This window comes from Myotis yumanensis, unplaced genomic scaffold (assembly GCF_028538775.1).
Source record: "Myotis yumanensis isolate MYYU_CA2020_CCGP unplaced genomic scaffold, mMyoYum1.0.hap1 SCAF_10, whole genome shotgun sequence".
Taxonomy (NCBI): domain Eukaryota; kingdom Metazoa; phylum Chordata; class Mammalia; order Chiroptera; family Vespertilionidae; genus Myotis; species Myotis yumanensis.
The window spans coordinates 2,676,110-2,737,057 of record NW_027223761.1 but is presented as its reverse complement, the minus strand read 5'-3'; the positions used below and the strand labels follow the sequence as shown (position 1 = coordinate 2,737,057).

The 60,948-nt window shown below is 60.8% G+C and overlaps 4 protein-coding genes across 4 annotated transcripts in view; 3 read left to right on the top strand and 1 right to left on the bottom strand.

Moving 5' to 3' along the window:
- Positions 1–3,781: 3,781 nt before the first annotated feature.
- On the top strand, positions 3,782–11,396 carry LOC139017664 (pepsin F-like). Its single transcript, XM_070426276.1, has 9 exons — positions 3,782–3,834; positions 4,269–4,419; positions 5,179–5,296; positions 5,395–5,513; positions 6,416–6,615; positions 8,635–8,751; positions 9,757–9,901; positions 9,986–10,084; positions 11,247–11,396. The coding sequence occupies exons 1-9, from the start codon at positions 3,782–3,784 to the stop codon at positions 11,394–11,396; spliced, it is 1,152 nt and encodes a 383-aa protein (XP_070282377.1).
- Positions 11,397–21,405: 10,009 nt separating this feature from the next.
- LOC139017663 (pepsin F-like) lies at positions 21,406–28,357 on the top strand. Its single transcript, XM_070426275.1, has 9 exons — positions 21,406–21,458; positions 22,775–22,925; positions 23,684–23,801; positions 23,900–24,018; positions 24,926–25,125; positions 25,823–25,939; positions 26,924–27,068; positions 27,153–27,251; positions 28,208–28,357. The coding sequence occupies exons 1-9, from the start codon at positions 21,406–21,408 to the stop codon at positions 28,355–28,357; spliced, it is 1,152 nt and encodes a 383-aa protein (XP_070282376.1).
- Positions 28,358–39,581: 11,224 nt separating this feature from the next.
- LOC139018623 (pepsin A) lies at positions 39,582–48,550 on the top strand. The gene is made up of 9 exons (XM_070427243.1): positions 39,582–39,692; positions 40,842–40,998; positions 42,586–42,703; positions 43,187–43,305; positions 44,561–44,760; positions 46,045–46,161; positions 47,255–47,399; positions 47,495–47,593; positions 48,292–48,550. The coding sequence occupies exons 1-9, from the start codon at positions 39,640–39,642 to the stop codon at positions 48,439–48,441; spliced, it is 1,158 nt and encodes a 385-aa protein (XP_070283344.1). The 5' UTR covers positions 39,582–39,639; the 3' UTR covers positions 48,442–48,550.
- Positions 48,551–52,770: 4,220 nt separating this feature from the next.
- VWCE (von Willebrand factor C and EGF domains) overlaps positions 52,771–60,948 on the bottom strand; it is a 24,946-nt gene continuing 16,768 nt past the window's right edge. The window contains exons 14-20 of the mRNA XM_070426368.1: positions 60,907–60,948; positions 59,354–59,450; positions 58,300–58,382; positions 57,194–57,284; positions 57,037–57,119; positions 56,640–56,730; positions 52,771–53,480 (exon numbers count right to left, since the gene is read on the bottom strand). The exon at positions 60,907–60,948 is cut by the window's right edge and continues 44 nt beyond it. Of these exons, the coding sequence (XP_070282469.1) occupies positions 52,948–53,480; positions 56,640–56,730; positions 57,037–57,119; positions 57,194–57,284; positions 58,300–58,382; positions 59,354–59,450; positions 60,907–60,948 (1,020 nt within the window). The 3' untranslated portion in view covers positions 52,771–52,947. The remainder of the gene's footprint in view (positions 53,481–56,639; positions 56,731–57,036; positions 57,120–57,193; positions 57,285–58,299; positions 58,383–59,353; positions 59,451–60,906) is intronic.

Below are 60,948 nucleotides of genomic sequence, written 5' to 3'. Positions count from 1 at the left end.
TGAAATCAATAAAAATATGTTTAAAAGACAGATGTTTCCAACTGAGAGAGGACCATGTCTTTGCTGGGTTTGCCTGCGGGAGCAAATGGATTCCAAGGGGGAAACAGAGGGTGAAAGGCCGACCCCTGGTGGTCAAGGTGGGTATTACGTGCACAGGCCCCGGGGTCTCACCCTGGTGGAACTGCCCCTTGGCTCCATGTGCTTGAATGTCTCTTTGGCAACATGAAACCGTAGTCACACCACCTCTCCCACCTTTACAGCTGCTAATGCCACTTTGAAAAACAGATATATTTATCTATCTAAATAGAGACAGATATACTGAGCTATAAATTATCATGTTAACTATAAATATTTTCCCACGGAATCTATTTGTACTCATAACAGGTGGAGACCACCCTAGTTTCTAACATCAGGGAAATCGTCGCCAGGAAGGAATCTATTCCTGACTCTTAAAGTGATAAATGTGGCCCCAGCCGGTTTCCCTCAGTGGATAGAGCTTCAGATCACAGGTCCCGGAGACGGTGGGCGGGACTCAGGAGGGAGGGGAGGGCTTCAGCTCTGGCCCCTGCAGCCTGGAGAGCTGCCCGGAGGTGGCAGCCTTCTCCGGCCTCAACCTGCACAGAGCTCTCCCAGCCCAGAACCACAGCCGGTCCCAGGCACCGCCAACTCAGCTGTGAGCTGTGGGCTAGTTACACACCCCAGCCCTCCGCTCCCCGTCTGCAGCGTCAGGAGATTGGGCTTGTTCCACACGGAGTGTCAGTGACGACCCGACACCCGTGGCCGGGGCTCTGACCGCCTGGCGCTCCTGCCCGGGGGCCGGGACGGGGTGGCAGACCAGGTGCCCTGTGACTGCCCCATGGGCGGGAGAGGCCCTGGGCCTGCCCGGTGGACGCTGCCACACGACTCCGTGGGCTTCACAGGGTCGTCATAAGGGGAGGCTACCAACTGGGAGGGGCGGGCTCTTCAATGGAAACCCGCGCTGGGCCCGGCCCTGGTGGCCCAGTGGTAGGGAGTCGGCCTTCGGACCAGGAGGTCTCAGTGCGATTCCTGGTCAGGGCACATGCCCAGGTTGTGGGCAGGAAGCAGCCAATTGATGACTCTCTCATCACTGATATTTCCATGTCTCTCTCCCTCTCCCTTCTTCTCTGAAACCAATAAAAATATTTATTAAAAACAAAAACCATGAAACCAGAGCTGGGCTGAGGGGTCGCCTCTCCTAACGGCGTGGATGCCAATCCCAGGGCTCGGGGTCCCGGGCCTGCAGGAAGGCGAGAGCAACGAGAAGCTGTCCTAAATGCTTCCAGCGACCTGCCGCCCACCTCCCTGTCCAGCGGGTGGGATGCCCCGGCACAGGGCGCCAGAGGCGCAGTGGCACCGGGCACTGAGCTCCATCCCTGCCCAGGCCTTCTCCCCACCCCAGGGCCCAGGCGGCGGCCCTTCTCTGTTACTCGGCTGTGAGCCCCTCCCTTCCCTTCCAAGACCGCGGCTCACTGCTGGGCGGTGCCACCCAGGCCTGTGCCTTCCCCTGCAGCAAAGAGGAGGCAGGTTTTCCCTCAGTTTCCTCATTCCACCCGCCTCCAGACCCTGACGTGGCTCCCCCAACATCTGACACAGCCCTGGGGGTGGCGGGTCCAGTTCACAGAAGGAGCCTGGAAATGGGCGGGTGTGCCTGGCCCTGGAGGCTGACTCGACCTCTCGGCTTGGGCCCCTCGGGGCATCGATAACAACAGAAACTAACTCCAAAATGACAGTGTTTAAACCTCTTATCATTTCAAACATAAGAGCTTTCAAAACAAAGACCATCACGACTGCTTTGTTCCGTCATTTAGCGTAGAGAGAGACAACTTTCTTTCTCTCCCCCAGGCTGCCCTGGGCCAGAGGCCCGGTGCCCCGCTGGCCTGGGCCGAGCTGGGCGTCAGCTGCACCCAGCCATCTCTCACTGTCTCACATCGCAGGGGCAGGGGCAGGCACCCTCGTGACCAATCACCTCCCATGGGGGTCAAATCCACCAAATTGACTTTGTTTTTGAAATATATCTTTATTGATTTCACACAGGAAGGGAGAGGGAAAGAGAGATAGAAACATCAATGATGAGAGAGAATCATTGATTGGCTGCCTCCTGCACGCTCCCTACTGGGGATCAAGCCCACAACCTAGGCATGTGCCCTTGACGAGAATCAAACCCGGGACCCTTCAGTCTGCAGGCTGATGCTCTACCCACTGAGCCAAACCAGCTAGGGCCCAAACTGACTTTTAATGTGCCACGGGGAGGGTAGGACAGAGCCCCCACCCACCTGCCACCTCAGCCCCGGGCGAGGCCAGCCTCCGTGCTAGGGACAGACCTGGGCGGCTCTCACGCGGGACCCGGGGCCGGGGAGGAACCAGACACCCCCTTCTCCTGGCCTGGCCAGAAGGTGGCAGGTGCTGGGCAGCCTGTTCCTCAGGCTGAGCAGGAGCTCTGGCCCGGCTGCGCCTTCCCGGACGGTGAGACTCTTTAAAAGCGGTTACTCCTTCCTGGTCTGGTTTGGCAGACAAGCTCGCTCCAAGGCCAGGGCCTCCCGGGGGCTCACTCGGGGGATCGAGAGGGGCAGCTATTCCGCACCTCGGGGTGTCGGATGCTGGGGGTGTTCTCTCACCCGCGGAGGGAAGGTTGACATGGTTGGAGGCTTCCGCCTCTTAGCCACTTGGCCATGAGTGGAACACCCTCGTCCCCTCCACCCCCCCCACCCCCCCAACCCCCGCACTCCCACCTCTGGGCCAGAAAGGAACGCTGCACAGCCTGCCAGCTGCATCCAGCCCCCACCTGCTGGATTTAAAAAAAAAAAATTTTTTTTTAATTAGTTGCTAACCTTTAAAAATCAAGGGGGTCCACATCAATATGCGGACTTCAAACTCTCCTTGATAGCTTGGCCGACCGGCCCGCATCCTACACCGTCCGAGCTGAGCGGGGGCTGCCCTATGGGATGGGGCATGAGCTGCCCGAGCCCACGCAGCCCGCCCAGCCCTTCCGTTCCGTTCCCTTTTCTCTGGGCCTTGAGCTCAGGAGCCCCTGGCCTGGCCTGCAAGCTGCCTGGAGGCAGGGACCACCTGTGCCTCCTGACTTGGCAGCACCCAGCCCAGCCCCGCCTGCTGGGTCCTCGGTGCTGCTGGTGGATGAGTCCCTCCTGCCCGCGGGCACCACTTCCTCCAGCATCAGAGTCGCACGAGGGCAATGCTGCTTGGGCCCAGGTGTCTGAAGGAGACTGGATCTCAAGCGCCCACGATTACTACCGTCTGCACCATCGCCTAAAGCTACTCCTACTCCAGGGGGCTCCCCGCTGTCTTCCCTCTGCCTGGTGACCCCCACTCCTCCCAGCATGCTCCTCCCCAATGCGCAGCTCACGGGGTGGCTCGAGGAGGACATGAGACCAAGGATGCCAAGCGTGATCGCCAGCACTTACTTTATGACACGATTAGCGAGCTTTCTCTCCGAGCCAGCACGTATCTCCCCACCTCGCCGAGGTCATGTGGTTTGGGCTTGTCCCCCAGCCATGCCCCAAGGAGGAGATGACGATAGAGATCTCTCTATTCCGAATTTTTCTAAGTCCTTCCACCTCTCCCCCAAATCCGGAACGCTGATGGGAATAAAGATCTTATCGGGAGGTTAGTTTTTTATCAGGGCCATCAGCAGCCCTCCCAGGGGATCAGGCGCAGGTCGGAGCATATATATGGGCTGGGCTGGCCCATCCCCGCACAGTCCACACCCGAGCCTTCGGAGGACGTGACGCGGGGAGAACGCACGATGAGGTGGATCGGGTTCCTCAGCCTGGTGGCCCTGTCCGAGTGCCTGGTGATGTGAGTAGGGGGCCCCCTGTCCCCGGCCTCTCTCTCACTGTCCCCTGATCCTTCCACCGCCCAGGGGTGGAGAAGGGAATGCTCTCATTCCCTGTCATAAAGTCCGAATCTCCAATTAGTTTTTATTTTTATTTTTTTATAAATCCTCACACAAGGATTTTTAGAGAGAGTGGAAGGGAGAGGGAACGACAGAGAGAAACATCGATGTGAGAGAAAGACATCGATGGGTTGCCTCCTGCACGAGCCCCCACCAGGAACTGGGCTGGGGAGGAGCATGCAACCGAGGTCTGTGCCCTTGACCGGAATCGCACTCGGGACCCTTTGGTCCGCAGGCGGATGCTCTATCCACTGAGCCACACCGGCCAGGCGTGGCGGCCCCATGGAACTGCGGGTGGGGAGCTGCTGTCTTACTTCTTGTCTTTTCCCGCTGAAAGCGTCCCTCTGACGAAGATCAAGTCCATGCGGGAGAGCCTGCGGGAGAGGGACCTGCTGAGAGACTACCTCCAGCGGCACCCCTACAGCCAGGCCTACAAGCTCCTGCGCCAGCCGCGCGTCACCGTCCAGTCCATGAGGAACTACCTGGACGTGAGTGTGGCGGGCGCAGGGCACAGCCCTCCCTAGTGCTGGCCGGGCTCTGGGGTCCACCCAGGGGTGGCAGCCAGGATGTGGGGGCGGTGCTCCTGCAGGCAGCAAAGGGGAGAAGGCACTCGCACCCTCAGTGCTTGGTCTGTGGTGACTGGGTCCAGCAATGACCAGGCGGCAGGCAGACTCCATCTCGTGCCCAGGATCCGGCGCTGGGCACCTGCGAACCTGGTGCTGGTTGGACACATTCTGTTCCTTCTGAACAAAACCGCTGCCTTAACGGGGACTCCAGATGGATGCCCCAGGCAGAGGGCGCTCAGCCTCCGCAGCCCCGAGAATGACCCCAGCAGAGTCCCTGAGCCCCTCCAGCGTGGGAGGCTGTTCACACCAACAGTGTGGTTCCGGTTGTGGATCACAGAGGGTCTGGCCTGTTCTGCAAGAAGATAAACGCCAATTAAAGGGCCGCCTGTGTGATAGTGACACAACCGGCGCTGAGTTGGGAGTCAGGGGCCTGGGTGACCTAGGAGGGCTTCCTGGAGGAGGGAGCACTCCAGCAGGGCCATGAAGGCTGTGGATTTACAGAGCTGCAGGGGAAAGTGGGAAACTTTTCCAATGAAGGCACCGCCTGAGCCGCAGCCATGGAGGTGGGGTGATGGGAAAGCGATTCCAGGAGACCCGGGACACTCTGGTCAAGGCCGGCACCTGGGGATCAGGCGTGACCCGGGCACACGGCCTGGCATAACCCCCTTTCCCCGCCGGCAGCTGTATTACGTTGGCACCATCAGCATTGGAACGCCCCCTCAGAAGTTCAGGGTCGTCTTTGACACGGGCTCGGCGGACTTGTGGGTGCCCTCCATCTACTGCTCCAGTCCCGCCTGTGGTGAGTGCCCGCGCCCTGTTGCGGCTCCCGTCCCCGCCCCTCCTTCCCCCCCACCCCCGGGCTCTGGCAGCTGACTGACCCCTGCTCTCCATCCGCAGTGACACACAGAATCTTCAAACCTCTGCGGTCGTCCACCTTCCAGGACACAAACCGGCCCATCAAGCTGGTGTACGGGTCCGGCAGCATGACCGGGCTGCTGGGCTATGACGATGTGCGGGTGAGTGGGGGCGGGGCCTGGTGGCCTCTGCCCACTGCTTACGGGACCAGATGCAGGGTCAGCCGGACGCACCCGTCTCTCCAAGCCCCCCAGCGGCTGGCCGTCTGCCTCGGGAGACAGTGCCTGGCTGACAGCTCCCCGAGTGGCCAACTCAGCGAGCAGGTCATGGCACGGGAGGCGGGCATTTGCAGCTCTTGCCCCGTGGTGAGCTGAAGCCTGATTTTGCTGGGAGCAGGGAGAGGTGAGGGCAAACCCATTTTTATTTATTTTTTAAAAATATATATTTTTATTAATTTCAGAGAGGAAGGGAGAGGGAGAGAGAGATAGAAACATCAATGAGGGGAGAGCATGATGGATCGGCTGCCTCCTGCACACCCCCCATGTATCGAGCCCACAACCCGGGCATGTGCCCTTGACCGGAATTGAACCCAGGACCTTTCAGTCCACAGGCCGACGCTCTAGCCACTGTGCAAAGCGGCCAGGGCTCCATGCAGTCTTTTCACAAGAACTCGGCGGCCCTGTGTACACCTGGGGTGCAGAATCCACAGGGAATCGCAGGGAATTCACTGGGTTTCTGCCACCAGATCCAGGAAACACCAAACACTAGACGACCCCGCTCTCGGCTCACCGGCCTGCAGGGGAACCAACTGGCCCACTGTGCCCCAGGGCCCCAGCCGTACCGAGGGATGAGGCTGTTTCACCACCCGGGGCGGTGCTAGCGGGAGGACGGGTGTCGGGGGGACTCCTCAGCAAAGCACAGTGGGTGCTGCTCGGGCACCTCCAGGCGCAGCCACACCTCAGCTGGTCCCTGGGGTGCTGGTGGCATCGCCCCACCCACTCCCCCCGGCCCATCCCCAGCTCCGCTTCCCAAACCTTCCCATGAGGCCACCCTCTCCCCCCAGATCAGGAACCTTGTCTGCAAATCTCAGGCATTCGGCCTGAGCACGACAGAGTCCGGCATTGCCTTGGAGTTCGCAGCCTTCGATGGCATCCTGGGCCTGGCCTACCCCTCCCTCGCCTTCAATGACACCACCCCGGTCTTCGACAGCCTGTGGAAGCAAGGCCTCCTGCCTGACAACCTCTTCGCCTTCTACCTGAGCAGGTCAGCCTCCTCCCCCCTGAGCAGGTCAGCCTCCTCCCCCCTGAGCAGGTCAGCCTCCTCCCACCTGAGCAGGTCAGCCTCCTCCCATCTGAGCAGGTCAGCCTCCTCCCACCTGAGCTGGTCAGCCTGGCTGGGCAGGCCCTTTGCCCAGAAGCCTTCAGTCGCCTGAGAAATGGTAGATGACCCGGCCTCCCCTCTTTCCTGAGGGGCAGCCTAGTCGAGGGGTCAGCAACTAGTGGCCCTCGGCCACATGTGGCCCACCACCTGCTTTTAGAAATAAAGTTTTATTGGAACACAGCCCTGCTCCTTCAGTCACATCCTGTCTGCGGCTGCTTCTGGGCTACAATGGCAGCATCGAGCACTTGCCATACAGATCGCGTAGCCGGCGAAGCCCAACCTGTTGACACTCTAGCATTTTTATTTTATGTTGTTAATCCTCACCCGGGGACTTTTTTCCCATTGATTTTTAGCGAGAGTGGAAGGGAGGAGGCGAGACACAGAGAGAGAAACATCAATGCAAGAGAGACACATCAATTGATTGCCTCTTATGTGCGCCCCGTCCAGGGCCAGGGATCGAATCCGGGACCCTTCAGTCTGCAGGCCGATGCTCTATTCACTGAGCCAAACCAGCTAGGGCATAATCTAGCATTTTCTAAAGTTTGCCGACCCCTGGATTTCTAGTCCCTCCTTTGATGGATGGGGAAACTGAGGCTCATAGAGGAGCTTTGCACAAAATGGCCCAGCCAAACACTGGCAGTGGCAGGACTCGAGCTCGGCCACGGGGCTGTCCCCTCTGCCAGGTGGTCAGGCCATCAGCAGGTCTCCAGTCACTGGGCCAGCAGTGGAAACGCCCAACTCCCCGGCTGGCTGAGGGTCTGGAGTGGGTGGAGGGAGCAGCACAGGCCGGAGGGGGACCCGGCGGACAGACCGAGTGTAGGATGCAGAGTGTGGGTGAGGCTGTGGGCTCTGTGGGGGCCTGAGCTCCAGGCTGTGCAGCATGAGCTGAGCCTCTGGGGTGCTTGTACCAAATCAAGTAGGTGAGCCGTTTCACAAATATTCATTGAGCACCTACTATGTGCTGGGTACTGCTCTGTGCACGTGATGGAGACAGGTGAGAGGGAGAAAAGGCAGACAAGAAGCAAGTCAATAAATGAAAGGAAAAGATAACACATGCCAGGCAGTGACTGGTCCCGGGAAAGCGGGAAAACATGGTGATAGGTCGACAGAGATGAGAGCGCGGGTTCAGATGGGCAGTGCAAGGACCTCTCTGACCTGAGGCCAGGCGAGGGGGAGAGGAAGAGGCCCAGGCGCCACAGAGGACCGGCAGGGGGCAGTGTGGCTGGAGCGCTGGGAGGGAGGGAGGGAGGCAGGCAGAGGGAGGCCTGGAGTCTGAGGGGCAGGCAGGGGCAAGGCCGCCCCAGGGGTTTCGTTTTCGGTGGGAGTGGAGGCCTCTGCAGGGACCTAGGCAGGGAGAAGACATGATCCCATCTCTGTTTCTGAAAGCTGCCCCCAGGCACTGGCTGGAGAATGATGGACCAGAGAGGAGGCACGGAGGCCAGGCGCGAGGCTGCTCAGCCTCTTTGGAGAGAGAGCAGGAGCTCAGACCTGGGCGGGGGGGGGGGGGGGTGGGAGGGGGGCAGAGGCGGGTGTGTGACAGGCCTGTGAGCCAGCCTGGGGGAGCCTGACTCCTCCGCACAGCAGACTCCGGCTGTGCCTGGAGCGCTTGGCTGCTGGAGGGGACCTGGCCGGCCTCAGAAAGGGGGGTGGCTCAAGCCCAGCCAGAATCTCAAGTTCACAGCTTGGCTGTGCTCCTCAGTAGCCAGGGGACTGACCTTGGGCCGTGCTCGGCACCCGTGCCTCAGTTCCCTTCTGAACAGTGGGGGTCACGGCAGTGCCTGCTCCGCGGGGCCCTGTGCTGTGTGGCTAAGTGGCCGCTGGCCAGTGCCACCCTCGGTCACTGAGCTGGAGAAACGCCACCCACTGTCCTCCCCTCACAAGAGCCCCCCCCCCTTTCCCCAGCAACAAGAGGAACGGCAGCGTGGTGATGTTCGGCGGCGTGGATCACTCCTACTACAGGGGCGAGCTGCAGTGGGTGCCGGTGAGCGAGCAGGGTTTCTGGCAGGTCACTGTGGACAGGTAAGCACCCCCCATCCCCGGATGCTGAGGGCCACGCCAGTGACAGCCGCACCTGCAGGCACAGTGCACACGCACACACTGGGACAGACACAGCACGCACAGGCACGCACCCCAACACGGGTTCATAACCGCCCTGACCAGGGTCCTGACTAGAGAACCGGGATTGGGCCTGCGTCTCGGACACCAGGAGCGGGGACCGGGGACCGGGGAGGCTGAGACCAGGGGCGATCACTGAGGGGGGCCCCGTGATACTGTCACACAGAGCCCTAAACTGTGCTCCGGAGCCCACGTCCACGCCCTGGGCTGGCTCAGGTGTCCCCCGGCCAGGGGCTTGGGAGGGGGGAGGGAAGGGGGGCGCGAGGCAGCGGGGGAACAACACACTCCCTGCCTCCTCTCCAAGCCTCTGCTTCCCGGGATCCTCCGTCTTTACCGTGTGGCTTTCATCACTGGCCGGACAGCAGGTCCATGTCTCCAGTTGACCTTCAGTCCTTCACGTGCCCTTGTCATTCCCTCGGCAAACACAATGGAGCATGCGCTGTGCGCTGGGCAAGGGCACTGGAAGGGGCACTGAGGGCACAGCTTGCTCTCCCGACTAGCAGGGCAGACACGCGTGAGGGACGGGGTCGCAGCCATGGGGAGTGCCCACCCCGTGCACGCTGGACACCAGGAGGGTTTGCCGTCCAGTCTGGGGAGGAGAGGGGCCTGATCTCCTCTGGGGGACACTTCCCTGAAAAAGTAGCGACTGACCCGGACCCTGGAGGGCAGGAGGAATCAGCCAGACAAAGGGGACGGGGTGGGTCCAGAAAGGGTGACAGCACGTGCCAAGGCCCTGAGGCACCGAGAGCACAATGCATTCAGGACCTGGGAGGAAGTCCGTCCACGAAGGTCGGTGTGGCCCAATACAGGGAGACAGGACGGCAGGAGCTGCAGGCTGTGCTGCAGGCAGCTGGGAGGGCCGATGGGGGAGAGGCCACGAGTGACCCTGGTGCCTGCTTTGTCCCTCAGCATCTCCATGAACGGGACGGTCGTGGCCTGTCCCGGCGGCTGCCAGGCCATCGTGGATACCGGGACCTCACTGTTGATTGGTCCACCCGACCCCGTCCTCAACATTCTGAAAAGCATCAACGCCCAGAACACCAGCACCGGGGAGGTGAGGGGTCACGCCCCGGGGTCACTCTGGGCTCCCCACACACAGAAAGACCCGAGGGCCAACCCCCCCCCCTCTCTCACACAGTACATCGTCAGCTGCGATGACGTCCAGAGCCTGCCTGACATCGTCTTCACCATGAACAATGTCACATACCCAGTGCCAGCCAGCGCCTACATCCGGAGGGTGAGGGGCCACCCTGGGGGCTGGCTCTCAGATCTGGGGCTGGAGGGACCTGTGGGGCCGTGGCTCAGAGAGGCCCCCTGGAGGCCAGGCTGTGCCATTGCAGATGCTGCCCAGCAGCCCTGGCTGGGAGGGCGCCTCCCACAGCACAAGCCTCTTTTTTTTAAAAATATATTTTATTGATTTTTTACAGAGAGGAAGGGAGAGGGATAGAGAGTCAGAAACATCGATGAGAGAGAAACATCGATCAGCTGCCTCCTGCACACCCCCTACCAGGGGTGTGCCCGAAACCAAGGTCCATGCCCTTGACCAGAATCGAAACTGGGATCCCTCAGTCCGCAGGCCAACGCTCTATCCACTGAGCCAAACCGGTCAGGGCAGCACAAGCCTCTTGGTAGCAGAGTATCTGGGGCATCCATCAGCCTCGGAAAAATGCGGAGCGGCCGCCCGTGCCAGCTCCGTGCTGGTGCCGGGTCCAGGAGAGGGCGCTAATGGCCTCGCCCTCAGGCAGCATCAGTTCAGTGGGGGCACTCGGACCTCTGGGCTGGAACTTAGGCGGGAACCCCAGAGACAGGCAAAGAGGAGGGACCGTAGGGCTGGCTGGGGACAGCCCCAGTGGCCCCCGTAATCATGGGCTGTATTGCCTTCCCATCTCGAAGTGACCTGATTTGGGTGATAAATCATAAGATCACCCTAGTCCTGGGGTGCAAACGCCCCCTGCTAGGCCCCAATTCCCTCGCTGTGAAATGGGGTCCCCAGCTCCCCCTTTGCAGGGCGGATAGACGCTGACATGAATAAAGGTGCGCAGTGACTGGGCTCGAGAAGCGCCGGTCCCCATGGCGTGCCGAGAGGGCGTGGGGCAGCCACGGAGAGAGCAACTGGCAGCCTCTCAGCCCTGAACCAGGGAGGCCCCGGGAGCTGAGCTCCTCATAGGCCCCTGTGCTGAGGCTAACGACACAGGAGCTCAGGCAGCCACCCCCCACCTCCAGCCCGCAGTGCCAAGGAGGAGGCATGGGCCCGGAAGGGCTGCCCAGGCGCTGGGCTGGGTCTCGAGGACGAGGGGGATGGCGGGGAGCAGGCGGGGATTCTTTCAGAGCCAACAGCAGAGCATCGGGGTGGCGGGCGGCGAGGGCGCGGCTGAGGGCTGCACGTCCTTCCCCTCCAGGGTAAGACCGACATCTGCTACAGCAACTTGTACAAGGACACCTTAACCAGCTTCAACCACTGGGTCCTGGGGGATGTGTTCCTGCGACTCTATTTCACCGTCTTCGATCGCGCCAACAACAGGATCGGCCTGGCCCCTGTGGTGGCATAGACGTGGGCGCCGCTCCAGGAGGCCGCCGGGCCCGCCCCAGGACTCGCACACACTCCCTGCTCCCCGCCCAGGGGACCCGGCTACAGCTGCGCCTGGGGCTTTGCTAAGCCCTATTCTCAATGGAAAAGGAAGGACTCATTTGCACCCGGCCGGTGCGGCTCAATGGATTGAGCCTCCTCCCGCGCACTCAGAGGTCACTGGTTTGATTCCTGGTCAGGGCACATGCCCCGGAGGTTGCAGGCTCGATCCCCAGGAGAGGGCATGCAATAGGCAGTCCACCGATGATTCTCTCTCATTGATGTTTCTCTCTCTCCCTCTAAAAATCATAAAAACATTGATTTTTTTTAACATATTGATTTTTTAATAAACGGTCTCATTTCCATGGCACTAATACGAGTGGTGCCTCTGCTTGGGCCTGGGAAGTGCGTCAGAGTCAGGCAGGGCTCTGGAATCCAGTCCGGACCACCAGGGCGGGGAACCAACTCCAGCTGGCTTAGTCGGAAAGGACGCTCACTGGAAGGATGTCGGGCCCAGGATGCAGAACCACAGCAGGTCCAGGGAGCTCGGTGGCTGCGCCCAAGAAATCAACACCCACGAGCTCCCTCCCCCCCCCACCCCCCCACCCCCGGGCCTCTGTCCCTTCCGTCATCTCTGATTCTCTTCTCCTGCCAGCTTTCTCTCGGCAGCCTCCTCCAGGTGAAGGGCCCTGCCACCCCTGCCCCAGCCCTTGGCATCCTTAAGGCTTGGAAAGGAGCAGAGCACCAGGGAGGGCTGATTAGTCCACCTCAGGTCATGTGTCCAGCCCTGGACCAATCATGTGGCCAGGGCACGGGGCACTATGATGGGCTCCACTTGTCCACCTGGCCCTCGCGCTGTGGATGGTGATTGACAGTTTCCTCCAGAACCGCTGGCTGCAGCTGGGTAGAGGCGGCCCCAGAAGTGAGAGATGCTGTAGGACTCAGCGGTCGCCAACCTTTCGGACCTCATGGACCAGCCGCGCTCCGCGGACCACCGGCTGGCGACCGCTGCTGTAGGTGACAGAAGAATCTGTGGCTGCCCCACCGCCTCCGCCACCCCTCACAGTCGTGTTTGCGAACATTGGATGCCATGAGAGACCATGCTAACATGACGTTAGGAGAAAAGGGCAGAATCGGAAACAGCAGGGTTACAGGTTTGCGAAGCCCCTGGAAGACAGGGCAGCGTAGGGCAGGCCGGCACAGCCCGGGGCTCTTGGTCCGGGTTCAAGTACCAGGCACACAGTAGGGCCTCAAAAAATACAGGCCTGTGACCAGTCCTGCGACCTTAGGTCAGCTCATCTCGGACGTCTGTTTTCTATTCTGTAATTCTGAGACAAGAATAGCTCCTCCCTCATTAATCACCAGGAAAACACAAATGAAAATGCCCATGAGCTCTCCCTTCACGCCTGGGAGGGTGGCCACTGGCAAAACACACACATCCGCCCGGGCTGGTGAGACCTGGAACCCATGCCCTGTTTTGTGAGTGTCACGTGGTGCGGCCACTGTAGGAAACAGCATGGCGGCTCCTCAGAAAGTGAACAATAGAATTTTTTTTTAAGACCCAGCAACCCCACTTCTGGATTTTTATCCCAAAGAATTGAAATCAGGGTCTCGGAGAGATAGCCGCTCTGCGTACCCATCACAGCGTCATTCACAATAGCGAGATGTGGAGCCCGGCAAGCGTCCACCAACCGATGAACGGATGGAGAAGCCGTGGTACCGACATGCAATGGGGTTATTATTCAGTCACGAAGAGAAGAAAACCCTGCCATTTGCAACAGGCTGAAACCTGAGGGCTTACTCAAAGTGAAATAAGCCAGTGCCCGAGGGATGAGTACTATATGGTCCCAGGTCTCTGAGGTATCTTACATCGTCACACTCAGAAGCAGAAGCGGCATGGTGGTTGTCGGGTTAGGGGGAGAGGGGAGTGGGGAGTTGCTATTCAACAGGCCTATTTCAGCAATGCAAGTTATGCAAGATGAATAAGTTTAGGGGTCTGTTACGTAACCTTGTGCCTATAGTTAATAATACTCCACTGTGCACTGAAAATGTTGTTGCGTCCTGGCCAGCATCGCTCAGTGGTTAGAGTGTTGGCCCGCACACTGACGGGCCACAGGTTGAACTCCCAGTCTAGAGTATGTACCTGAGTTGCAGGTTCAACGCTGACACCGGTCCAGCATGTGCGGGAGGCAACCAACCGATGTTTCTCTCATATCAATGCTTCTCTGACTCTCCCCCTCCCTCCCTCCCTCCCTCCCCTCCACTCTCTCTAAAAATCAATGGAAAAAAATCCTCCGGTGAGGATAAAAAAAAATTATGTTACGAGGGTAGATCTCATGTTAAATGTTCTTACTACAATAAAAAGTCATCCATTCATTAATTAATAATAAAAGAATCTTCTCTTCTAGTTGGAAAGGGCAGGGCTGGAAGTGACGGTTGACTATTAATGTGTACCGCATTTCTTTTTGAGGTTCAAAATGTTCTAAAATTAAATCATGGGATGGCTGCACAGCCCCATGAATATACTAAAACGTACTAAACTACACCCCCGAAACGGTGGCATTTATGAGATATCACATACATATCAATCAGGCTGTACAAATGCTATCTATAAAAGAATGACGGGGAAAATTGTCCCCCCTTCTCAGTCTGGGGTGAAGATTCAATGCGTTAATCTATAGAAGAGCTTCGGGACGGTGCCAGTCCCAGAGCAGCAGGAATTGTTGCTAACGTCACACATAGGGCAGAAAAAGACCCGAGTACATATGACGATAGTTATATCCGGGAGGCAGCACCTGGGCAATTGCTCCTCTCATCTTTGTTATTTATTATTTTCTCCAGTGAGAGCTTTTAAGATCAGGAACATGCTCAGCATTATTCTCCAAAAGACAGCGGCTTCTGCCCAGCCCGGGTGGCTCCGTGGCTGAGCATCGACCTATGAACCAGGAGGTCACGGTTCGATTCCCGGTCAGGACACAGGCCTGGGTTGTGGGCTTGGCACCAGTGGGGGCCGTGCGGGAGGCAGCCGATCAGTGATTCTCTCTCATCATTGCTGTTTCTATGCTGCTTCCTTCCTCTCTGAAATCAATAAAAATATGTTTAAAAGACAGATGTTTCCAACTGAGAGAGGACCATGTCTTTGCTGGGTTTGCCTGCGGGAGCAAATGGATTCCAAGGGGGAAACAGAGGGTGAAAGGCCGACCCCTGGTGGTCAAGGTGGGTATTACGTGCACAGGCCCCGGGGTCTCACCCTGGTGGAACTGCCCCTTGGCTCCATGTGCTTGAATGTCTCTTTGGCAACATGAAACCGTAGTCACACCACCTCTCCCACCTTTACAGCTGCTAATGCCACTTTGAAAAACAGATATATTTATCTATCTAAATAGAGACAGATACATTGAGCTATAAATTATCATGTTAACTATAAATATTTTCCCACGGAATCTATTTGTACTCGTAACAGTTGGAGACCACCCTAGTTTCTAACATCAGGGAAATCGTCACCAGGAAGGAATCTATTCCTGACTCTTAAAGTGATAAATGTGGCCCCAGCCGGTTTGGCTCAGTGGATAGAGCGTCAGATCACAGGTCCCGGAGACGGTGGGCGGGACTCAGGAGGGAGGGGAGGGCTTCAGCTCTGGCCCCTGCAGCCTGGAGAGCTGCCCGGAGGTGGCAGCCTTCTTCAGCCTCTCCCTGCACAGAGCTCTCCCAGCCCAGAACCACAGCCTCTCCCTGCACAGAGCTCTCCCAGCCCAGAACCACAGCCTCTCCCTGCACAGAGCTCTCCCAGCCCAGAACCACAGCCTCTCCCTGCACAGAGCTCTCCCAGCCCAGAACCACAGCCGGTCCCAGGCACCGCTAACTCAGCTGTGAGCTGTGGGCTAGTTACACACCCCAGCCCTCCGCTCCCCGTCTGCAGGGTCAGGAGACTGGGCTTGTTCCACACGGAGTGTCAGTGACGACCCGACACCCGTGGCCGGGGCTCTGACCGCCTGGCGCTCCTGCCCGGGGGCCGGGACGGGGTGGCAGACCAGGTGCCGTGTGACTGCCCCATGGGCGGGAGAGGCCCTGGGCCTGCCCGGTGGACGCTGCCACTCGACTCGGTGGGCTCGACATGGTCCTCATAAGGGGAGGCTACCAACTGGGAGGGGCGGGCTCTTCAATGGAAACCCGCGCTGGGCCCGGCCCTGGTGGCCCAGTGGTGGGGCGTCGGCCTACGGACCAGGAGGGCTCAGTGCGATTCCTGGTCAGGGCACATGCCCAGGTTGTGGGCAGGAAGCAGCCAATTGATGACTCTCTCATCACTGATATTTCCATGTCTCTCTCCCTCTCCCTTCCTCTCTGAAACCAATAAAAATATTTATTAAAAATAAAAACCACAAAACCAGAGCTGGGCTGAGGGGTCGCCTCTCCTAACGGCCTGGATGCCAATCCCAGGGCTCGGGGTCCCGGGCCGGCAGGAAGGCGAGAGCAACGAGACGCTGTCCTAAATGCTTCCAGCGACCTGTCGACCACTTCCCTGTCCAGTGGGGGGTATGCCCCGGCACAGGGCGCCAGAGGCACAGTGGCACGGGGCACTGAGCTCCATCCCTGCCCAGGCCTTCTCTCCCCCCCCCCCCCTTCCCTTCCAAGACCGCGGCTCACTGCTGGGCGGTGCCACCCAGGCCTGTGCCTTCCCCTGCAGCAAAGAGGAGGCAGGTTTTCCCTCAGTTTCCTCATTCCTCCTGCCTCCAGGCCCTGAGGTGGCTCCCCCACATCTCCAGCTGGACACCATGCAGCCCTGGAGGGGGTGGGTTTGCAGGAGGAGCCGGGAAATGGGCGGGTGTGCCTGGCCCTGGAGGCTGCCTCGTCCACTTGGTTTGGGCCCCTCGGGGCATCAATAACAACAGAAACTCTAAAAATCACAGTGTTTAAACCTCTTATCACTTCAAACATAAGAGCTTTCCAAAGAAAGAGCATCGCAAGTGCTTTGTTTTATCAATTAGCATCAAAAGTGACAACTTTCTTTCTCTCTCCCAGGCTGCCCTGGGCCAGAGGCTGGCTGCCCCTGGACAGCTGCTCCGTGAGGCCCGCTCCCCACTCCCCACGAACCGCCTTGCTGGACGTCAGCTGCACCCAGCCGTCTCTCACTGTGTCTCACCTCTCGGGGGGCAGGAGCAGGCACCCTCATGACCTCACCTCAACCGAATCACCTCCCAGGGGCCCCATCGCCACATCCCATCCTATTGGGAGTGAGGCTCCAACGTATGAATCTGAGGGTGGACACAGTCCGATGCCCAGCAGTTATGCACATCTGTTCTCTCTAGACCAGCCGTTCTCAACCCGTGGGTCGCGACCCCTTTGGCGGTTGAACAACCCTTTCACAGGGGCCGCCTAAGACCATCCTGCATAGCAGATACTTACATGACGATTCATAACAGTAGCAACATGACAGTTATGAAGTAGCAACGGAAATAATTTTATGGTTGGGTCCCAGCATGAGGAACTGTATTAAAGGGCCAGGAGGTTGAGAACCACTGCTCTAGACCCTCACTTACAAGATTTCATCCTTTATTCATTTTTGCTGCGATCGTATCAGGCAGAGGTTACCATTTCACAGAACACACAGGTGTCCCCCCAAAGGCATGCACACACTTCAATGATAAAGGCAGCGTTTATCAAAGTGCATTTCATTTTCAAAACGGAGCTGCCAGCTGTCAACGCGTGTATACATTTTGGGGGGCACTCTGTATAGACCCCATTGCTGTTTCATCCCAAACAAAACCGACGACTTCAATCTCACCTGAGATCTAGTCCAGGCTGAAATCTTTCTGACGCTCTCAAAAAAATGCCTTTGAGCAGTTTATTTATTCCAATCAGGGTCTAGACCAGTGGTTCTCACCCTTCCTAATGCAGCTCCTCATGTTGTGGTGACCCCCAATTTCGTTGTTACAAATTGAACATAATTAAAGCGTAGTGATGAATCACAAAAACAACATGTAATTATATATGTGTTTTCCGATGGTCTTAGACGACCCCTGTGAAAGGGTCGTTCGACCCCCAAAGGGGTCTCGACCCACAGGTTGAGAGCCGCTGGTCTAGACAATGGACACATATGTCGCATTTGGTTGTTGTTTCTTAATATTCGTAATAAGTAGCAGCCTCCCCCCCTTTTTTATGGCATTTACTTGTTTGAAAGGTGCGGGGAGGGAGGTCGTTTGTCCTGAAGAAAAGTCTCCAGTGATGCTTTTAAATGACTGCTTCCTTGCGCCTTTATCTCTGTCAGCGATTTCCAACCGGCGCCACAGGAACGTGTAAAATGTGCAACCCCGCCCCCCAAAAGTGCAGAACCCGACTGAGTATTACCATTTCAGGAGCACCGGCCTCTTTTCCTCGGGGGTCAGATTACAAAACAATAGCCATCCTTGTAAATGAGTCAAAATCATGCCTATTTTTTTATGTCAGATCAGCACAAATATCTACTTCCGGTGCCGCGGAGCCGTGGGAATCGGTTTATGCGCCATGAGCGGAGAGAGGCTGACACGGCTGAGCTGTGCGGTGCCGGGAAACGGGCCGTGAGGCCAGCCCTGGGGTGGGAAGGTCTCATTGGACCGCCTCTCAGTGGAGCCACACATTCCCACCGCAGCCCTCGAGGGGCACAGCCTCCCTGGCTGTCACCGCACAGCTGCTGGGGTGAGGCCCGTGCCCCATTCACCACGAACCTCCCTGCAGCTGCCATCCTGGGCTCAGCACCCACTGATGGGCTGTGCCCAGACCCAGGGCCTCCGTTGGTGGTGGGCGGGGGGGGGGGGGAGGGGGGGGGTGCGGGACAGGCCTTTCCCAATGCCACCGCTCCCCCCACCTGTAGCTGCTGGCGTTCTTCCATGCGCCCCTCCACCAGCTCCGGCTCCGCAGCTCCTGAAACGCACCTCACGCAGCCAAGGCAGCCATCAGCGCGGTGAGCGTCTCCCTGCCTCTCCCGGTGGCCGGCTGCCGGCTCCCACCCTGACGGCCCAGCTGCTGTGTGTCACCGGGAAGGCGCGGCTTCTTATGGTTCACTTGTCCCAAGCGATGAAAGGCGATGCTCACACTGGCCTCTTCCTGGCCAGCGGGAGCCTCTGAACACCGGTGCCCCGAGCCCATGTCAGTGCAACCACCTGGTCCCTCGAGACGCCTGGGGCGCATGAGGCCTGGAATCCCCCGCGGCCTCCAGCAGAAACATGAGGGAGGTCACACTCCCGCCTCGGGCTACTCCCCGTGACCAGGTGTTCGTCGCTCCAGGGCTTTTCAGAGTCCTGAGCTGGGAAACGGGTATGTTTAGAATGAAAGTAGTGAGCACAGGCCTCTATTTCCAATTCAGGTTGAAGATCGCGGGGTTTTAGTCCCTTCGTGTTTGGTACCTGCATCTCTTTCCCCCTGAAAGCCTCGCGTCGTCACAGCGTTCGCACAGTGACTTCCCCGCGTTCGCCCGCAACACCAGCGCCCGCACTGAGGCTGCCGGGCCAGGCTCAGGTTTCTTGTTTGTTTTCTTGGTTTTTTTGTTTGTTTTGTCCCCAGAAAATATCTGGCTGTGACTATAGAGTCACTGTAAAGCCACTCCAGGTCATGCTTTGCTCTGCATGGCTATGGCGCCAGCTCGATACCATCAGGCCCATGTGTTTGCGTGTATTCTCTATTTTGAGGGTGGTGATTTTTTAAAATCTCTTAATTGTTTATATATCCAGAGAAGCAACTTCTCCACTCAAATATCCCTGTTTCCCAGCGCAGGAAGACAGGTCATCGGCAGACGGTCCGTTCCCAGTCTAGGAACACAGGCCACTGGGATGGAACCCAAAGAAATGCTTGGGACTGCAAACCCCCTGCCCGCTGAGAACCGCCGGCCGCCCTCGTCTCAGATCCCTAGTGGAGGCCCGGGTCCCGCGGAAGGAAGCCTGCGTCCGCCTCCTCCCGCGGCGCAGCTGCTGCAAACCCGCAGGGTCCTCCAGGCGCCCACGGTGTGAAATCGCGGGCTCAGCCCGGCCACGCGGCTGAGGTTTGGGCAAAGCCCCTGCAGACACGGTGGCTCTTTTCTCGTCCATCCGCCCTTCCTGGTCTCGGGGGGGTGGGAGTGGGTGAGGGTTTCCGTGTTTATTTGCTTGATTCCGTAGCACATTCACACAGCTGCAAAGTCAAACATAAAACAAGAAAAACCTCTCTTCCATCCGTGCCCCTCACCTGGAATTACAGTTGTTATTAGTGTTTGGGTGTATGCCTCATGGTTTCTGATGGAAAACATACCTGTATGTGTATGCGTCTAGGCGTGTGTGAAAGCAGCGCATCGCAAACACTCCTCTGTCTCTTTTTATTTTTTTTTTAGATCCTCACCTGATGATATTTTTTCCATTGCTTTTCTAGAGAGTGGAGGGGCGAGGGGGGGGGGGAGAGTGAGAGGGGGGAAGGGAAACATTGACATGAGAGAGACACATCAATTGGTTGCCTCCTGTACGCACCCCAACTGGAACCAGGGGTGGAACCTGCAACTGAGGTACGTGCCCTTGACCAGGAATCGAACCCTTGGCCCTTTGGTGCTCAGGTGGATGCTCTAACCACTGAGAAACACCGGCCAGCACTGTCCCCTTTTAAAAAACGAATCAATACCCTAGAGATTCGGCCCATTCATTCCTCTTTCCATCTGCGTTACACCCAGTTGGGTCACATCCCCTCCATGGGGGTCAAATCCACCAAACTGACTTTTAATGTGCCACGGGGAGGGTAGGACAGAGCCCCCACCCACCTGCCACCTCAGCCCGGGGCGAGGCCAGCCTCTGTGCTGGGGACAGACCTGGGCGGCTCTCATGCGGGACCCGGGGCCTGGGAGGAACCAGACACCCCCTTCTCCTGGCCTGGCCAGAAGGTGGTAGGTGCTGGGCAGCCTGTTCCTCAGGCTGAGCAGGAGCTCTGGGCCGGCTGCGCCTTCCCGGACGGTGAGACCCTTTAAAAGCAGTTACTCCTTCGTGGTCTGGTTTGGCAGACAAGCTCGCTCCAAGGCCGGGGCCTCCCGGGGGCTCACTCGGGGGATCGAGAGGCGCAGCTATTCCGTCCGTCAGGGTGTCGGACGCTGGGGGTGTTCTCTCACCCACGGAGGGAAGGTTGACATGGTTGGGGGCTTCTGCCTCTTAGCCACTCGGCCATGAATGGAACACCCTCGTCCCCCCCACCCCCCCACCCTGCACTCCCACCTCTGGGCCAGAAAGAAAAGCTGCACAGCCTGCCAGCTGCATCCAGCCCTCAGCTGTTGGATTTTGGGGGTTGGGGAGAGTTTAATTAGTTGCTAACATTTATATGCAGACTTCAGACTCCCCTTGAAAGCTTGGCCGACCGGCCCGCATCCTACGCCGTCCGAGCTGAGTCCGGGCTGCCCTATGGGATGGGGCATGAGCTGCTCGAGCCCACGCAGCCCGCCCAGCCCTTCCGTTCCGTTCCCTTTTCTCTGGGCCTTGAGCTCAGGAGCCCCTGGCCTGGCCTGCAAGCTGCCGTCACCTAAAGCCACTCCTACGCCAGGGGGCTCCCCGCCGTCTTCCCCCTGCCGGGTGACCTCCTTCCTCCCAGCACGCTCCTCCTCGATGCACCGCTCACGGGGTGGCTCGAGGAGGACATGAGACCAAGGATGCCAAGCGTGGTCGCCAGCACTTACTTTATGACACGATTAGCGAGCTTTCCCTCCGAGCCAGCACCCATCTCCCCACCTCGCCGAGGTCATGTGGTTTGGGCTTGTCCCCCAGCCATGCCCCAAGGAGGAGATGACGATAGAGATCTCTCTATTCCGAATTTTTCTAAGTCCTTCCACCTCTCCCCCCAATCCGAAACGCTGATGGGAATAAAGATCTTATCGGGAGGTTAGTTTTTTATCGGGGCCATCGGCAGCCCTCCCAGGGGATCAGGCGCAGGTCGGAGCATATATATGGGCAGCGCTGACCCATCCCCGCACAGCCCACACCCGAGCCTTCGGAGGACGTGACTCGGGACAACGCACGATGAGGTGGATTGGGTTCCTCAGCCTGGTGGCCCTGTCCGAGTGCCTGGTGACGTGAGTAGGGGGCCCCCTGTCCCCGGCCTCTCTCTCACTGTCCCCTGATCCTTCCACCGCCCAGGGGTGGAGAAGGGAGTACAATCATTCCCCATCATAAAGTCCGCATCTCCAATTAGTTTTTATTTTTATTTTTATTTTTATTTTTATTTTTATAAATCCTCACCTGAGGATATTTTCCCATTGATTTTTAGGGAGAGGGAAAGAGAGAGGGAAAGACAGAGAGAAACATCGATGTGAGAGAAAGACATTGATGGGTTGCCTCCTGCACGAGCCCCCACCAGGGCCTGGGCCGGGGAGGAACCTGCAACCGAGGTCCGTGCCCTTGACCAGAATCGCACCCGGGACCCTTCGGTCCGCAGGCGGACGCTCTATCCACTGAACCACACCGGCCAGGGCCACGTCTCCATGTACTGATGAGCAGCTTGCCACGTGCACTGTGGGGCCAGGGGTCCTGGGACACGTCTGGGGGTTCCACAGTGCCAGGCTGCTCCTGTGCGGATGGTGCCCCCAGGATTGCTCAGGGCACCCCCTGGGCAGCTGTAAGGCTGGTCCCGTCGGGGGACAGCATTTCTCTCCCATTTACTGCTCGGTCTCCTCCCCGCTCTCCCTCATCTCCGTGGGCCTGTGTCTCCACCCCTTTGTCTCTCTCTCCTGTCTCTCCATCTCTTCCGATGTCTCTGTAGGTGCAGAACTCCGTGGGTTTCCCCCTCCGTTTTGGCTCTTGCCTGCTCCTCTGTCCTCTGGGTTTCCCTAATGTCTTCCCCATCTCCTGCTTCCTGCCCGCCTCCAGCCTCCCCTCTGCTTGACCCTGGAGAAGGGCTGGGAGGGACCCTCCGGGCCCAGTTTTGTCTTAAAGAGTAGGTGGCCACACCCTCTGCCTTTCAGCTTCCTCCTGTACAAGCGAGTGACCCCCCTCCGCTCCCTCCAGGGCTTCCTGCAGAGGGAGCCGGTGAGATGACAATGCGTCAGCACTGGCTCAGGGTCCAGTCCCTCCGTCAGGGGCCTTCGGTCCATCCTCTCCCTCAAAGCCCCAAACACGCCAAGGGAAGCCTGCTGTCACCCCACTTCTTTACGATGGGGAAACGGAGGCTCCGCACGGGCCTATGGCCTCCCTGAGGCTGCAACCGGCCCTGTGCTCAGACCTGGGCCCATGGTCCGGCCTTTCCCTGCGTTGGTTGGGCGCCCACCCCTCATAAGATGGCCTGTGAAATCCTCAGAAAAGACACAGTGCGGCTCCACCGCCAGGCGTGGCGGCCCCATGGAACTGCGGGTGGGGAGCTGCTGTCTTACTTCTTGTCTTTTCCCGCTGAAAGCGTCCCTCTGACGAAGATCAAGTCCATGCGGGAGAGCCTGCGGGAGAGGGACCTGCTGAGAGACTACCTCCAGCGGCACCCCTACAGCCAGGCCTACAAGCTCCTGCGCCAGCCGCGCGTCACCGTCCAGTCGATGAGGAACTACCTGGACGTGAGTGTGGCGGACGCAGTGCACAGCCCTCCCTAGTGCTGGCCGGGCTCTGGGGTCCACCCAGGGGTGGCAGCCAGGATGTGGGGGCGGGGCTCCTGCAGGCAGCAAAGGGGAGAAGGCACTCGCACCCTCAGTGCTTGGTCTGTGGTGACTGGGTCCAGCAATGACCAGGCGGCAGGCAGACTCCATCTCGTGCCCAGGATCCGGCGCTGGGCACCTGCGAACCTGGTGCTGGTTGGACACATTCTGCTCCTTCTGAACAAAACCGCTGCCTTAACGGGGACTCCAGATGGATGCCCCAGGCAGAGGGCGCTCAGCCTCCGCAGCCCCGAGAATGACCCCAGCAGAGTCCCTGAGCCCCTCCAGCGTGGGAGGCTGTTCACACCAACAGTGTGGTTCCGGTTGTGGATCACAGAGGGTCTGGCCTGTTCTGCAAGAAGATAAGCGCCAATTAAAGGGCCGCCTGTGTGATAGTGACACAACCGGCGCTGAGTTGGGAGTCAGGGGCCTGGGTGACCTAGGAGGGCTTCCTGGAGGAGGGAGCACTCCAGCAGGGCCATGAAGGCTGTGGATTCACAGATCGCAGGGGAAAGTGGGAAACTTTTCCAATGAAGGCACCGCCTGAGCCGGGGCCATGGAGGTGGGATGGTGGGAACGCAATTCCAGGAGACCCGGAACACCCTGGTCAAGGCCGGCACCTGGGGACCAGGTGTGACCCGGGAACCCGGCCTGGCCTAACCCCCCTCCCCCGCCGGCAGATGTACTACGTTGGCACCATCAGCATTGGAACGCCCCCTCAGAAGTTCAGGGTCGTCTTTGACACGGGCTCGGCGGACTTGTGGGTGCCCTCCATCTACTGCTCCAGTCCCGCCTGTGGTGAGTGCCCGCGCCCTGTTGCGGCTCCCGTCCCCGCCCCCCGTTCCCGCCCACCCCCGGGCTCTGGCAGCTGACTGACCCCTGCTCTCCATCCGCAGTGACACACAAAACATTCAACCCTCGGGCGTCGTTCACCTTCCGGAGCACGAACCGGCCCATCTGGCTGCTGTACGCGTCCGCCAGCATGACCGGGCTGCTGGGCTATGACGATGTGCGGGTGAGTGGGGGCGGGGCCTGGCGGCCTCTGCCCACTGCTTACGGGGCCAGATGCAGGGTCAGCCGGATGCACCCGTCTCCCCAAGCCCACCAGCGGCTGGCCGTCTGCCTCGGGAGACAGTGCCCGGCTGACAGCTCCCCGAGTGGCCAACCCAGCGAGCGGGTCATGGCACGGAAGGCGGGCATTTGCAGCTCTTGCCCTGTGGTGAGCTGAAGCCTGATTTTGCTGGGAGCAGGGAGAGGTGAGGGCAAACCCATTTTTATTTATTTTTTAAAAATATATATTTTTATTAATTTCAGAGAGGAAGGGAGAGGGAGAGAGAAAAAGAAACATCAATGAGGAGAGAGAATCATGGATCGGCTGCCTCCTGCACACCCCCTACTGGGATTGAGCCCACAACCCAGGCATGTGCCCTTGACCCAAATTGAACCCAGGACCCTTCAGTCCACAGGCCGACGCTCTAGCCACTGTGCAAAACGGCCAGGGCTCCATGCAGTCTTTTCACAAGAACTCGGCGGCCCTGTGTACACCTGGGGTGCAGAATCCACAGTGAATCACAGGGAATTCACTGGGTTTCTGCCACCAGATCCCGGAAACACCAAACACTAGACGACCCCGCTCTCTGCTCACGGGGCCTGCAGGGGAACCAACTGGCCCACTGTGCCCCAGGGCCCCAGCCGTACCGAGGGATGAGGCTGTTTCACCACCCGGGGCGGTGCTAGCGGGAGGGCGGGTGTCGGGGGGACTCCTCGGCAAAGCACAGTGGGTGCTGCTCAGGCACCTCCAGGCACAGCCACACCTCAGCTGGTCCCTGGGGTGCTGGTGGCATCACCCCACCCACCTCCCCCCAGCCCAGCCCCAGCTCCGCTTCCCAAACCTTCCCATGAGGCCACCCTCTCCCCCCCAGGCCGGGGACCTTGTCTGCAAATCCCAGGCATTCGGCCTGAGCAGGACGGAGTCCAGCAAGTCCTTAGAGTTTGCGGCCTTCGACGGCATCCTGGGCCTGGCCTACCCCTCCCTTGCTCTCAAGGACACCACCCCGGTCTTCGACAGCCTGTGGAAGCAAGGCCGCCTGCCTGACAACCTCTTCGCCTTCTACCTGAGCAGGTCAGCCTCCTCCCCCCTGAGCAGGTCAGCCTCCTCCCCCCTGAGCAGGTCAGCCTCCCCCCACCTGAGCAGGTCAGCCTCCTCCCCCCTGAGCAGGTCAGCCTCCTCCCCCCTGAGCAGGTCAGCCTCCTCCCCCCTGAGCAGGTCAGCCTGGCTGGGCAGGCCCTTTGCCCGGAAGCCATCAGTCGCCTGAGAAATGGTAGATGACCCGGCCTCCCCTCTTTCCTGAGGGGCAGCCTAGTTGAGGGGTCAGCAACTAGTGGCCCTCGGCCACATGTGGCCCACCACCTGCTTTTAGAAATAAAGTTTTATTGGAACACAGCCCTGCTCCTTCAGTCACATCCTGTCTGCGGCTGCTTCTGTGCTACAATGGCAGCATCGAGCACTTGCGATAGAGATCGCGTAGCCGGCGAAGCCCAACCTGTTGACATTCTAGCCAAAGCCCAGCCAGAATCTCAAGTTCACAGCTTGGCTGTGCTCCTCAGTAGCCAGGGGACTGACCTTGGGCCGTGCTCGGCATTCCTGCCCCAGTTCCCTTCTGAACAGTGGGGGTCACGGTAGTGCCTGCTCCGCGGGGCCCTGTGCTGTGTGGTTAAGTGGCCGCTGGCCAGTGCCACCCTGGTCACTGAGCTGGAGAAACGCCGCCCACTGTCCTCCCCTCACAAGACCCCCCCCCCCCCCCCCCCCCCGCCCCCAGCAACAAGAGGAACGGCAGCGTGGTGATGTTCGGCGGCGTGGATCACTCCTACTACAGGGGCGAGCTCCAGTGGGTGCCGGTGAGCGAGCAGGGCTTCTGGCAGGTCACTGTGGACAGGTAAGCCCCACCCCCACCCCCCGCTGAGGGCCACGCTAGTGACAGCCGCACCTGCAGGCGCAGTGCACACGCACACACTCGGACACAGGCACACACAGGCATGCACCCCAACACGGGTTCATAACCGCCCTGACCAGGGTCCTGACCAGAGAACCGGGATTGGGCCTGCGTCTCGGACACCAGGAGCCGGGACGGGGGAGGCTGAGACCAGGGGCGATCACTGAGGGGGCCCCGTGATACTGTCTGTCACACAGAGGCCTAAACTGTGCTCCAGAGCCCACGTCCACGCCCTGGGCCGGCTCAGGCGTCCCCCGGCCAGGGGCTTGGGAGGGAGGGGCGAGGCAGGTGGGGAACAACACACTCCCTGCCTCCTCTCCGAGCCTCTGATTCCCGGGAACCTCCGTCTTTACCGTGTGGCTTTCATCACTGGCCGGACAGCAGGTCCGTGTCTCCAGTTGACCCTCAGTCCTTCACGTGCCCTGTCATTCCCTCGGCAAACACAGTGGAGCATGCGCTGTGCGCTGGGCATGGGCACTGGAAGGGGCACTGAGGGCACAGCTTGCTCTCCTGACTAGCAGGGCAGACACGCGTGAGGGATGGCGTCGCAGCCATGGGGAGTGCCCACCCCGTGCACGCTGGACACCAGGAGGGTTTGCCGTCCAGTCTGGGGAGGAGAGGGGCCTGATCTCCTCTGGGGGACACTTCCCTGAAAAAGTAGTGACTGACCCAGACCCTGGAGGGCGGGAGGAATCAGCCAGACAAAGGGGACGGGGTGAGTCCAGGAAAGGTGACAGCGCGTGCCAAGGCCCTGAGGCACCGAGAGCACAATGCATTCAAGACCTGAGAGGAAGTCCGTCCAGGAAGGTCGGTGTGGCCCAATACAGGGAGACAGGACGGCAGGAGCTGCAGGCTGTGCTGCAGGCAGCTGGGAGGGCCGCTGGGGAAGAGGCCACGAGTGACCCTGGTGCCTGCTTTGTCCCTCAGCATCTCCATGAACGGGACAGTCGTGGCCTGTTCTGGCGGCTGCCAGGCCATCGTGGATACCGGGACCTCGCTGGTGATTGGCCCACTCTCCCCCGTCCTCAACATTCTGAAAAGCATCCACGCCCGGACCACCAGCACCGGCGAGGTGAGGGGTCACGCCCTGGGGTCACCGTGGGCTCCCCACACACAGAAGGACCCGCGGGCCAACCCCCCTCCCTCTCTCACACAGTACATCGTCAGCTGCGATGACGTCCAGAGCCTGCCTGACATCGTCTTCACCATGAACAATGTCACATACCCAGTGCCTGCCAGCGCCTACATCCGGAGGGTGAGGGGCCGCCCTGGGGGCTGGCTCTCAGATCTGGGGCTGGAGGGACCTGTGGGGCCGTGGCTCAGAGAGGCCCCCTGGAGGCCAGGCTGTGCCATTGCAGATGCTGCCCAGCAGCTCTGGCTGGGAGGGCGCCTCCCAGAGCAAAGCCTCTTGATAGTAGGGTGTCTGGGGCATCCATCAGCCTCGGGGAAATGCAGAGCAGCAGCCGGGCTTGCTCAGTGCCGGGTCCAGGAGAGGGTGCTAATGGCCTCACCCTCAGGCAGTGTCAGGTCAACTGGGGGCGCTCTGACCGCTGGGCTGGAACGTAGGGGGTAACCCCGGAGACAGGCAAAGAGGAGGGACCGTAGGGCTGGCTGGGGACAGCCCCAGTGGCCCCCGTAATCATGGGCTGTATTCCCTTTCCATCTCAAAGTGTCCTGATTTGGGTGATAAATCATAAGGTCACCCTAGTCCTGGGTGCAAACGCCCCCTGCTAGGCCCCAATTCCCTGGCTGTGAAATGGGGTCCCCAGCTCCCCCTTTGCAGGGCGGGTAGACGCTGACATGAATAAAGCGCCATAGTGACCTGGCTCGAGAAGTGCCGATGCCTGGGGCGTGCCGAGAGGGCATGGGGCAGCCACGGAGAGAGCGACTGGAAGCTTCTAAGCCAGTGGTTCTCAACCCTCTGGCCCCTTAAATACAGTTCCTCATGTTGTGACCCAACCATAAAATTATTTTCGTTGCTACTTCATTACTGTAGTGTTGCTACTGTTATGAATCGTCATGTAAATATCTGATATGCAGGATGGTCTTAGGCGACCACTGTGAAAGGGTTGTTCAACCGCCAAAGGGGTCGCGACCCACAGGTTGAGAACCGCTGCTCTAAGCCCTGAACCAGGGAGGCACCCGGGAGCTGTGCCATGGGGTGGCGGGCGGCGAGGGCGCGGCTGAGGGCTGCACGTCCTTCCCCTCCAGGAGCAGACCGACATCTGCTACAGCAACTTGGACATCGACACCTCAGGCAGCTCCAGCCTCTGGGTCCTGGGGGATGTGTTCCTGCGACTCTATTTCACCGTCTTCGATCGCGCCAACAACAGGATCGGCCTGGCCCCCGTGGTGGTGTAGACGTGGGCGCCGCTCCAGGAGGCCGCCGGGCCCGCCCCAGGACTCGCACACACTCCCTGCTCCCCGCCAGGGGACCCGGCTACAGCTGCGCCTGGGGCTTTGCTAAGCCCTATTCTCAATGGAAAAGGAAGGACTCATTTGCACCCGGCCGGTGCGGCTCAATGGATTGAGCCTTGTTCCGAGCACTCAGAGGTCACTGGTTTGATTCCTGGTCAGGGCACAGGCCCCGGAGGTTGCAGGCTCGATCCCCAGGAGAGGGCATGCAATAGGCAGTCCACCGATGATTCTCTCTCATTGATGTTTCTCTCTCTCCCTCTAAAAATCATAAAAACATTGATTTTTTTTAACATATTGATTTTTAATAAACGGTCTCATTTCCATGGCACTAATATGAATGGTGCCTCTGCTTGGGCCTGGGAAGTGCGTCAGAGTCAGGCAGGGCTCTGGAATCCAGTCCGGACCACCAGGGCGGGGAACCAACTCCAGCTGGCTTAGTCGGAAAGGACGCTCACTGGAAGGATGTCGGGCCCAGGATGCAGAACCACAGCAGGTCCGCGGAGCTCGGTGGCTGCGCCCAAGAAATCAACACCCACCAGCTCCCTCTCCCCCCCACACCTACCCCCTGGCCGGCCTCTGTCCCTTCCGTCATCTCTGATTCTCTTCTCCTGCCAGCTTTCTCTCGGCAGCCTCCTCCAGGTGAAGGGCCCTGCCACCCCTGCCCCAGCCCTTGGCATCCTTAAGGCTTGGAAATGAGCAGAGCACCAGGGAGGGGTCTGATTGGTCCACCTCAGGTCATGTGTCCAGCCCTGGACCAATCATGTGGCCAGGGCACGGGGCACTATGATGGGCTCCACTTGGCCACCTGGTCCCCGCGCTGTGGATGGTGATTGACAGTTTCCTCCAGAACCGCTGGCTGCAGCTGGGTAGAGGCGGCCCCAGAAGTGAGAGATGCTGTAGGACTCAGCGGTCGCCAACCTTTCGGACCTCACGGACCAGCTGCGCTCCGCGGACCACCGGCTGGCGACCGCTGCTGTAGGTGACAGAAGAATCTGTGGCTGCCCCACCACCTCCGCCACCCCTCACAGTCGTGTTTGTGAACATTGGATGCCATGAGAGACCATGCTAACATGACGTTAGGAGAAAAGGGCAGAATCGGAAACAGCAGGGTTACAGGTTTGCGAAGCCCCTGGAAGACAGGGCAGCGTAGGGCAGGCCGGCACAGCCCGGGGCTCTTGGTCCGGGTTCAAGTACCAGGCACACAGTAGGGCCTCAAAAAATACAGGCCTGTGACCAGTCCTGTGACCTTAGGTCACCTCATCTCGGATGTCTGTTTTCTCTTCTGTAATTCTGAGACAAGAATAGCTCCTCCCTCATTAATCACCAGGAAAACGCAAATGAAAACGCCCATGAGCGCTCCCTTCACGCCTGGGAGGGTGGCCACTAGCAAAACACACACATCCGCCCGGGCTGGTGAGACCTGGAACCCGTGCCCTGTTATGTGAGTGTCACGTGGTGCGGCCACTGTAGGAAACAATATAGCGATTCCATACCTAAATAGAGATCGCTATATTGAGCTATAAATTATATTAGCTATAAACATTTTCCCACGGAATCTATTTGTACTCGTAACAGTTGGCAACCACCCTAGTTTCTAACATCAGGGAAATCATCACCAGGAAGGAATCTATTACTGACTCTTAAAGTGACCATCCCTAGCCGGTTGGGCTCAGTGGATAGAGCGTCAGCCTGCAGACTGAAGGGTCCCAGGTTCGATTCCATTCAAGGACACATGCCCGGGTTACGGACTTGACCCCCAGGAGGGGTCGTGCAGGAGGCAGCCGATCCATGATTCTCTCTCATCTTTGATGTTTCTATCTCTCTCTCCCTCTCCCTTCCTCCCTGAAATCAATTTAAAAAAATATTTTTTTTTAAAGTGATAAATGTGGGCTATGTTCATTAAGAAAAGTGTGAAGATAGGGAATATATAAAATGGAGTCGCTGTCACCAAGCTACTAAAGTTACTAACATTATACAGGTTGGGGCAGGAGAAAGATTGCATTCCTGTCCCAACTAGCCTGGGCCTTCCAGTCCTGCGTCCACGCCTGGATAGACCAGGCCGCCCGATGATCCTCCGATCACCCCTGGAAGGACTCGGGCACCCGGACCCCTGCCATCGTCACCGGAGTGATCACACCTCCTGTCACCCGCCTTCCGGACCGGACCGTCTGGCATCTGGCATCCTGGCTGCCTGGCGTCTGCAGGGTCCCGGTCCTGGACCAATCCCAGGGCTAAGAACACGGGCCTGGCGCTTCTCAAGAAAGCAGTTTCTACTGGGAGAACTTTTAACTCTTTTCCTTGTTTGGAGCACTTTTGGGCTTTTGCCTTAGCTGTGTCCCAAGTTTGCAAACTTGAAGGAAATCGTAATCCTGTCGCTCTAGCAAGGCCACCAGATTCCTTTTGAGTTTGTTCAGCACCATATAAAGAAAAGTGCAGCCGTGTACGCCCAACACCAACACACAAAAGCACTGAATGCAAACTGGAATCAAATTAAAAAATAATAATTGCCTGCCATGCAGTACTATTTCGTAGAAAGATGCAAAATATCACCCAAAAAATAAATAAATGAATAAACTGGTCAGAAGTGCAGCCCAAACTGTGGGCCGTGAGCACACACATCGCCCCCCCCCCTTCGGACCTGCACCCTCATGGCCCTCGGGGGCCTCTGGTCCTCTCCCCGCAATGCCAGCCCTCCAGCGCTCCCTGTCCCTCCCGCACGCACGGCGCCCACTGTGTGGCCTCTCTCTCCTGTGACTGTCTGTCTCCTGCCCAGAGTGGACACCAGGGAGACAGTGATGGGTCTGCCTTGTTCGTTGAGCGACCGGCCCCTGGGCCTGCGCTGGGGCCTGCACCACAGCGACACTCAGCGAGCGCTTGGGGCCGAACTCAGTGTGGAGAAGACACAGGCCCTGGCTCCACACCGAGCACAGTTCCGACGAAGCAGGAGGCCAGGGCGTTGCCGGCTGCGTCCCTTGTGCCGTGTGCTCAGGCCTCCGAACAAACGCCGGCGACGGGCGAGGTGTGCATGGGCCGCACGGAAGTTCACTTTCTCTCGGCTCTGGAGGCCGGAGAGCCGAGAGCGAGTGTCTGCAGGGCGGCTCCCTGAGCCTCGCGGCTTGGCGTTCGGCTGTCTTCCTCCCGGGCCTTCCCCGGTCTCCCCTCTGTGTGTCTGTGTCCTAACCTCCCCCCCACCCCCCCCCCCGCCCCCGTCTAAGGACATCAGTCACAGCGGATGAGGGCCCAGCCTCGTGACCTCATTTAGTCTCTTTATAGGAAGGACCCCGTCTCCAAATCCAATCGCATTCAGAGTTCTCTGGGTTAGGCTGCCGCACATGAATTTGGGGAGCACAGTGCAGCCCCTTACCGCTGAGACGGGCAGGGAGCACGGCTGGTGTTGCCTCCAGTCAGGCCCAGAAGCCTCCGCCTCCTTCACACGCATCCCTGAGGGCCAGCTTGGGGGCTCAGCCACTTGCTAACGTCCCCTCCGCACCATGTTCCGATCCCTGTGCAGATGTGATTCCCCCGGGGAAGAGGGGGCACACTCCTGGGCTGACTGCACCTTCCAATTTAAATATTGTTAAAACAGCGCGAATGCCGCCGCCTCCGTGATGGCCTCCCAGATGTCCCCTGGAGGCAAGAGCCCTTTTTCCTAAGTGACCCATAGCCCTCGGCCTCTTCCCATGCCCTGCTCATCGGGCACTCAGGGACCCGGCCAAAGTGGGTGCTGCAAGGCAGGGAGCAGGGCATGAGCAGGTGGCACAGGCTTCCACTCGGGCTCGCGGCCTTGCTCCCCCCGCCCCGCCCCCCAGGCCAGGGCATGAGGACCCCGATGCTGCTGTTGCCGCAGGCTCCCTGGGCAGGGAAGGCCGGCGCCCGGCGGTGGTGAGAACAGCTCTGTCCGTCGGAGCAGGAGGCCCCAGGACCGCGTTTTAAACCCCCTCCCACCCACCCCAGCTTCCTCGCTGTCAGCAGACATCACAGTCACAGGGCAGCAGCCGGGCCCAGGTGGCCCCCAGGAGGCCAGGGCCCAGGTCAGATCAGATTGGAGCCGAGAAGGCAGGCAGAGCGGGCCAGGCGGAGGCGTGCTCACCTGCCAGGGGGGGATGTGGCATTAGAGATACGGGACAAAGGAGCCGGGCCGGGCGGGGCCCATATCAACGGGGCCTTGACCTTCTTTGGTCCACAAGAGGGGTTCACCCCAGGCCACCAGCTGCAGGAGGTGCTGGCTGAGCCCCGGGGCAGGGTCAGCTCAGGGGAGCCACCCAGGAGGGCGGGGGCTGCAGGGGCTGAGGGGGCACTTCCCGGGACTTTTCCAAACCCGGTTAAAACGGTTACTACCTCACTCCTCTGCCAGCCCCCCACCACGCCCCACCCCCCCAGCAACCCTCAGCTTTCCAACCTTTCCTCGTCCGCTCCCAGTGAGCCCTGCTCTGCTCAGTCCCAGTCTCCGCTTCCTCCTTCCCCCAAAGCAGGCGTCAGAGGCCCCGAGGTGGCCGGCCTGGTGGTGGGAGCCTGGGGCTGAGGCTCCGGGCCATGCCCTTCCCTTCCAGGACTCCCCACGAGCACACTCGTGCCCCCAGTCCCCGACTCTCCCAACAGCTTGGACCACCCAGCCCAGGGCCCTCCCGTGCGAGGGCCCCAGAGGTGGGACCATCGGGGTCCCAGATGGCTCCCACTCCCCATGCTCCAGGCCCGGAAGCAGGTGGGCTCCCGCTGCCCCGGAGAGACCGCGTTCATTCATCATCACTCCTCCTCCCTCGTGCACGTCCCCCATGAGGACGGGGCCTGCTCGGCACCAGTGCCCGGTGGCCCCCCGACTCTGTTCACATGCCTCCCGGCCAGCGGAGCTCACCGCCCGCCGTCACCTGACCCACAACCAGCAACTTCACCTGTGGGAGCAGAACATCTGCCCCTGACGGGCCCCAGGGAGGGGCCGGGCAGCTCTGAGATGGGGCGGGGTCTTCCACATTCTGAGCGGCAGCCAGTACTGGCAAGTGTGGGTTCGGGGTCCAGGCAGCCGGGCTTCGAGCCCCAGCTCTGCCCCCTGCCTGCAGCGTAGCCTGGAGCCGGAACCGACCCTCTTCCATCCCATCGGTAGAGCATGACCAGGAGGAGCGCCCGCGTCACGGGCTGTGGAATGAGACGGGACGCACACGGCACACTTGCCTGGACACGTTAGCCACTGTCCTGCCCACAGGCCTCCGGGCCTCACTGTCGCTGGCCGAGGCCTGCCCCAGTGACCTGTCCGGGTGGGATGGGTTTTGTCCCGCCTGCCCCCGGAGAGGGGCTGTGCTGGGACAAGCCTTCCCTTGCCCATGTCCCCTCGCTGCCCCCGAGGTCTGGGCCAGGCCCAGTTAGAACCCACTTTCCTTAGTGAGTCTGGAGGAGCGGAGCCGGAAGGAAGGGACCCCGCTGCTCAGGGAGCCACAACAAACATGTGAAAACACGCTTAAAGCAGAAGTGCACAGTCTAACACACTGTCGTAATCCACACAAGCAGCCCCGCCTGCCGGCCAAGGAGTGGAAGGGCCCCGAAGCCTCTCACCGGAATCCACTCAGCAGACCACCTCCCCCTCCTCGCCCCGCGCCCCCTCCCCCCGTTTCCCCCAAGAATCTCTCAGGCCCCATGACAGGCGTCAAGGCCCCCTGAGCAGAGGAGTCAAGGGCGCCTCTCGCTCCCCGCGCTCCAGGCTGTGGCATCGCTCTGAGCCTCGGTTTACCTGCTGTACGTCTGTAAAATGGTGCCACAGAGCCTGCGTCGGCCTCCGGAGGAGAGACCGTGGGTCCCTGGCACCGCGTGCCCCTCACCAGCGGGCCGTCGTCACCACCTGAGTGGGGACAGCCAGAGGGAGCGGCAGCAGGGCTCTCTCTCGCCCCTGCACCCCTGACGCCAGAGCTGCATGTGAAATGGGCGCCAGCAGGGCAGGGTCTGCAGAGCGTCCGCTTCAGAGGTTTCCCAAAGCGTGTCCCTCCGATCGATGCCCGGGGCCGCGGGGAGGTCTCGGGGGCAGGCGGGTCTTCGTGCGCCCGCGTCCGAGCTGCTCAGCTCTGCCGTCATGGCCTCGGCGCAGGCACGGCTTTTGCGAAGGCATTTGGCCCCTAGAAGTTGAAGTTTGATTCAAACGTCTACGAATGGAAGCGAAAGACTAGATCGTTGTGTTAAATGCGCGAGAGACTCCAGCAGGTGCTCCTAAGAAGACACACCAACGGCCAGCGCAGGGAGAGCTGCTCCGCGTCCTGACTCACTGGACGCAAAGGAAAACTGCGAGAGAAGCCCCTCACCCCGCCGCCCGGCTGCGCTGACATGGCTGACTCCTGCCTGCGCGAGGACGTGGAGCCACCGGAACTCACCCGCAGCTGCGGGGAGGGCAGCCTGGCACCACCACTCGGGGAAGCTGGCCAGCGGGTTCGTTCTTTCTTTCTTCCTTTCTTCCTTCCTTCCTCCCTTCCTTCCTCCCTTCCTTCCTTCCTTTAATATATTTTTATTGATTTCAGAGAAGAAGGGAGAGGGAGAGAGAGAAACATCAATGATGAGAGGGAATCATTGATTGGCTGCCTCCTGCACGTTGGACCGAGCCCCCAACCCAGGCATGTGCCCTTCACTGGAATGAACCTGGGACCCATTGGTCCACAGGCCAACACTCTATCCACTGAGCCAAACCAGCCAGGGCAAGAGAGAATCATGGACAGGCTGCCTCCTGCACACCCCCTACTGGGGATCAAGCCCGCAACCTGGGCATGTGCCCTGACCGGGAATCCAACCGTGACCTCCTGGTTCATAGGTCGACGCTCAACCACTGGCCATGCCAGCCGGATGCAGCAGTTTCTACTGACGCCAAACACACGCCTGCCCTAGGACCCCGCAGTTCCACTCCTGGGCCCGCGCCCAACAGAAATGCCTGCGCACGTTCACGGGAGGGGGGAGGGGAGGGGTACAGAGCAGAAGGCTCAGAGCGGCCCTGTCCTAAGAGCCCCCATGGGAGCCGCTCACGCCACCGGCCAGAGACGAGGTCGCTGAGGCGTCTGTACCAGTGGAACGAGACGCAGCAGTGAGAGCTGCCGACCCGCGAGGACGGCAGCACCACGCGACTCGCACACGCGCGATTCTGAGCAACGAAGCCGGACGCAGCCGCGGGCCTGTCCCGCGGCCTCGCTCACCTCAGGTACAAGCGCAGGCCCCTCCATCTCTGCAGTGAGGGGGACGGTTATGCTCGGTTTCGGGGAGGGTTTGTGGCTAGAAGGAAGCTTGGGGGCCTTGCAATGTTGTTCCCTTTTTATAAAAATCTTCACCCGAGGATATTTTCCACTGATTTTTAGAGAGAGTTGGAGAGGGAGAGACAGAGAGAAACATCGATGTGAGAGACACACACCCATTGGTTGCTTCCCGCACGACCCCAATCAGGGTCCGGGCTGGGGAAGAGCCTGCAACCGAGGGACACGCACTTGACCTGAATCAAACCCTTCGGTCCGCAGGCCAGCGCTCTATCCACTGAGCCACACCGGCCAGGGCTATGCTGTTTCCTGACGTGGTAGTGGTTCCCCGGATACGCTCGCTGTGTGACGTTCATCAAGCCGTTCCCCATGACACCCATCTTTCTGTGTGCGTTTTGTATTTCAAGGAAAAATTTTAAAAATGATGATGTAGACGCATAAGAAATCCCTTGGAAAATACATGAGCACTTACTTCTCCTCTCAACAGTAATCTGCAAAAACATCGTGTTCTCTCCTGCCTGGCCCCCTTGCTGTACGTACATAACACAGTCACTTTCAGCATTCACGGGGGAGGGGTCTGGGCCGTGGGCCGGGTCCTTTTTTAACTTTTATTTGCCTGTGAATAATCTGCAATGGACGTGCGTTATTTGTAGACTTGGGCCAAATGTCATTATAAGTTTAATATTTAGAACCGGTGCCGGTCCCTGGGGCTGGGAGCAGACAAGGGGCTCCGTGTCCCGGGAAGACCTGGTGGCCGGTGAGGCCTTGATGGAAAATTCCCGGGGCCCCGCGTGCAGGCCTATCAGACCCCGATAACACCTATCGCGCTCAGTCTCGGCCGGTCCTGCCGCCATCGGCTCCTTACATCGCGTTCCACTGCCTGATTCGCTGTGTCCACAGAACATTCCTGAACACCTGTGCCCTTGGCGGGGCTGCCCCCTCCGCGACGCAGCTCCGGAGCCCCTCAGAGCCGAGTGCCGGGCAGCGCTAATGGCAAAGTCAACGCTGTTGTCTAATCTCTCCGCCGGCGTCTGGCACCGCAGATTAGCGGCTTCCCTGCTGGCAGCCACCAGCTCCCACGCTCCTCCCACAGCTCCCCCGGGACGGAGGCTGCGGCCACCACAGGATGCCCCCCCTGAACCGAGGGGCAGACTCGGGGGTGGGAGGGGGGGGGCAGGACAGAGCCCGGCCCAGGACACGTCTCCCAAGACCAGAGCCAGAGCCTCCTGCGGCCCGTCCTCGCCCTCGCGTGTCACTCCTCAGGTGCGTGACCCTGCGCTGGCCCCGTCCCCCTCCGACCTGCCTGCAGGGAACATGCAGGGATGATCATGTTCTGAAAGCTCGTGTGTCCCCAAGCACTCGGACGGCACGGAGCCCCGGCAACTCGACAATGCACACTTCGTTGTATCGACAGAGGTTTGCGGACCCGCGGCCCACGCCGCCACCGCCCTCCCCGATCCTCACACTCGGTGCCTCGCCAGAAAGCCCCCTTGCCCCGCACTGAAGTGGCCCCGGACGGAGCCGCCGGGGGGACCTTGTGGGGCTTTCTAGGGGTTCCCAACCCTGTGTCCACTTTCTATTGCCGGTGACGGATGCCCACAAATCTGGCAAGTTAACGCACTCACCTTCACTCCCCCAGTTCCCGGGCCGGGGAGCCAAGTCCATGGGCTGCTGCTGCCTGGGGGCCTCCAGCTGCATCGAGGTGTCAGCCAGGCTGGCGTCTCCTCTGAGCTCACCTGATCGTCGGAGGGAATCCGTTCCTTGCGGATCATCGGGGGGCGGGGGCTCACTTCCCTGGTGGCTGTTGGCTGGAGGTCCCGCTCTGCTCCTTGCCCCGTGGGGCTCTCCGGGGGGCGGGCAGGTGACATCTGCACAAAGACAGTGGCCAGCTCGTGTGATGTCATCACAAGTCTGAGCGCCGTGTCCTATTGGCCAGCAGCTTGACACAGGCCCGCACGTGCCCAAGGGGAAGGGTGACAAGGAAATGACACCCCCCAGGACACTTGGAGCCCCCGTGGGCCCTGCTGCCAGCCCAGACTGGGGGCCACCAAGCACGCCAGCCTCCCCAGGTGTTAAAATCTCTAATGTGGGGAGACAACTCCTCGAGATCCAAGAGCTCCCAGTTCGTGGGACCCCAAGACCCATCCGGGTGGAAAGGAAGGAGGCCCCTCCTGTGTCTCCTGGGCCAGCCGTGAACTCCCGGGAGGCCTGGCATCTTTCCATCTTGCTCACGGATGTGCCCCAGTGACCGGAACACGCCTACCCAGCACGAAGCAGGCGCATAATCAAGAAGCACTGAATACCAGCCCGTGTGGCTCAGTGGTTGGAGCAGCAGCCCTCAGACTGAAGGGTCCTCCCTCCCTCCTTCCATCCCAGTGGTAGCCTTAGCCCAGGGTTTCCACCTGGTGCTCCCGGGACTTGGGCAGATCTCTAGGACCACCAGCCCCTCCAGGTAAGCGCTGAATCAGCGCGAAGGTGAGAGTGTAGCTCAAAGGAGAAAGGCTCAAGGGAGAGGAAAGAGGAGAGGAAGCAGCAGGCGACTCGAAAGGGGAAAACGCAGGTCAGGGACCCGCGTCTGGGCAGGAAGAAGTCTCAGGTGACGCGCTTGTGCCGACCTCCACGGGTCCCCCTCCACACTCACCCGGAGGCTCGGGGGGATCTGGAGCTTGGCTAGGACCTAGGTCCCTGGCGCTGAAAAACCCGGGCCCCAAGAAATCCGATTTCAGAACAAGACCTCGGACAGCGCTCTCCGCCTCCTGGTGACCTCCCTCCCGCACTCCCCGCCCCACAACTCCCGTCAACGCTGTGGCTCCGCTTTGTCCGCTGAACAAAACCCAGAGAGAATCCAGCGGGTTAATAAGCATCCGCATTTAAGAAGAGACTTTCTTTTAAGAAGAAATGGCTTTCGGAGTCGGTCGCACACGAGTACACATTTCCCAGGTGGCTTTGCCGCCCTGCAGCGGCTTCAGCCAGCCCATAGCACGGAGGACAGAGAGAGCCAGGCCCACCGGGATCCCAAAGATGTAGGCTCCGCCCGGCCGGCGTGGCTCAGTGGTTGAGCATCGACCTAGGAACCAGGAGGTCAGGGCACATGCCCGGGTTGCCAGCTCGATCCCCAGTGTGCAGGAGGCAGCCGATCCATGATTCTCTCTCTTCATTGATGTTTCTCTCTCTCCCTCTCCCTTCCTCTCTGAAATCAATAAAAATACATTGAAAATGAAAAAAAAAAAAAAAAAGGTAGAGGCTTTGAGCAACCTGAGAGAGCGGGAGAGGAGCCGTGGACGAGGAGGAGCACGGGAAGTGAGAGGCACAGATTCCAGAGACACGCCGGTCTGTCTCAAGCTCAACGTTCCCCCACCCGCTCTGCCCTCCCCTCTTCCTCTGCCCCGCACGCGCCACTGCAGGACTTGGCCCAGCCGCGTGAAAACAAGACACTCAGCAACTCCTGCAGTGACATTTCTGTAGGGAAAGGTCTCCAGTCCCCAGCCACTGGCCTGGGACCACGCTTCGGGGTCTCAGCCACAGGAACCAGCCCATCCCTATGTGGGGAGCTGCTCCCCCAGAACCCTGGCTCTCCCAGAACCTGGCCGTCGACCCCACGGGGACAAACCAGGGACACCGGGCTCCTCGGACATCTGGGAAATGTCAAGGGCCCTTGAACCAAATTTTGAGAAAATACTCAGCTTGTCGAGTTTTCCTGCACTCCATCACCTAAGGACTAAGCCTCCGTCCCGCCCATCGCCTGCTCCCACACGTGCATCCCAGCCTGGGGAGGCGGTGCCAACGGATGTGGGTACAAAGCAACGTCCCTGGAACTTTCTCAGGACCTGGCTCGGAGGAGGGACAATCTTATCAGGAAACTTGGTGTTTGGGTTGGGATAAGGGGTCGCCTCTGAGGGCTGATAGGGTTGGTTCCCGCGTGCCGGGGCGGTATATAAGGCGCCGCGCGGCCTGCCCTGCACATCTGCCCCGTCCGCCTCTCGTCCCTTCTCGGAGACCAGAGCCAGAGGAAGCATGAAGTGGCTGCTGCTGCTCGGGCTGGTGGCGCTCTCCGAGTGCCTCTACAAGTGAGTCGGGCGCCGGCGCAGAGCACTCCGGGGGCTCCCCCTCGGCTGCCCGTCCATCCCCCTTCCCCCCCCACACCCCGCCTGGCCTCTCCTCCCAGGAGTTTTTCCTCCTTCTCACACTCCTCTCCTGCCCGTTCCCTCTCTCTCTCTGCCCTTTGGGGAGCCAGCGCTGCAGATGGGCATCACTGTTCAGAGGAAAGAACATTGTGTTCATTGAAACGCAAGAGTCCCAGCCCTGGCTGGTGTGGCTCTGTGGATAGAGCGTCGGCCTGCGGACCAAAGGGTCCCAGGTTTGGTTCCGGTCAAGGGCACGGACCTCGGTGGCAGGCTCCTTCCCGGGCCGGGCCCTGGTCGGGGCTCGGGGTCCTTTGATGTCTCTCTCTCACATCGATGTTTCTCTCTGTCTTTCCCTCTCTCTTCCACTCTCTCTACAAAGCGATGGGAAATATCCTTGGGTGTGTGTGTGTGTGTGTGTGTGTGTGTGTATTAAACGAGAGTCCAGGACAGAGAGCCCAGCGTAACTCTCTCGAGAGCACTTCCTTGTTTGTAAATGAGAAGTTCTAGTCGAAAAGGAGTGAAGCGCTAACGGTGGGGTTTTGTTCGAGACCTTGAAACACTCCCAAGCCCAGAGCACTGCGGGTGAGACCCACCCGGGCAGCTGGCATCACCGACCGCCTGTGGCGCCGGGCCGGCCTGGGCGTGGTCCCAGCTCCACCCCTGGGCCAGGGGACTCGGGACAACCACCAACTTCTTTGTATTTTTGTGCCCAAATAAGAACGCCTTCCCTCTTGACTTCTTTGTTCTTTTTTTTTGTTTGTTTAATATATTTTTATTGATTTCAGAGAGGAAGGGAGAGGGAGAGAGAGGGAGAAACATCAGTGATGAGAGAGAATCATGGATCGGCTGCCTCCCGCACGACCCGACTGGGGATCGAGCCCACAATCAGGCCGTGTGCCCTGACTGGGAATCGAACCCTGACCTCCTGGTTTCTAGGTCGACACTCAACCACTGAGCCGCACTGGAGGGGCTCAACTTCCTTCCTCCGTCCAGCTTTCTCCTCCTGCTGCTTCCACAGCGCCCTCCCTGCCTCCCCCCCACAGCAGACTCCTTGCCTAACGACCAACCACCCCTTTGCAAACCTCGCCACAGGGTCCCCCTCGTCAGAAGGAAGTCCCTGCGGACGAACCTGAGGGAGCATGGCCTCCTGAAAGACTACCTGCAGACCCACCAGCTCAACCCCGCCAGCAAGTACTTCCCTGAGGCGGCCGACATGCTGGCCACCCAGCCCCTGGAGAACTACATGGACGTGAGTGCCTGGCGGGCGGCGGGCTCCCCAGACTCGGCCGGGAGGAGGGAGAGAGGGGCTGGGGGTCCTGGAAGAGAGACCGATAGTGATCTGTGGGCCCCCCGAACCCTGTGCAGCCAGGTGAGGGCTGCGAAGAAGGTGACACATGAGGCCAGGGTGGCAGGTGGCAGGTGGAGGCCGGGACTTCTCCCAGGAGCAGTGAGGGAAGCACAGGGGTCCCAGAGAACGGGAGCAAGCAGGAGGGCTGGCGTCAGGGCCGGGGATAGCGGAGACAGAGCTGGTGGCAGCGGGAGCAGCGTGCCGGGAGCAGAGAGCGCGGGAGGGGCTGGGGAGGGCCGTGCAAAGTGAAGCTGAGGGTCCCTGATAGAGTCTCTGATCACCCTCAGCACCCTGACTGGCTGAACCATCCTAACGGGTGTCAGCCTGGGGTCACAGGAAGGTTGCTCCCACTCTTCTGTCTGGGACATGACGCCCCGCCTTGCCCTTCGTTAAATGCTGTGTCTCCCGTGACAATGGCCGGGCTAAGGGGACCAGCGGTGCTGCCTGTCTGGAGAGCTTGGACTCTGGAAACTGCGGGCCTGGTGCCGTCTGGTGCCGTCTGGGCTCACGTGCTCCCTGTGACCGTGGGCAAGCCAGCCGCGGTCTCTGAGAGCCCCGCTCCCTCCCGCAGAGCTCACAGAGGCTGCGACGCTGCTTAGTGCAGTGAGGGTTTTGGACTGAGCGCGGGTCTGGGCCCTGGGAGTCAGCCCGTTTATTCGCTTACATATTCTGAGGCACCTACCACGTGCCAGAGGCGAGGCAGGGAGCTGAGAAAAGAGCTGAGTGAGCAAAGTTCTGGAGCTGCTACACTGGAGAAAGACCGATAAGAGACTCGTAAAACGTGTATAAGACCATGTCAGAGCATGACAAGGGGCACGAAGAGAAACGAATGGGGGGAATGAGTGAGGGGACGGAGAGGAATGAGGGAGGCAAACCTGGACCACGTGGTCAGGGAGGGCCTCCTGGGGGAGGTGACACTGACTGGAGCTCTGAATGACTGCGGAGGCAGCTAAGGGAAGATCTAGAATAAACGTTCCGCAAGCACATGTCCCTGAGGTGAGAATGAGCTTGAAATCATCAAAGAACAGCCAGACCAGCGTGGCTGAAACCAAGAATAAAAATCCTGGCAGCGCCCACTCTGGATCTAGGAAGGAGGTGTGGGGAAGGGCTCCATCTGCCGGTGGCTGTGTGTGTGTCTCCCGATGGACACGTTAATGGATGAGCACAGGGTGCTGTAAGGGTCCCGCTGTCCCCTAGGGTGGCAAGACTGAGACAGACAAGACGAGGCTATCACTCGGTGGCAACGGACCTTGGGAGGAGAACAGTCAGAGGGGAACTGGGGAGCAATCCGGGAGGGCTTCAAGGAGGCGGCAGAGAGACCCGCTGGGCCGTGCAGGACAGAGGCATAGAGCAGGGAGAGAAAGGCAAGGAGAACAGTGAAGGGGAAGGTGGGGGGTGGGCTGAGGAGCCGACCCAGAGACAGCCCCCGGGGAGGCCAGGGTGGGGGCCCGGGTCTGTGAGCTGTGCTGTCCCTCCGCCACCCCGCAGTTGGAGTACTTCGGCACCATCGGCATCGGCACGCCCCCTCAGGAGTTTACCGTCATCTTTGACACCGGCTCCTCCAACCTGTGGGTGCCCTCCGTCTACTGCTCCAGCCCCGCCTGCTGTGAGTGCCCGCCCGCCTGGGCCCAGCCCCGACGGACTGGGGGCCCGGGACACTCGGGGGCTGCAGTCGGGTCCCATCCCCGGACGCTGGAATTTGCTGAGCACCTACTCTGTGCCAAGCACTGGGCTTCGGTGCTCTGGGGGCTAAGGGGTGACTCACACCGGGTCCCTGCACCCGAGGCGTTCAGGCCAGTGGCAGAGAGAAGTGGGCAGCCACGGGCCTGCGCCCCTCGTGTTCGGCTGGGGCGTCCGGGGGGCACTGTGGGGTCAGCTGGGGACCTCCCATCAGGGAGAGGGTCCCAACGGGGTCGAACCAGCCAGGACCGGGACCTGGAAACGCCTGGGCTCCAGAATCTCGGGTGAAGTCACCCTTCTCCTCCCATGTCCCCTCCCAGCACCCGGGCGCCCGCCCCGGGAAGACGGGCCCGGCCCTGCCTCTCAGTCAGCTTTCGGGGGTCGGCAATGTCCCGTCTTGCCCTCGCAGCCAACCACAACCGCTTCGACCCTCGGAAGTCCTCCACCTACCAGGGCACCAACCAGAAGCTGTCCGTGGCTTACGGCACCGGCAGCATGACCGGCGTCCTCGGGTACGACACGGTCCAGGTGAGCGCCTGCGGGCCCCTCCCCCTGCACGGCCGTGGGGCCAGCTCCCAGGGACCAGCACCCCGGAACCAGCTCACTTCAGCAACACGGGTCTCGTGATCACAGAATCGAATGGGGGGGTGCAGGTGGGGAGATGTCAGGCCCTTCTAGATGGGGCGGGAGTGGGTGAGGGGTTGGCTCTGGGAGCCGTAAGCCCACTCGGGCTGAGGGCTACAGGGGAGGCGGGGGGAGGAGGTGAAAATGGCTCCGTTCCCTCTTAGCACCCCCTTCCCCCACTGCAGCCCCCCTAGTCCAAAAGCTCCCCCAGCTCCCCCTTCTGGACGCAGCAGGGGCCAAGGGCTCTGACCCCCCTGGGGTCTGCTTCGATCCGCACGTCAGACACACAAGCACACGGCGACCCCGTTCCCAGCAAATTCTCACACCGACCCGCAGCGGTGGCCACCTGGGGTCAGCCGCACGGTCACCTCCAGAGGAATCACAAGCATCGGGGACAGTCCGCTCCTGTCCCCCAGCCCCACTCCTGTCCCCCAGCCCCACTCCTGTCCCCCAGCCCCCCTCCTGTCCCCCAGCCCCACTCCTGTCCCCCCACTCCTGTCCCCCCAGCCCCCCTCCTGTCCCCCCACTCCTGTCCCCCAGCCCCACTCCTATCCCCCAGCCCCCCTCCTGTCCCCCCACTCCTGTCCCCCAGCCCCACTCCTGTCCCCCCAGCCCCCTCCTGTCCCTCCAGCCCCCCTCCTGTCCCCCCAGCCCCACTCCTGTCCCCCAGCCCCACTCCTGTCCCCCCAGCCCCACTCCTGTCCCCCAGCCCCACTCCTGTCCCCCCAGCCCCCTCCTGTCCCCCCAGCCCCACTCCTGTCCCCCCAGCCCCCTCCTGTCCCCCAGCCCCCCTCCTGTCCCCCCAGCCCCCCTCCTGTCCCCCAGCCCCACTCCTATCCCCCAGCCCCCCTCCTGTCCCCCCACTCCTGTCCCCCCAGCCCCCCTCCTGTCCCCCCAGCCCCCCTCCTGTCCCCCAGCCCCCCTCCTGTCCCCCCCTCCTGTCCCCCCAGCCCCCCTCCTGTCCCCCAGCCCCCCTCCTGTCCCCCAGCCCCACTCCTGTCCCCCCCAGCCCCCCTCCTGTCCCCCCCACTCCTGTCCTTCCGGCCGACGCCCCGAGCTGAGTCCCACACGGAAGGAGCCGGGAGGCGCCCGGCCCAGCGCTGGCACCGCGCACAGGCCAGTGGCCGTGCCGATGGGCAACACCTGGTCTCCCCCTCAGGTCGCAGGCATCGCCGACACCAACCAGATCTTCGGCCTGAGCCAGACGGAGCCCGGCTCCTTCCTGTACTACGCGCCCTTCGACGGCATCCTGGGCCTGGCCTACCCCAGCATCGCCTCCTCGGGGGCCACGCCCGTCTTTGACAACATGTGGAACCAGGGGCTGGTCTCCCAGGACCTCTTCTCCGTCTACCTGAGCCCGTGAGTAGGGCGGGGAGGCCAGGGCCCCGCCCAGCAGGGCTGTCCAGGCTGCGGGGGGCGGGGGGACTGGGGGGCACGGGAGGGGACAGGGTCTTAGCAGGCGCGGGGTGGGCCAGGCCAGTGTCTGGCCTGAGAGGTGCATCTGTAGAGAACGGCCCAGGTCCTGTGGCCGCCGGCCCGCCCGCTCCTCTGATTTCACCAGCGCGTCTCTGTCGCTTTGGCTTCACAACTCCAGCGTCACCGCCGTTCCTCACCAGCACCAGTCCCCTCGCCATCGGCCCCAGGACCACCGTTTCAAGCAAATCTGCTTAACGTTGGGGCCACAACTTCGTAGCAAAACAATGGGGGGGGGGTCAGTTGGGGCTTACATCTCGAACAGGGAACTTGAAGGATGAACGCGTTTCTTCCCTTCGTGAGAATCTAGGTTCCAGTGGTGACCGTGGGTTAATTCTAAGAACGAACGAAGAGTGAGCCCGGTGTCGGTCTGGGCTGAGTGGAGGTTTACGGGAGGGTATCTGAGGGTGTCAGCAGCCTCCCGAAGACACCCCACCCTTCTCTTTTTAAAAATATATTTGTATTGATGTCAGAGAGGAAGGGAGAGGGAGAGAGAGAGAGAAACATCCATGATGAGAGAGAATCATGGATCGGCTGCCTCCTGCACGCCCCCCACTGGTGCCAAGCCTGCAACCCGGGCCTGTGCCCCGACCGGGAATCGAACTGTGACCTCTTGGTTCCTGGGTCGATGCTCCACCCCTGAGCCACGCCGGCCGGGCACTATGGACATTTCGGACCAGATCACCCCTTGCCGTCGGGGGCTGTGCTGTGCCTTGCAGGGTGTTTAGCGGCCTCCCTGGCCTCTACCTCCAGACACCAGGGACTCCCCCTCTCGCCACCCAGTCATGACAATCAGAAACATCTCCAGAAACTGGCATGTGTCCCCGGGGGTGGGGGAGGGGCGTGCCCATGGCTGAGGATGAGTCCTTCAGAGCAAACACCATCACGGATTCCTCTCACCCTGGAGCCAGAAAGAGCTGGGTGCTAATCTTGGTTCTGGCGCTCGCTGGCTGTGTGGCCTGGGGCCAGTCGCTTTACCTCTCTGTGCCTCTCTGCAAAGTGGAAATAGTAATAATCCCAGTGGCCAGGGCACGGTCCTTCGTGTAACGAGGACTCAAAGAAACCCTCAGAGGAGAAGGGCAGCTCTTGGAAGACGTAGAGTGTATGTCCCGCTGAATGAGGGAATGACGCAAAGAATGAATTCCTGTCTTTCCCCCCGACGTTGCATAGCAACGACCAGAGCGGCAGCGTGGTGATCTTTGGGGGCATCGACTCTTCCTACTACACCGGGACCCTGAACTGGGTGCCTCTCTCCTCCGAGACGTACTGGCAGATCACCGTGGACAGGTGAGCGCACCGTGGCCCGGCCACCTCCCAGCAGGGGCCCCAGGGCCCATTGCTCTATAGACTCACCGTCGCTAAGCTTCCCAGAATGCCACTGGAAGGGCCAGCACAGGGAGGTGTCCCCCAGGAGGGGGGGGGGGGGGAAGGTGGCCGAGCCAGAGAGACTCCGAGAAAGGCACCTCCCTGCAGGAGGGGAGCTGCCTGAGACCCCCAGCCCCTGCCAGGATGGGACAGCCCCTCGCCTCCTGGTCACAGGGGCAGGACAATCTACCAGCACCTGGGAGCCTGGGGGGCCTGGCGGTGCACACCCCCCAGCGTTTAGGGGCCTGGGAGCCGGCACACGCCCCCCGTTCTGGGAAGATGTCCTCTAGCCCCGAGACAGGGCACATGACGGAGGAGTTTCAGGCCACTCCGCCCACCTTGTCCTTCAGGGCCTGCCCCTGCCCCGGGCAGCCTCAGTCCCCAGCTGTCCTTGCCCCGCTGGCCTGCTGGGGCGACCAGTCACCCAGGTTTGCCCAGGCCTGAGCGGGTGCCCAGGATGCGAGGACTTTCAGTGCTCGAACCGGGACAGTCCTGGGAAACAAACCGGGATGCGCCGGCCACCACCTCCGTCCGTCCCTCCCACGCCCGCCCGCTCCTCTGGTCTCCACCCCTGCCCGCCCGCCTGCCTGCCCTCTGCCTGGGGCGCCCTCCTCAGCTCGTCACCTCCTGGGCCACCTCTGGGTGTCTGCTCCCCCAGCACCCCACCGGCGGCTCCGCCACCTCCTCACGCCGCACTGTTTCTGTTCCCCTGCCTCGTGCCCTGCTCCTCCCGCCCTTCCTCCATCATCACTTAACTTTCCAGCTGGACTGAGCTCCCGGCAGCCAGAACCTGGTTCGGCTCTGCATCCCCGTGCCTGGCAGGGCAGGCTCGGTCGCTGGGTGCGGAGTCACCGGGTGCAGGAACGCAGACATGAGCGCGTGCGTGACTGAGAGACGCTGACATCCACTGGCTGATGGATGGGGACGGGGGAGCCTCTGGAGGCACCTGGCTCCTCCTCGGGGAGAGGTGCTCCCTGGGGGCTAAGGAGACTCCTTGCTTGCCTGTCACCCTCAGCATCACCATGAATGGAAAGGCCATCGCCTGCAGCGGGGGCTGCCAGGCCATCGTCGACACGGGCACCTCTCTGCTGTCCGGCCCCACCAATGCCATCGCCAACATCCAGAGCGCCATCGGCGCCACCCAGGACTCCTACGGCCAGGTAAGCCGCCCCCCCTGACAGCCCTGGTACAAACGGGGGGGGGGTCTGTCACACAAGGGACGCGGCCCTTCTGACCCTCGCTCTCTCTGCCCCAGATGGTGGTCAGCTGCTCAGCCATCAACAGCCTGCCCAGCATCGTCTTCACCATCAACGGCGTCCAGTACCCCCTGCCGCCCAGTGCCTACATCCTGCAGGTAAGGGCCCATCCCCCACTCCGTGCAGGGGGAGTGCCTGCCACAGGCCGCATAGCTCTGGACTGCCTCTGAGAGAGAGAGAGAGGGAGAGAGAGAGAGAGAGAGAGAGAGAGAGAGAGCCCTAACAATAAATGCGCGAATGGGAATTTGGATACAGTCTTCCCCCAAGAGGAGAAGCGAGGCTGGACGGTAGCGGGCACGGGTTTCCGGCTGGGCGCTGGGTCGGTCACAGCCCGTTGACCGAGTGTGGTTTAGGGGAGCCTGGGGGGTTGACACCTGACAGCCGTCCAGGGCTGAGCAGATGAGACCCCGACCTGCGTGGGGTCCGGGCTAGGACGCTCCACCGTCTCTACCAACTAACACCCCCCCCCCACCCCCCCCACCCCCCCCGCCAGCGAGCCACAGGAGGACCCTCACCTTGTCCTGCGGTGCCGGGAGGGGGCTGGCTGCCCAGAGGGGGGTTGTCCGGCCACACCCGGCGCCGGTGAGGCCACCTCACCAGCAGGCGGGCCCGGCAGGCTTTCTCCAAGCTCCCAGGTGTCCTCACTGCACCCAGGCGCCCGGGCTGCAGACCCCGGGCCGCAGGCGCCGGCCGGCTCAGCCCGGAGCTCCCCGCATCCTGCAGCGGCTGCGGCCCCGGCTCGGCCCCAGCGCCTCCCATGAGTCCGTCCCCACTTGTCTCGTTCTTCTCCCTGCAGAGCCAGCAGGGCTGCAGCAGCGGCTTCCAGGGCATGGACATCCCCACGGCCGCAGGGGAGCTCTGGATCCTGGGCGACGTGTTCATCCGCCAGTACTTCGCCGTCTTCGACCGGGGCAACAACCGGGTCGGCCTGGCTCCCGTGGCCTGAGCCCCGTCTCCGGCTGCTCCCCGGAGCAGCCCTAAGGGAACAGCCTTCTCCCCAGGGCCTCCCCGGGGGTCACCCCGATAATGTAGAATAAAACCTAACCTCCTGGAAACGTTTGTGGAGTGGCTTCTCTTCGTTGGTATTGCTCCTCGCGTCACTGGGGTCAGGGGTCAGGGCACAGGGCACAGGGCAGGGGTCGGAGATGGCCACGTCCACTCGGACGGCAGTGGACACAGCGAGGCGGCCGCTCACACGCCAGGTGCAGCAAGGAAGACAAATGGGGCCTGGCAGGCGCTGCTGGGAGCATCGCGTGAAGACGTGGGAGTGGCTGCCGCCTCCATTTAAAGAGACAAGGAAGTAAGCCCTGGCCGGTGCAGATAGAGTGTCCGCCCATGGACTTGGACCGAAGGGTCCCGCGTTCGATTCCGGTCAAGGGCACGGATCTTGGTTGCAGGCGCCCGGCCCTGGTCAGGGTGCGTGCAAGAAGCAACCACTCGATGTGTCCCTCTCACACCCATGTTTCTCTCTCTGTGTCTCTCCCTCTCCCTGCCACTCTGTCTAACCTATCCTCGGCTAAGGATTAAAAAATTAAAAGTAAAATTAAAATAAAAGTTAAGCCTTGGGGACCAGAAATGCCAACCCACTGCCTCCCCATAGAACAGGGGGTTAAGGGAACTGACTTCCCATTTCTCCCAAAGCCAATAAGACAAAGAGGAAAAGAGAGGGACCGGGGACAGGTGGCCACGCACGGTGACAATCCTAACAGGCCAGGCAGGTGGTCTTGCCTGCAAGACACGGCTGGAGGGGTGACAGGCTGACCACCCCCCATCTGCCAGGCTGCTCCTGCTCAGCTGGTCAATCCAGACTAACCCAAGGAGCCCTCCGCACTCTCCCATCGGGAAGGATGATGGTGTCCCTGCTCCTTCAACAGAGGTTTCCAGGGAGGAACGGAGCATGCTCGCTGGCCAACGAGCCCTAGAAATGCAAACAGGAGGCCCCAGGGTTTCTCAGAGCAGGTTCGGCAGCAGTGAAAACCGAAGTTTCTAGAGTGAGTACGGGACATGCTCATTCTGGGCCCTCCTCTGAGGCTCACGAGGCACATACCCCAATCAAGGCTCTGCTAAGTCCTGCGGCAAAGCGATGTTTCGCTTCAACTCAGCTCAGCTTGGCCAGTTCCTCTTCTGCCAGTAAACCGACTCTGGTCCTTGTGCTCCTCCGCACACACGTCGGAAAACCGCCCCCTGGCTCCTGCCGCTGCTGACGGCTGATTCCAGACTGTTCGCTGGACACTGGCCTGCGGGCTGGCGCTGGGCCGCCCTGCTGAGAGGGGGCGACGTTGGGGTGACCAGAGCAGCAGAGCTCGAGGTACTCTCTTGTCGCGTCATCTCAGTGTGTCCTCTGTCACTCACACAAATATCAGATACTGGGCTGGAGGGAGGGACAGCGGAGCGATCTTCTTTGAAACATAAATTTGACCACCTCCCTTCCTTGCTTAAACCCTTTCGTGACCATCAAACCTCAGAGGGAAGGTAGGGGAGGGTGGGGGTAAGGGGGAGAGATCAACCAAAGGACTTGTATGCATGCATATGAGCCTAACCAATGGACACAGACACCAGGGGGGTGAGGGCATGAGTGGGGGTGGGGGTGATGGGGCGATAAGGACACATATGCAATACCTTAATCAATAAAGAAAAAAAAAACACCTTTCGTGAATGCCTTGCAATGCCTCTGGGATAGGACCATAAAGCTTGGGCGTGGCCTCCAGGCCTTACATGCTCTGGTCCCTACCACCTTCCCCCCTCACCGCAACCCCCCTTACCTGAGCTCCCAGCTCCACAAACACGCACACTTCTCCCCACCCCACCCCACCCACCCCCCGCCGCCGCCAGGCCTCTGCACACACTGATCCCTTGGCCTGGGCTGCTGCTTCTCTTCTCCTGGCCTCTAACACCCAGCGTCCCGCAGGTCTCAGCTTAACCGTCACCCCCAGACCACCCTCCCACGGAGCCCGGCCGCCTCCTGTGCAGCTCTGGGCACGGCCATCCCATTCGTAGGGGAGCCTGCTTCACACCCGCCGGCGCCGGGACTGTGATCGCGGAACTGCTGGAGCCCACGGCCTGGCGCACAGATGTCGACTCTGATGAATCTGAGATGACTTTTCAGGAGGAAACAATTTGGACAGAAAGACAGAGTGGATCTGACGCCGCTGCGGCCAGGACTACAAGACGGGGGTCAGCCCACCCCCACTGGCATTCCGTCCCGGTCGTATTTGGTCATGAGACCAACAGGTGCGCCTCTCAGACTTCTGGGAGGAATTTCCCTGGCGGTTGGCATCTCTGGCATTTCCCGAGCACCCGCTAGGAGGCAGGCCGTGGGCTAGGCTCAGGGGGCGCAGGCAGGTCTCCCCGACCCTTCCGGTCCTGCTCCGGGCCGCACGCCTCCTCCTTGGCCGCCCTCACTCCGCCAGTGGCAGCTCGGCCTCTCCTCCCAGCCCAACTTCCGTTCCCTCCCCCTGGGATTCCTGGATCCAGACGGAACCTGAAAAGGCTCCCCGTTAAGCAGACCCTTTGGACGGGAAGAGGCTGTGCTGACATCTCTGGTCCGACACCCGCCACATCGCTGCACAGGATACGACGAACTCACGTTGCTTTCCTCCAGTCTCCCGTCTCTTCTCCATTCTTCGTGCTCCGTTCCCCGAGGGCCGAGCCAGGGGTCTATGCTCAGCTCGCTCCATCCTTTCCATCCACTCTTGTCCCCGAGGGTTCTCCACCTCCCCCGGGGCCCCCCTCCACTGACCCCTGGAGCCCAGACCCTCCCGGACGGACGCAGGCTCTCTCATGGCTGCTGCCTCCTGACCTCTTGGGCCGCTGTGGTCCCGGCGGTGAACTGGGGGCGAGGGAGGGTCAGGTCAGCAAGCTTTACACTTGGGCCAACTGGGGGAGTGTTTACAGCTGCCCTCCTGTCTTCCTCTCCCGCATATTTTTTTTATAACTTTTTAAAAATATATTTGTATTGATTTCAGAGAGAGGAAGGGAGAGGGAGAGGGAGAGATAGAAACATCAATGATGAGAATCATTGACCAGCTGCCTCCTGCACACCCCGCCCTGGGAATCGAGCCCACAACCCGGGTATGTGCCCTTGATCAAATCGAACCCGGGACCCTTCAGTCCACAGGCCAATGCTCTATCCGCTGAGCCACACTGGCCAGGGCTCCCACACATCTTTTTAACATGGGAAATGAACATTATTTACTGGAGTTCTATTGGGGGGGGGGGGGCAGAGACTAGTGTTAGAACACGAATGCACCCTCGATTGAACTGGCACAGCGATGAGAAAACGGCGCCTTGAGCCGCCGCCATGTTGCCGCTGGCCCGTCGGAGAAGTCCCCACTGAGGCCCTGAGTCCCTCAGCTGATGGCTGAGCAGGGCGCACCCCGGTCAGGGCGCCCAACCACACCCTGAAGCACCACCTGTGTCTAACGGACAGCACGCCCTCCGCGCCGGCCGGCCGGCCGTGGTTTGTTCTGCAGCCCCGTGGCTTCAGCAGGAGCTCGGCGTGACATCACAGCCGGCCTTGGCCAGCATCCGCCTCGCCCATTAATGACAGCACTGCCCTCCTCCCGCCTGTCATGGAAATGAGGCTGCAGCACCCCGCCCCGGGACCGGACGGGCGGAGGGTTAGTGCCCCAGCTGCTGGGGGGCTGCTGGCTGCAGCTCTGGGCCACCAGCCTCATGGGGGATCGCCTGGCTGCAGGGAGCTGCCTGGCCCGGGCTCTCACCGCTTCCTGGGGCAGCCCGATCGGATGACTGGGCCACACGGGGACACACAGCCATCCCCTGGGCCTACTCAGGACAGCGCTGCACAGCCACGCAGCCTCGGGGTCTGGAGGGCTGGCCGGGGTCCGGGGATGTCGCCCTCTCCCGCCCCCACAGGTGCCTGTTGCCGCTTGCTCCCAGGCCCCCGACCACCACAAAGCCCTCCCATCCACCTTCCCTTCTCCCTGCAGGGGTCTCCCGCCTGCCCGGCGACAGAGGCCAGCGGGCCTTACACAGACCCCAGCCCCAGTTCGGGCAGGCTTTTCTCCCCAGCTGGGGGTTGGAGGGCTACCACTTCCCACCCGTGGGCGTGGGGAGAGGTCTCCCCACCTTTCTGAGAAGTGAATGAGCAGGCAGCCGGGGAGACTGAGGCAGCCTTTAATCAGGAAACCTCGGGGGACAGCCACACGGATGACAATCCCAGTGGCACCTGGGCCTGCTGACCCTCCTCCTGCAGAGTGGGGAGCCCAGCCTTCCCCCAAAGACACGAGGGGCCTCGGGGAGGGCGCTGCCGGGACAGGCTGGTTCTCAGCTTCCCAAACACTCCCGGTGGGGAGGGGGATGAGGCTGTCAGCCCGAGCGTGTCCCACGGCCAGAAGCCCCTGGGGAGTGGCCCTCGCTGGCCCCAGTGGCTCCCTCGGTGCGTCTCTCGGGGTGGCCCTGCATGGAGGCCCCTTACTCCGCGGTCTCCTCTTCACTCGTGGTCCTGGGTGGGGGCTGCGGGGCGCCAGGGCTGGTGGTCACCACACGGGCAGCAGAAAGTCCGGAGGGTGGCGGGGGAAAGTCCATGGAGGGTGGCGGGGGCCTCTGGGGGGCTCGGGTCTGCTGTGGAGAGGGCTGGAGCCTCCGGCAGGACAGCAGGGGGCAGAGCAGGCCACCTGGATGCCGTGTGGGCCCCAGAGGCCGTGGCTGAAGGCTCTGGAGTAGCAGGAGCCCCGGGAGAGGTGGGAGGTAGAGAGGAGGCTCCTGGGGGGGCGGGAGGCCCTGGTGAGGGCCCCGCAGGGGGCAGGGGGGAGGCCTGGGCCCCAGAGCGGCTCCTGGGTAAAGTCTGCCGGTTGGACACGTTGGTCCTCAAGAGGAGCTGGAGGAAGTGGGGCGCGGGCCGCTGAGGCTGGGCCGCCGGGGGCCCTGGGCAGGAGCTGCAGGTGGCGGGGTCCTGGGGGGCTCTGCGGGGGCTCAGCGCCGCGTCTGCAGGAGGGGGCAGCCGCCGCCCATCCTCCGGGGAATCTAGAGAGAGGGGCAAACGGGCACAGTGGCTCTCCGACAGCCGAGGCAGCTCTGGGAGCTGCCCCCTCCTCGTCTGAGGCCTCGAGCCCCGGTGAGGACCAGTCAGGAGAGGAGACCAGACACGCGCAGAGGGAGGCAGTTCGCAGAGGCCCTGCCACGCACTGGCCGTGACGTCCTGTGAGGCACACGACTGCCCGGGCCTCCGTTTCCTCATCTGTGAAATGGGCGTGATAATGACGGGCGCACTGGGCCGCTCTGAGGACCACCGACACGGGGCCGGGCGTCTCGGCCTAAACCCCAGCGGGAACTCCGCACTGTGGGTGGTGAGCCTGAGCCTGTGTCCGCGTAGGGTCCCCCGCTAACCAACGTGCCACCTGCTGCGGGCGGATGCCCCTCCTCTCAGCTTTGCCGGGAACCTGAAACCGCTCTATCAATGAATCTATTGTAAAGTGGCTTTTTTCATCTCAGCCTGGAGCCCGGAACATCCTGGGGGTTTTTATCCGTGGGTGGGGGCGGGGCAAGGAAAGGAAGGAAGGGGTAGGAGAGAGGCAGAGAGACGTGCAGACGGAGGGCAGACGGAGAGGAAGGGCTGGAGAGAGGCAGGTCCCGGAGACCCCAGAGGCGATGGCTGTTGTCACACACACGAACGCACTGGACCAGCGACACTGACGGCCGCCCAAGGACAGTCACACACTCTCACACTCACACCCTGAACGGTCCGCTGGGGGGTGTGACGCGGACGGCATGGGAATCACACTGTGTGTGCGTGTGTGTGTGTGTGTGTGTGTGTGTGTGTTTTAATCCTCACTGGAGGATCTTTTTCCCATTGATTTTTATAGCGTGGAAGGGAGGGAAGGGAAGAGAGAGAGAAATCGGTGTGAGAGACACATCAATTGGTTGCCTCCCTCCTGGGCCCTGACCAGGGCCCAGGGATCAAACCGAGGTAGGTGTCCTTGACCAGGAATTGAACCTGCGACCCTTCGAGTCCGAGGGCCAGTGCTCTAACCACTGAGCACCCAGCCAGGGCAGCCGTTATTTTTTGTTTGTTATAAAAAAAAAAAAAACCATGTTCTATTTAAATAAAAAGCAGTTTGTCCTTAAAAGGAATTAGGAAGAGTCGTGTGGTGAAGGAAACGGAGCTGTGTTTCAGGAGAAGGCGCCCCGCTGTACCTAACTCCTTTGGGCCTCATTTTCCCCATCCGGAGGCGGGAGAGCGGAGTGGGAAAGAGCAGGGGAACGGCATCAGAGAGACCCGGCCTGGCCCAACCGGTGTGGCCAGTGGTTGAGCATCGACCTAGGAACCAGGAGGTCACGGTTTGATTCCCGGTCAGGGCACATGCCTGGGTTTCAGGCTCCATCCCCAGTAGGGGGCGTGCAAGAGGCAGCCGATCCATGATTCTCTCTCATCATTGGTGTTTCTATCTCTCTCTCCCTCTCCCTTCCACTCTAAAATCAATAAAAACATTAAAAAATAAAAAAGAGACCTAGCCTGGAGTCAACACCAGTACAGCTAAAAAACAGATACTGAACTTGTCTGAGCCTCTATTTCCCCATCTGCAAAATGGGATGATAAACAGCCACTCTTGAACGTTCCCAGGAGCATGCAAATGAGAAATACAGCTGAAACGCTCCGTATCCTGCCGGGCACCTCCGCTAACGACTAGTCTCTGGACAGCTCGGGGAATTACACCTCTCGGCTGGCACAGGAGTGGGTGGCGGGTAAACTGAGGAAGAATCTATAAAGCTCTCAGGGGCTCCCAAGGCCTGGCTGTCGGGGCTCAGGGCGCCTGCAGCCCCCAAGTCCTGACAGCGGCTCTGCGTCCACAGACCTGAGAGCCACCCTGCACACAGAGCAACCCTTCAGCAGCCCAACGGCGATGCAAGACGTTTCACACGCGAGCAGATGCAGGCCTCAAGTCGGTGGGAAAACTCACCGGAAGTTTAAAAAACGTAAAAGAACAACATTTAAGGTCCTTTATAGACGGGTGAACTTGGAAGAGATAAATTCCACCCACACGGGGTCGCGAGTGGGTGGGCGCCGGGAAGCCCACGCCAAGGGAAGGCTCCTCCCTCTCCATCTGGTGACGGCGCTGTGGTCACGCGGGTACCGGGTGCCAAAGCGTCCTGACGCCCTGAGACCCCCGTCACTGCACCAATAACCACGGGTCCGAATGCAACTCACAAAACTTAAGAAAACCGTCGTCTGACCGAAGATGTTTCCCAGCACGGACATTATGGATAGAATTAAAAAGGGAGAAGCCGCCGTAACCGGTTTGGCTCAGTGGATAGAGAGTCGGCCTGTGGACTTAAGGGTCCCAGGTTCGATTCCAGTCAAGGCCATGTACCTTGGTTGCGGGCATATCACCAGTAGGGGGTGTGCAGGAGGCAGCTGATCGATGTTTCTCTCTCATCGATGTTTCTAACTCTCTATCCCTCTTCCTTCCTCTCTGTAAAAAAATCAATAAAATGTATTTTTTTAAAAAAAGGGAGAAGCCACCGAAGCGTCTGCCAAAAAGGCAGCGGGTGAGCGACCGGAATATTCGGGAGCTTTTTAAACGGCCAGCACGGGCCCCAGGAGCCCTGCACAGCTGTGTCCCAGCGGCGGCCTGTGTCCCGTTTACACCTGAGAGAGTGACCTGCGTGGGTGCACACGGACGACAGAGGAAGACACACGGGAGAGTAGCTTTCAGGAGTCAAGAGCGCGCAGGAGCTGAGAGCCCAGGCCCCACGCTCAAACCCCGGCTCTGCTGCGGCAGCTGTGACCTCGGGCGCTCACTGCCCGGCTGTGCCTCAGGCGCCCCCCTGGAAATGGGGGTCATGGCAGCGCCTGTCTCAGCCGCTGGGCAAAGGGAAGGAAGGCAGGCCCCGGAGGCCCCCTGGCACATCGAGGCCTCAGTGCATATTCGCAGTAAGCCTTCTGCAAAGGGGGGGCGGCCCCCGAGCTCTAATTTCTCAAAAAGGAAGAAAGCGGAGGAAGTGATGGAGGAAGGAGACCATGGAGAAGAAAGAGCACGGTGAACAAACACACCTGTCACACGGAGGGTCCCCAGCGGGGCTCACCGAGTGCGAGCCCCGTCCCCTCTCTGAGCCTGTCCCGCCCTGTCTGCCTGTCTGTAGGAAGAAGGCGGTGGAGAAACCCGGGCCCCGAGGCCTGCGTACCTGGGCAGGAGGCGCAGCAGTCCCCGGGGGGCGTGGCGGAGTCCCCGCAGGCCGGTCGGCAGGGCGCCTTCTCACAGCTCACCTCTCCCAGCTGGGGAAGAGAGGGCACAGGTGAGGGCGCCCCGAGCACCCCGCCCGCCCAGAGCAGCTCCCAAAGGCCTGCTGCACCAGCCGTGGGACCCACAGCAAGACCCGGAGGCCGAGGCTGCAGAGCCTGGCCCTCATCCAAGTGGCAGGTGAAGCCAAACACCTTACGGAAACCCACAGGGGGAGGTCGCCTCCCAAGGAGCTCAGGCAGGCGATCCACGCGGAAGACGGGCGGGAGGGAGATGGGCTTACATGGTTAAGGGCCCCGAGCTTTGCAGAGGGACAAGGGCCAGCAGCAGGGGCAGCTCACCTGGCACGTGCACTGGGTACAGGGCTCGTCGTCCAGGGTGAACACCTGGCCGTTCCCCACCTTCCTTCCCTCGAAGTTGCAGTCTACAGGGGCAGAGGAGAGGCCCTGAGCGCCAGGCCCGCCTGGAGCCGCGGGCGTGGGGGCGGGTCCCGCTCACCTCGGCACACCGGGCAGCACTGGCCGTCGGGGTGGAAAGGGTAGGAGCAGGCGATGGGGCAGTCCACGGGCGAGCAGGCCACGGAGCCCAGCTGCAGGACACAAAACAAGGCCCTTCGACCCGGGGGCTGGCGGGACACCGGGGAGGACAGGGCACGGAGCCACTGAGTGGCCACCAGAACGACCCGGTGGGGGGGAGGGCCGTGGTGGGGGCGGGGATGGGTGACTCGGTCAGTCTGTCTTCGTGCTGGAACGCAAGCCCCACAGGCCAAGGGCCTGGCCCTGTGCACAGAGCTCATCTGTCGCCAGGTGAGCAAATCCATGAACGGCCCAAGAAAGTGAGCTCTGGAACCCCAGGAGGGAGGACCGGAAGCCGAAGCTCCCTGATGCACATGGCTGTGAGCGAGCATGGCCACTCGAGATGGCCATTCAACCTTTCCGCAGACCCCGCCCCTTCCCACAGACCCCGCTCCTCCCCACGCGGCGTCTGCACCCCTCCCCTCCCCAGCAAGGCTCCCTCCGCTTTCAACACGGTGGGCCTGACAGCATGGGGATTCCCGTCCTCCAGCTCCAGCTGCCTGGCCATCGCACGCCTTTCAGACGGAGAGGGAGGACGGTTTGGGTCGAAGTGCGCTGCGCTCCGAGCCCAGGTGCAGAGCGCGGGGTTCGGCTCTTGGCACTGAGCTCACCAGCTGTGGGACCCGAGCAAATGCCTGTCTCTCTGTGCCTCGGTTTCCCGTCCACTCGCTCACAGGTGGAGCGGCGGTGGTGCCCACCCCGCAGGGTTCTCCCGAGGACTGAGCTCCTGCCTGCACAGGCTGAGAGCAGGGGTGGCACGTGCAGAACGGAGCGGAGCGTGCGCGCAGAGAAGGGCCGCAGCCCCCAGGCCCCTCCGGGAGAATCCCTGCGCCCTGGTCACCAGCGCAGAGGACTTCATCAGGGCGGGTGGACCCGTCCCCTGGCCCCGGGTGAAGTGCTGGGCAGCTGGAGGGAGCCCCCGGCACCAGGGCCCAGAAGTGACCTTGCTCCTGAGGTCTCTGGCCTCTGGCTCCAGGGTCAGGAGCGGGGGCAGCCCGGGGAGTTCCGAGGCGGGCAGGCCGGGCGTACCAGGCAGATGCAGCTCAGGCACGGGTCCAGCACGGACGGGAAGGTCTGGTTGTTGAGGAAGGTCCTGCCTGTGTAGGTGCAGCCTGCGGAGAGGCACGCGGTGAGTGCCACGGGCGGCTGGGGACGGGGCGGCCGGTGACCCCGCTCCTGCCAGGGCCAAGGTCCAGGCCTATCTGGGGGGTGAAGGTCAGGCGCTGAGGAAGGGACAGCACACAGGTCCGGACTGGGTTTTGGCGCTGGACTCGGCAGAGGGGTCAGAGTGTCGGCCGTCCTGTGCAGCGGTCCCCCAGCCCAGCCCCCGGCTCAGGCGCTTCCTCCTCTGCCCCTCGCCTGGTGCGTAAGACAGAGGCCTAAGGAGACAACTGGGTGCCTGCACCACAGCCACGCCCTCTGCTGCTCCCACTCGGCCGAACCCAAGCCTGAGCCCACCTTCCAGAACATTCCTCCGCACCTCCCCCCTCTCTGCCTCCGGAGGCCCACATACATGAAACCTTGATCTACTTACCTCACGCTAGTAGGTAAAAAAGCAGGTGATGAGACAGTAAGAAGTATTTTAAAGGGAAAAATATATGTAACATATATCTAGTATATATTAGGTAGAGATGTATATTATGGATGTTAGATAGACATATAGATATTATATCACAAAAAGAGCCTGGGAAAACAAAACCATGAGATTTCAAAGTGATAACGGGCCCTTCTTAATTTCTTTATTTCTGCTTTCTGTGTGTTCTAAATGTCCTACAATAAGATGTTCCTTTCGAAACAAGGGAGAAGCTTCTATGAATAAACTGGCACTTTCACTCTCTCTCCCTGTTCTCTGTTCCCGGGTACGGCTCCTTTGTCACCCGGCTAGGCTTCCTGTCCGCCTCCAGCACCCAGACAGGGCCTGCCACGAGCAAATTCTCTACGTCTCTGAGCCTCAGTTTCCTCATCTGTAAAATGGGGTTGCCCGCGGGGCAGTTGTGAGGATGGCCCGGATGGCTGTGTGGCGCTTCACGCGGAGGAGCCTGGTACCGAGAGAGCCCGAGCGCCCCCCCCCGCGGGGAAATACCTGCCGAACAGTCCGGGCAGCACTGTCCCGGGATCCGGATGGGGTGAGGGCACGAGTCCACGCAGTCGGTCCGCTTGCAGCTCACGGAACCATCTGCCTGAGGGAATGAGGAACTTCACCAAGACCCCGCCTGCGACGCCAGTCTCCGCCCCACGCCCACTCGCCCTCCCGGTCCCCCCAAAAGAGGGCAAGGCTGCAAATTGGCCAAGGCTCGTCCTCAAAGGCGCCCCGATGCAGCAGGAGGTGGCAGGTCTCCCCCAAAGAGGACCAGCGACTTGGGAAGGGGTGTGGGCTTCCGAAGGCCCCATCTCCAAGGACAGGGGAGGTCAGAGCGGGGGCCTGGTTCCTCGGCTTCCTGTCTGCTCCAGCGGCAGCCAAGGCTGCACCATCACCCCCCAAATTCTGCCCTCGGCATTGCCCTGGGACCTGGGCTCACCCCCACCGACGGAGTAACAAAATCCTGTTTATATCCCCACCCGCGGTGTCTGTTTCAGAAGACAAAGCGCCCTGCCAGCTTGCTCTGTCCCCCTAAGATCGGAATGCTCATGAACCTGTGACTTTCTCAGAACCCGACTCGAATTCCAGTGACAGGCTTCCGAGTCTGGAAGGGTCTAAGGCAGTGGTTCTCAACCTTCCTAATGCCGTGACCCTTTAACACAGTTCCTCATGTTGTGGTGACCCCCAATTTCATTGTTACAAATTGAACATAATTAAAGCATAGTGATTCATCACAAAAACAACATGTAATTATATATGTGTTTTCCGATGGTCTTAGGCGACCCCTGTGAAAGGGTCATTCGACCCCCAAAGGGGTCGCGACCCAGAGGTTGAGAACCGCTGTTGTAGTGGGAGCTGTGTTGCTTTTAACAGACGGCACGTCGAAGGGACTCGAAGGCTGCGCTTCTCACAGGCGGGTGCACCCCCATCACCCCATCGCCGGCAGGAAGCGCCGGTTCTGAGCGGGCGGTCAGGGCGGCAGGAGGTTCTACGCCACCAGGCCCGGGGGACGCCCACGGCTGCGGGTGCCGGGGCCGCTGTGACAGAAGCGCTAAGGCCTGAGCTCTCGCAGCAGAAAGGGAGGCGGGACGCACTGAGACACGGAGCCAACACAATCGTGGTTCTCGGAGGGAATGTTTGCCTTCCATCCACCTGCCCTGAACTCCAGCACCTTCTCCTCGTCCGTTTCTGAGGCAGGCGATGCGGCCACACGACTCACACCAGCGACGACAACACTGCACTTTCACAGGAGAGGCCTGCACCCCTGGCCGCAGGGCCCTCGGTCACCTGTGCCCGGGACCCTGCTCGGAGGACGCCACCCCCAGCACAGCGGCAACCCTAAGGCGGACAGCCAAGCGGGTGTGCCGAGAAGTCTACCGAGGACAGCATATGCCCGGCGCGACGCTTTCTGTCGAATGGAGCTGGACGGGGCGGGGACAGGCTGAGGGGCCTGAGGGCAGGGAGCCTAGGACACGAGGACCGGGTGGGGGTGGTCCGCTCGGGGTGCGGGGAAGGAGGGGGGGGAAGCAGCTGAAGGCGCGCAGGTTGCCATTCACCTGGCAGATGCACAACTCACAGGGGTCACCAGGAGACCAGAT

Bases quoted from the DNA above. Each gene is read 5' to 3' on its own strand.
- LOC139017664 (XM_070426276.1), top strand. From the start codon at position 3,782: ATGAGGTGGATCGGGTTCCTCAGCCTGGTGGCCCTGTCCGAGTGCCTG. The intron at 5,297-5,394 runs GTGAGTGCCCGC...CTCCATCCGCAG, and splicing joins CTGCTCCAGTCCCGCCTGTG to TGACACACAGAATCTTCAAA. The intron at 9,902-9,985 runs GTGAGGGGTCAC...TCTCTCACACAG, and splicing joins AGAACACCAGCACCGGGGAG to TACATCGTCAGCTGCGATGA.
- LOC139017663 (XM_070426275.1), top strand. From the start codon at position 21,406: ATGAGGTGGATTGGGTTCCTCAGCCTGGTGGCCCTGTCCGAGTGCCTG. The intron at 24,019-24,925 runs GTGAGTGGGGGC...TCTCCCCCCCAG, and splicing joins TGGGCTATGACGATGTGCGG to GCCGGGGACCTTGTCTGCAA. The intron at 25,940-26,923 runs GTAAGCCCCACC...TTTGTCCCTCAG, and splicing joins TGGCAGGTCACTGTGGACAG to CATCTCCATGAACGGGACAG.
- LOC139018623 (XM_070427243.1), top strand. From the start codon at position 39,640: ATGAAGTGGCTGCTGCTGCTCGGGCTGGTGGCGCTCTCCGAGTGCCTC. The intron at 39,693-40,841 runs GTGAGTCGGGCG...ACCTCGCCACAG, and splicing joins CTCTCCGAGTGCCTCTACAA to GGTCCCCCTCGTCAGAAGGA. The intron at 47,594-48,291 runs GTAAGGGCCCAT...TTCTCCCTGCAG, and splicing joins CCAGTGCCTACATCCTGCAG to AGCCAGCAGGGCTGCAGCAG.